General features: G+C 35.6%; 2 protein-coding genes, 4 long non-coding RNA genes and 1 pseudogene across 8 annotated transcripts in view; 2 read left to right on the top strand and 5 right to left on the bottom strand.

The window, feature by feature from the left end:
* Nucleotides 1-11,003: 11,003 nt before the first annotated feature.
* On the bottom strand, nt 11,004-11,841 carry LOC124461846. The gene is made up of 2 exons (XR_006955260.1): nt 11,513-11,841; nt 11,004-11,449 (listed from the first exon to the last, which is right to left on the bottom strand). It is a non-coding gene; the product is annotated as an uncharacterized LOC124461846 (long non-coding RNA).
* Nucleotides 11,842-26,993: 15,152 nt separating this feature from the next.
* On the bottom strand, nt 26,994-29,265 carry LOC124461844 (annotated as a pseudogene).
* Nucleotides 29,266-37,321: 8,056 nt separating this feature from the next.
* LOC124461842 (gamma-tubulin complex component 3-like) lies at nt 37,322-45,819 on the bottom strand. 2 transcript variants are annotated; one of them, XM_047013300.1, is made up of 2 exons: nt 45,366-45,819; nt 37,322-42,923 (listed from the first exon to the last, which is right to left on the bottom strand). In XM_047013300.1, the coding sequence occupies exon 2, from the start codon at nt 39,237-39,239 to the stop codon at nt 38,283-38,285; it is 957 nt and encodes a 318-aa protein (XP_046869256.1). In that variant the 5' UTR covers nt 39,240-42,923; nt 45,366-45,819; the 3' UTR covers nt 37,322-38,282. The 2 variants fall into 2 exon arrangements, with proteins under 2 accessions (XP_046869256.1, XP_046869255.1); XM_047013299.1 differs by having other exon boundaries at nt 43,485-45,819.
* A 1,096-nt stretch (nt 45,820-46,915) lies between these two features.
* On the top strand, nt 46,916-47,520 carry LOC124461843. The gene is made up of 3 exons (XR_006955259.1): nt 46,916-47,077; nt 47,133-47,201; nt 47,261-47,520. It is a non-coding gene; the product is annotated as an uncharacterized LOC124461843 (long non-coding RNA).
* Nucleotides 47,521-50,306: 2,786 nt separating this feature from the next.
* On the bottom strand, nt 50,307-51,095 carry LOC124461845. The gene has a single exon (XM_047013302.1). It carries the CDS (start codon nt 51,093-51,095, stop codon nt 50,307-50,309), a length of 789 nt encoding a protein of 262 aa, XP_046869258.1.
* A 3,766-nt stretch (nt 51,096-54,861) lies between these two features.
* Nucleotides 54,862-55,964, top strand: LOC111519702. The gene is made up of 2 exons (XR_006955258.1): nt 54,862-55,011; nt 55,073-55,964. It is a non-coding gene; the product is annotated as an uncharacterized LOC111519702 (long non-coding RNA).
* A 15,371-nt stretch (nt 55,965-71,335) lies between these two features.
* LOC124461847 overlaps nt 71,336-72,089 on the bottom strand; it is a 1,344-nt gene continuing 590 nt past the window's right edge. For both annotated transcript variants that reach the window (XR_006955262.1, XR_006955261.1), the window contains exon 3: nt 71,336-72,089. This exon is cut by the window's right edge and continues 242 nt beyond it. This is a non-coding gene — a long non-coding RNA (uncharacterized LOC124461847).

Consider the following 72,089-nt stretch of genomic DNA (forward strand, 5'->3'; position numbering starts at 1 on the left):
AACTTTGTTCAACAGAAAAAAAATTTATATCCATAAATTTTCAAAAAAATACGACATGTTGATAGGCAGAACTTTCCCAAAGCCTTCAAAGCACAAATAAATTATGAAGAATACGCAAAATCAGGAAACTATACATTTTATTTTAGAGATGTTGAAGAAATAGAAGAAGAACAAAACATAGAAGTTTTGGACCCACCCACAGAAAGATTGAAAATGAAATAATAGAAAGCAATGAGTATAGACTCGACCATTTAAACAACGAAGAAACTCGAAAACTAAAAAAAAGTCTTGTACGAATTCAGTGACATTCAGTACAGCGATGGTGAAAATTTGACTTTCACGAGTAGAATAAGGCACTCCATTCATATAAAACATGAGGACCAAATCTATAAACGACCATACAAATATCCCCAAACATTTGATATGGAAGTCAACAAACAAATAAATGAAATGATTGAACAGGGCATCATTCGAAAATCGAATTCCCCCTACTGTTCACCCATTTGGATCGTTCCAAAAAAAGAAGATGCTTCCAAGAAACAAAAATTCAGATTAGTCATTGACTATCGAAATCTAAATGAAGTCACAATAGATGACAAATTTCCAATTCCAGTCATGGACGAAATTCTCGACAAACTGGGAAAATGCCAATACTTTACCACCATTGATTTAGCTAAGGGATTTCATCAAATTCAAATGGATCCTGAATCTATTGCAAAAACAGCTTCCTTAACTAAACATGGCCATTACGAATACACACGTATGCCATTTGGTCTTAAAAATGCCCCGGCAACATTCCAAAGATGCATGAATAATCTTTTGGAAGACCTTATTTATAAGGATTGCCTTGTTTATCTGGATGACATCATTGTGTACTCCACTTCATTGGAGGAACACATACTATCACTCAGAAAGGTATTTAACAAACTAATAGAAGCTAATCTTAAACTCCAACTCGACAAATGCGAATTTATGAAAAAGGAAACAGCATTCCTTGGTCATATAATAACAACAGAAGGTATAAAACCTAACCCAGATAAAGTCAAAGCAATTCAAAAATTTCCGATACCTAAAACTCCAAAAGAAATTAAATCATTCTTAGGATTATGCGGATTCTTCCGGAAATTTATACCCAACTTTGCACATATTGCAAAACCTTTAACTCTAGGATAAGGAGTAAATAATATAAACGACTCAAATTATATTTCATCCTTTGAAAAATTAAAATATCTCCTTATGAATGATCCTATACTTGCATATCCCGATTTCAAAAAACCATTTTTCCTAACCACAGATGCTAGCAATATAGCTTTAGGTGCGTTCCTCTCACAGGACCATAGAACACGAACTTAATTATTCAGCCATAGAAAAGGAATTACTATCTATTGTATGGGCAACCAAATATTTTAGGCCATACCTTTTCGGTAGAAAGTTCGAGATTCTAAGCGACCATAAGCCTTTAGTATGGCTCAACAATATAAAAGAACAAAATATGAAACTTCAAAGATGGAAAATAAAACTAAATGAGTTTGATTACAAAATTAAATATTTACCTGGGAAAGAAAATCACGTAGCAGATGCCCTCTCCAGAATTAATATAGATGAAAACTTTTTAGGATCAACAGAAAGCACAGTAGCTACAATACATAGTGCTCATGAGGATAATGAAAACTACATTCCAATAGTAGAAAGACCCACTAATTATTAGAACAGGCAAATAGAATTCATTAGAGGTTCAGAAGACAAAGCAGAAACAACAACTTACTTTTATAAAACAAACATCCAGTAAGAACACTGTACTATATTTTCATAATGAACAAGATTTTCCCATATTCCAACAAGCTTTTATTGAAATAATACAATCAAACCCAAATACAAAAACCTCGAAATCTAGCATTAAGTTAGAGGACCTTCAAACGTTTGCACAATTTAAAGAAATACTCCTAAAACAACATAAAGAATTATTACATCCAGGAAACGCAAAAACGATTAATTTCTTTAAAGAAAAATATTATTTTCACGATTTTCAAATCCTAATTCAAAACATTATTAATGAATGCTCAGTATGCAATATCGCGAAGACAGAAAATAGAAATACAAAACTAACTTTTGAAATAACACCAGAAACTTTTAACATCAGAGAAAAATACGTCATGGACTTTTACATGATCGACAATTTACAATTCCTTTCATGCATTGACATTTACTTCAAATTTGCAACACTTGTAGAAGTAAGGTCTAGAGATTGGTTAGAAGCCAAGAGAGCAATTATGAAAGTATTCACTGAAATGGGCAAACCAATAGAAATAAAATCAGACAAAGATTCAGCATTCCTGTGTATAGCACTAAAAAATTGGCTACAAGAAGAAAATGTAAAGTTAAAAATCACATCAAGTAAAAACGGCATTTCAGACGTAAAAAGATTCCATTAAACAGTAAACGAAAAACTCAGAATTATAAATAGTGAAAATGACATTGAAGATTAATTAATCAAATTTGAAAAAATTCTCTACGTATACAACCATAAGACGAGAAATAAAACAACTAACCGAACACCAGCGGACATTTTTATTTACGCAGGATCCCCCGACTTTAATACGCAAACACAAAAAAATACATCAAATAAACAATTTAAATGAAGATAGACACGACTTCGAAATCGACGCTAGATTTAAACAAGCACCATTAGTAAAGTCAAAAACGACAAATCCATTCAAAAAGACAGGAGAAATAAATCAGTTAGACGAAAAACATTTTGAAGAAAGAAATAGAGGACAAAAAGTCAAACACTACAAATCAAAATTCAAGAAAAAAAAGAAAGTTAATAAAAGCAAATACGACAATTAATTAATTACAGGTCAACAACTCAAGATGACTTTTTTGTGCATCATGCTATTCTTAACATTAAAATCAACATGCAGTCAATCCATTGACATAAACCCAGTAAAAGCACCGAACGGTTACTTAATACTTAAAACAGGAACCATGGACTTACCGACAAACTTTGAATATCATTATTAAAAGGTGAATTTAACTCTAATAGACATTACATATAATAATTTAATGCAACAAGCACAAGAATTTAAAAACCTAATCCATATTCAACACCTAACAGAAAAACTAAGTAGGGAAATTAATGGAATACACATTGTAAAACGTTATAAACGAGGACAAATATCTTTTTGGTACTCTTGATCAGGAAGATAAAGATGAATTAGAAGAAAAACGAACTAAATTACGTAATAGACACTGTTAATAAAGGTTTAGAAGTAATAAACAACCTCAGGGAATAAAAAGAAAAATTAGTAAGATTAGAAGTTCTAATCTTTAATTTTGAGCATTTCACAGAATACATTGAAGACATAGAAATGGGCATGCAGCTCACTAGACTAGGAATTTTCAACCCAAAACTTCTAAAACATAATCACTTAAGTCATGTTAATTCGGAAAAACTATTGAATACAAAAACTTCCACCTGGCTTAAACCAAGTTCAAACGAGATATTTATCATTTCAAACATTCCTCAAGAAATATTAAAAACCCCTATCTTTGAGATACTTCCTTATCCAGACGAGAATAAAAATATTTTGACAGAAAATTCATACGATAAATACTATTTTAATAACAACACTTTGTTCAATAAAAACGCAAAACAAATAGAAACTAACGAATGTATAATAGGCATTTTAAATCAAATCCCAACCATTTGTAAATACACTAAGACATATAAGAATTTTCAAACTAATTACATTGAACCAAACATAATTGTAACATGGAATCTACCAAAAACTAAACTTAATCAAAATTGCGTAAACAACGAATTAATAATAGAAGGCAATAACATAATAAAAATTTACGATTGTGCCTTACAACTAAACGAAATATCAATAATAAATTCATTGCTTGACTATAGCCAAAGCATTTATGTAACAAACAATATCACCAGTCTAGAACCTATTTCCTTTATCCAAACAAAAGAGATAATTAACGAACATACGAAATATTATACTGCATTTCAAACTATTACATTAACCACTTTTATACTTACTATAATAAGTTTGATTACATACTTAATCTATAAGTTTAAGGCAATGCCACAAAAATTAATAATTAATTTTCAAATAACAATCGTGGTCCCACAGACATAATCGAAACACCAATTGTTAAAAAAATTATAAACAAAATTGACACTCCAATATTTACAGCTGAGAAACACCCCTCGCTATATCGCAATGTATCCGCCTGAGGACAGGCTATTTTCTTTAGGATGGTGGAGTCATATATCCAACTCCAATACCCAATAACATATAAATATTTCGAGGATTTTTAAAGCAAAAAAAAAAAAAAAAGTTATTTTTTTCCAGGGGTGGCGTAACCCCTTAATTGAATTTTCCCTACTAAATGTAGCCAACTTTTGGGCCAGATTTTGCCTGCTAGTTGCTCCTTTACACGATCTAAGATAATTTTCAAACGCCTTTGAACAGCTGAGACATCTATGAGTTTTGTTAACGAACTATTTGGATGCGCCATCATTTCATAGAATTGTTCTAGTTTTTCGGATAAGTTCGGAGCACCAGCCTCGATAGGTGAACATTGATAAGCAGGATTGGACTTAAATAGATGTACAATAATGGCTGGTGCGGCTATAATGTAACGCTGATGTTGCCATTTGTTTGAAGAACCAAATTCATAATTATCCTCATCGTCATTGATGTGTTCAAATTTATTCAATTCATTGCATGTTGGACTTGGACGATTGGTTTCAAAAATATCTTCAAATTCCATGTTTAATGGTTTGTTTTGTATCTCCATCGATTGAGTTAATGATTTCATTTTCGTCTCATCTTTTGCTAAGATTTGTTGTATGCTGTGATTTGAGCTCAAACGTACTTTTTCCAATTGATCCAATAAATGTTTATAGCTTTCCAATCCTTTATCTAGTTTTTTAGCAGATAAAGTCATAAAACTTTCTCCATCTGCTGTTCTAAGAGTTAAAAGGTCTTTGAATTCAATGTCAGCAGATTCTCGTGAGGAAATAGAATAATCTTGAATGTTCGAAATTTCGGAAAAGCACTCTAATTTTTCCTCATATTGAGAATTATTTTTTTTTAATTTGGTTCAATGCGTAGTGTACATTAGCGAAAATATCATTCACATTCTTCAGCTGATTAATATTAATTTCATAATTTTTATCCTCCACTTCGGCGCTTTCCAAGAAACCATAGTTCAATATCAAACCCTTTATTTGACAATGGGTGAATATCAAATGTTCTATAACGACAAAGCTCTTAAATTGCGTAAATTTTAAATCGCTAGTAATATGGACTTCGGAAAGATTATTCTTGTAAAAACTATCTTCAGAAGGTAGGCTAATTATATCTTGGCAATCATGCAACAATTCTTTGTCTTCTTTTTTTTTAATAAAATCATTATAAAGCGATGAGTCTGACGACCAAGCACTCAAATAGTTTCCTGTCCTTGGCACAACTTTGGAACTTTCTTCGGGCAAGGTGAATGACTCAACACTTTTGCAAATTTCTTCTAATATTTTATCTGCATCATAAACCGACTCACTCTCCAATTTTGATAATTTTGGTCGATCCTGTGAAACATCAGACATATAGTCAATCTGTCCGCCATTGATAACAGTACTGGATAAAGAAGTTTGGATCAGTTCATCTAATTGAACTTTATAGATTTCGAATTCCTTTTTGAAATCTGTTAAATTGGATATAGAAACTTTTTTACCTTTATATCCGTTCAAGATTCCCTTTTTGTTTTCAATCAGAAGGAAATCGGATTCGGTAGTTGTGATTTCTTTGGAAGTATAAAGCATATTGATTTCATTATCTTCATTGACTACCATAGAATCGTCCTTATGCCTCATACGGTTTTGACTTTTGTCTTCAATGTCAGTACAACCAGATGTCTGGAATTTACCTTGCAATTTACAGTTTTCAGGAAGATTTAGCTTGTTCTTAGCTTGGCTCTCATTCATTATACAATTTGATATGGGATTTTCCCCAAATTGAAGTCCTGCTTCAGCCACAGATCGCTCAGAGTTTTTTAAATTTAAATACAAATTCTTCATAACTTTTAACATGCTGTTTTGACCATTATAGCCTTTTAATATTTTGGTTTTATATTGATATTTTTCCTTTAGTTCAAGGATCACCAAACATCCATGCTGATACATCAAACCCCTTATCTTTGTATAACCCGTTCTTTCTTCAAATAGCACTCAATTTTAAAATCAATTCTTATAGGCTTAGGCTTAAAGTGATTAGATTGACAAAGATTTAATAGAGCACTGCGATCCTTGTATTTGGACATTTCTTGACTGAGTAATTCAGTATTTGAGTACGAATGTTCCAAACCATTTTTTAAATATATACTTATTTTATGTAAATTACTTTTGGTTGGATGGAATAAATTGATTTTCAAAAGTTGTACGAATCGTACTTGGATCGATTGATTTTAATATTTTTTTCTTACTTAGTCTGGAATAACCAAACAATTTAGATTCGCAATCATGCTTAATTTTTTTGGACGAAGGCTAGTGTAATGTTGTTGGAATAGATTGGCTTTCAATAGTTGTACGAATTGGACTTTGATCGATTGATTTCAATATTTTTTCCTTACTAAGTCTGGAACAACCAAACAATTTAGATTCGCAATTATGGTTAATTTTTTTGGACGAAGGCAAGTTTAATGTTGTTGGAATAGATTGACTTTCAATAGTTGTACGAATTGGACTTTGATCGATTGATTTCAATATTTTTTCCTTACTAAGTCTGGAACAACCAAACAATTTAGATTCGCAATTATGGTTAATTTTTTTGGACGAAGGCAAGTTTAATGTTGTTGGAATAGATTGACTTTCAATAGTTGTACGAATTGGACTTGGATCGATTGATTTCAATATTTTTTCCTTACTAAGTCTGGAACAACCAAACAATTTAGTTTCGCAATCATGGTTAATATTTTTGTAGTTATCTATGATTCTTGTTTTTCTCGTGGACGGAGGTAAGTTTGATGTAGTTGGAATAGATTGACTTTCAATAGTTGTACGAATTGGACTTGGATCGATTGATTTCAATATTTTTTCCTTACTAAGTCTGGAACAACCAAACAATTTAGTTTCGCAATCATGGCTTATTTTCTTGTTGTTATCTATGATTTTTCTATGATTGAGTATATTATTCTTAGCCAAAGATTCAGATCGGTGGTTCAAACACTGGAATTCACAATGCTTTTGAAGTTTGGGATCAATTCTAGCATAACCCTCTTTTATTTTCGATTTAACTGGCTTTGACCTTTTGGAAACACGTACATGTTTTCTATTTTTGTCCTTAACTTGGTCTACTTCATTTAGATGCTTTGGTAATTTATTCACCTGATAGTTAAGGCTGTCAATCTTTTTTAGACGATATTCAATGGTTTCCTCTTCGGTCATATTATCCGGTTCTCCAGCGTCAAGGAGTTCGTAGCATAGTGTTAGGTAAACGTAACGTTTATTTTCATCTGGTTCAATCCTAGCTAGTTCTCTATAGAGATGCATACACAGATCGGCACGAACCCCCATTATTCAAAGTAGGTCTGGAGAGTATATAATTTATAGGTTTGCTTACATCATTATTAGGATTGCCCAGACATCTTAATTTGCAGAGTTGCTCGTACAAAAAGGTATGCGACTGTCTTAATTTGCAGAGTTGCTCGTACAAAAAGGTATGCGACTGTCTTAATTTGCAGAGTTGCTCGTACAAAAAGGTATGCGACTGTCTTAATTTGCAGAGTTGCTCGTACAAAAAGGTATGCGACTGTTCGTCCGTTGCTTTCTAAATGTTCAGGGAATTTGCCATATATATTTTGATGTAAATTTGTGTTTTTTTTTTCAATGACATATAACTCAAGGCACACAGATTATCTATGTATTTCGTTTAGATTTCTATATTTCGTTTCGCAGCGATCTAACTCAACCACAATAATTAACACATAAATCTGTCACAAGATTGTCGACAAGTCCTCGCCGTGCCGCATTCAGCAAAAATTGCTCACACACCTTTTGTGTATTTTAAAAATACTAGTTAAACTGTAGAAAATGTTCAGGTTGTGACGTGGGACAGCTCCAAAAAAGTTCGCGAGTCGAACATATACCCCGAGCCCTCTATCCAAACAATCGAACGCCGGTTTTGTTTTGTATTGCGCTATATTCCGTTGCACAATTTGTGGGCACATCGATCGGTTAGATCGGTTGGCTGAAATCTTTATTTCAATGTTAATTTAAATTTCTCACATGTTTTTATATTATCTTACATTTGTGTTTTTCTCTCCTTTTCACGTCTTTCCTGCTGGCCTAATTTTCTGTGACTAGCGCGCCGTCATAGCGGGCCGCCGCTCTGTCACCAGTGCAAGCAAAGACAAAGTAAATTCTAACTGTTCTTCTTCGAATAAGAGAGAACAAAAACCAGGGGCGCGTTGGGTAAGCCTTTCTACTGGCGCGGGGCGGCAATTAAGCCTGCACCGCAACATAAACAGTTTTTCATTTCTAAAGCATTCGAGATATAATCTATATATATAAAATTGTAAGCCGTTTTTTTGTAATTTAATAAGTCAATAAGGAATCAACCAATTACGCCCATTTTTTTTAAATATTCGTTATGGCAAAATGAAGCTTTGTTTTTCCAAAAAAAAGTTAATTTTGAATTTAACCAATTAACTTAAGGCGTTTTAAATGAATGAATAAAAAAAATGCATTTCAATACAATGTAAACCTCTAACGTATAGTGTTGTATAACATATAGCTTTAATATACCAGTGGTGCTGCCATACATTTAATGACTGATGTATTGTTTATATGGCATTCGTTGCCAGATCATTGCATTCGTGACTGTTATAAGTCAATTTTTTGCGTTCGGAAAGAAAAGTGAGGTTAGAATTTAAAAAATTAAGTAAATTGTATATAAACCACAATCAAAATGCCACTTCCAAGACGTTCAAATACTGGTAGACGAACACGAAAAGCCACAGTTGTTAGAGAATTTAGCATATATTCCAATATTGGACAAATGAATGAAGAATGTGTGCATTGCAGAGCATTGAAATTTATGAACGAAACGCCTGCCATGTGCTGTGCTTCTGAAAAAGTTAAATTGCGTGCATTAGAACCTCCACCAGACCCTTTGCACTCATTAATTTATGGCAATTGACAAGCGTCAAAGGAGTTTTGAAAAATATTCAAAAGTACAATTCGTGCTTTCAAATGACATCTTTTGGGGCTACAAATATTATAAGAGATCGATTTATGCCGACCTTTTAGGTAATTACTTCTTAGTACTTACTATGCCATTTGATTTATGAGAAAAATAATTCCAGATTCAAGGTCAGATATACCATAGGGCTGGGTCACTGTTGCCGCTCCCAGATGCTGACCATCAGTTTTTAAAAATATATTTCATTGGTGATGTTGATAGAGAATTGAACCAGCGCTGTGCAATCGCTACAAATGTTAGAAGTCGAACATTTAATGGATGAACTAAACATTTAATTCGACAGCAAGTAAAAAAGGGGCAGAGCAATGCTTGTCGGGCCAGGTAGTTTAAAATATATTTGAGGTTTTTGTGGCATCTTTAAAAAAAATTACACACGCCTGGGCATTGTCATCTCTAGCAAAGACTCGTTTGCTTATATGGCCATATATTGAATACTATATGGTATATCTATGTCCTATGGCAACATCCGTTGTACTATCCACATTCACATATTGCTGCTGCTGTTGTTCTTGTTCTTGTTGTTGTTACTGTTGTCCAGCTGCATTAGGCATAGAAACGGAAATGAGAACTCAACGCAGCGGAAATTTAATGACGACGAACAATTTAGCAACGAAGTGCTTATCCATAGAATCCCACAAAAAGGCGACATATTTATACGGCCATTTTGACAGACCACACCCACAAATACCACCATGATTCTCCGCCCCGACTGCTGTCCTACCCCACTAGCCCATCCCTTGCAATTGTTGTTTATTGACAAATGACCATTTCATATGTGAAATGGTAATTCAATTGATTTCTGTGTGCGGCAAAACAGTTTGCAATTGAAATGAAAATAATTCAAATATGTTTCGATCGCACTAATGAAAAGCAAAGTCACAAACAGACCTTTTGTGACCATTTGTGTTTTTCTCTCCTTTTCACGTCTTTCCTGCTGGCCTAATTTTCTGTGACTAGCGCGCCGTCATAGCGGGCCGCCGCTCTGTCACCAGTGCAAGCAAAGACAAAGTAAATTCTAACTGTTCTTCTTCGAATAAGAGAGAACAAAAACCAGGGGCGCGTTGGGTAAGCCTTTCTACTGGCGCGGGGGGGGCAATTAAGCCTGCACCGCAACATAAACAGTTTTTCATTTCTAAAGCATTCGAGATATAATCTATATATATATACCTTTATCCCTTAGTCGTTGTTCTTCTAACTATGCTATGCATGAACCTTTTAGGGTCCTCTGCTCTGATTACAATCTTCTATCCCCTGTAATCGGCTCAGAGTTTTCTATTAATATGCTTAAAACATCTATCCTATCCCATTTAGTTAATAGATAGCTATAGTATTATGTGTTTGTCTGTCTTTTCTATTGTGTATTTTGTCCACGCGATTCGTGCCGTGCGTTATACGGCTGCACCCCTCGGTCGGTCGGGTGGGAGGTGGGCAGTTATCTGCTTGGGCTCGCGCGTAACAGGCTTTGTCCTGGTGTCGTAGGGGCCACTTGAACGTACTGCGCATAGTATCGTCAACGTCCGCTAAATAAAATTGTAAGCCGTTTTTTTGTAATTTAATAAGTCAATAAGGAATCAACCAATTACGCCCATTTTTTTTAAATATTCGTTATGGCAAAATGAAGCTTTGTTTTTCCAAAAAAAAGTTAATTTTGAATTTAACCAATTAACTTAAGGCGTTTCAAATGAATGAATAAAAAAAATTCATTTCAATACAATGTAAACCTCTAACGTATAGTGTTGTAAGTATAACATATAGCTTTAATATACCAGTGGTGCTGCCATACATTTAATGACTGATGTATTGTTTATATGGCATTCGTTGCCAGATCATTGCATTCGTGACTGTTATAAGTCTTTTTTTTGCGTTCGGAATCAAAATGCCACTTCCAAGACGTTCAAATACTGGTAGACGAACACGAAAAGCCACAGTTGTTAGAGAATTTAGCATATATTCCAATATTGGACAAATGAATGAAGAATGTGTGCATTGCAGAGCATTGAAATTTATGAACGAAACGCCTGCCATGTGCTGTGCTTCTGGAAAAGTTAAATTGCGTGGATTAGAACCTCCACCAGACCCTTTGCACTCATTAATTTATGGCAATGGACAAGCGTCAAAGGAGTTTTTGAAAAATATTCAAAAGTACAATTCGTGCTTTCAAATGACATCTTTTGGGGCTACAAATATTATAAGAGATCGATTTATGCCGACCTTTTAGGTAATTACTTCTTAGTACTTACTATGCCATTTGATTTATGAGAAAAATAATTCCAGATTCAAGGTCAGATATACCATAGGGCTGGGTCACTGTTGCCACTCCCAGATGCTGACCATCAGTTTTTACAAATATATTTCATTGGTGATGTTGATAGAGAATTGAACCAGCGCTGTGCAATCGCTACAAATGTTAGAAGTCGAACATTTAATGGATGAACTAAACATTTAATTCGCCAGCAAGTAAAAAAGGGGCAGAGCAACGCTTGTCGGGCCAGCTAGTTTAAAATATATTTGAGGTTTTTGTGGCATCTTTAAAAAAAATTACACACGCCTGGGCATTGTCATCTCTAGCACAGACTCCTTTGTTTATATGGCCATATATTGAATACTATATGGTATATCTATGTCCTATGGCAACATCCGTTGTACTATCCACATTCACATATTGCTGCTGCTGTTGTTCTTGTTCTTGTTGTTGTTACTGTTGTCCAGCTGCATTAGGCATAGAAACGGAAATGAGAACTCAACGCAGCGGAAATTTAATAACGACGAACAATTTAGCAACGAAGTGCTTATCCATAGAATCCCACAAAAAGGCGACATATTTATACGGCCATTTTGACAGACCACACCCACAAATACCACCATGATTCTCCGCACCGACTGCTGTCCCACCTACCCCACTAGCCCATCCCTTGCAATTGTTGTTTATTGACAAATGACCATTTCATATGTGAAATGGTAATTCAATTGATTTCTCTGTGCGGCAAAACAGTTTGCAATTGAAATGAAAATAATTCAAATATGTTTCGATCGCACTAATGAAAAGCATAGTCACAAAAAGACCTTTTGCCACCCCATCCAGATCATACAAAAAATACGAGCCACTTTCGCCCTGCTCACCCATTTGACCACCCACACGGGTGGCAACAAATTGTCAATAACAATGGCAGAATGTTGCAAAAGCCAACAGCAAGCAGCGACTTCTCGAATTTATTGAATATATTGGCTAGAACAGAGTTCAAGTATGTCAATGGGCATAATAATAAATTTTATAGTTTAATTTGACATGACACAATTGCTGAAGATGGATATGGGATAAACATAAATTTTGCCTTACTTTACTGTATATAATACACAAGTAGTACTTTGGCTGCGACAGTCAAAGAAATGTGAAAATGATGAGTCGCAATAAATGACAAAAAAGATAACTGAAACAAAAGAGCAGAACAACAGAGATAATGGATGAATATAATGAAGGGGCTTGAAGTGTTTAATACGAATTAGAATTCAACTAAATGTATAAGAAACACAATTCACGCCAGAATTGACCACTTGGAGAATATGGGAACACAAGCAGTCGAAGGCTTTCAAGTGGAATAGATTTAATCGTGTTAAGTGGCAAACATGTTTCGCCAATTCGGCCCAATAAAGTCTGTGCACAGTAAGTTAAATTTAAATGTTTAGTTCAAAGCTTTAAGTGTGGTTTGTAATTTAAATTGGTTCAAATATATTCAGAGATGATATCAAGAAATATTGTAAAACAAATCCCTTGGCCAGAAGAATTAAAAATTGCATCCTACACCGACTTTAACATATCGCCTACAGAAATTTTATATTTTGACGTTCTAAGAATAAATGATAATTTTTCTTATATTCTTTAACTTTTTTGCAGACTCAAATTTAGTATAAAGTAAAAAAGTTCTCGTTTTCGATTCGGAATGTTTTGGTCGGAATCGGATTTCAGACCTTTTCTCGAACTCGATTCCAAAAAAAAATTATTTGGTTGCAAATTGTTTGCCTTTAAGACAAATAAATTTAATGTAAAATATATCTTCAAAATTGTGTAAAAATTTAAATGTCACTCACTTGACTCTTTCATGAGCAGCTTTGTGATTTGACAAAATGGTACCCCAACCAGTTTCAGTGATGTCTCAGTGATATGTGTGACTCAAAAATGACTTTGCCAGCTGCTGTGCTTGTGGAGGAGATAATAAAAGCGCTTGTTAAGGACTACAAAATTTTCTTTTCTTCTTCATTTTTTTTTTTGTACTTTTGGCTAAGATTTTGCTATCAAGATTTCAAAGGAAGTTATGCAAATGAAAAACACAGAGAGCGCGTAAGAAACAAGGAATGACAAGTTTGTTGTCATAAGTTGTTAACAAAAAATTAAGTTAAAAAAACCAATACAGAGAAAGAGATGATTTCTTTTTGATTTAATTTGCTTCGAGTAATTAAAATTGACATGAACATAAAATTCCATTTGCCAAACGCAAAAGTAAATTTCCATTTATTTACTTTAATTTAAACGAACGAATAGCAGAGCAAAAATTGAGTCTCTGTATGTGTTTTGTCTATGCGAATGAGAGTGTGAGAATGGGTGGGTACGTGTCTGTGGGAATACGTTATTCACACTACCGGAGTAAAAGAAATTAGCATAACAAAAGGCATCATTTTCAGTTGCTGCACAATGCAAACATGGCTAAGTCGATTCTTATTTTTCAATTAAAATCCAATTTACAAATAGACGAAAACGACCAAACGAGAAATTCTCTTTTCTTTCTATTTCGTTTTTGTTCCCATTCACATGCTCATCTTATAAACGAATTAGAACTTTACCAAAGATTAGGATTTGAAGTGAAAAAGGAATTGATTTTTAATTTTAGTTTGTATTTAAAAATTACAGAAACCAAAGTCCGAAACACAGATACTGACGACAAATGAATAAGGACTAGAAAGAAGCTCCAATTGTTCTCAAAGAGTGTAAAAAGGATTAAAATAGCATAAAAAATAAATCCCATTTTCAATTAAAGATTCAATGGAATAATCGTAATGCTTTATAAATTGCAAGTTTAGAGTTAAGTTTTTGCAATATTTTCAAATAAAATTACAATTTTTAATTCTAGTTATATCAAAATATATCAACCAAATTTATTTACAATATAAAAACCCATGAGACAAATGGAAATAAAATATGGCATACATAGGTTTTTGGCAAATTCCTTTGACTAATTTAAACAATTATGCAGTGGCTTTTGAGCATTCCTATATAAGCCATTAGCATTCAGTTTTTTGGCCAACAACTTGAACTTTCTTTCACCTTTTCTATTCAGGTTTGCCCTAAGCTCCATCAAATTAATAGAAAATTTTCGTCCCAAGTCATTTAAAATATTCCATGTGCGCTTACAGACCAAATGCAATTCCAATTGGCATTTTAATAATCGTTCCTCGTCTGAAAAACTCCTTAAACAATCTATTAATTGTTGACATTGAGATAAAAATTTTTGCTGCTCAATGTCCAAATCGAATACGAAATGGTATATTTGATTGAAACAGATTTTACAATCTCTGCCATTTTTGGTCAAAAACAAATCCATTGCTATTGCATTTAGATACTGTTTATGAGCTTGAACAATATCATCCAAAGTCTTCGCTTCATTACATCTTAAATTTAATTGATTATAAGCTTCATCTAAAACCTGAATCAATAGGTAATGTCTTAGGCCTCTCATCACACTGATAAATAAATCGATTAAGGCTTGAAAACGTTGTTCTACCTGATTGACATCGGCAAGATACTCGAATTCAATACGCCGTCCAAAATAATATTTATGGCTTAGTATTCTTTCGAAAAGAATATAGTTGGCAGAATGGAATTTCCAAAGGTCTGTGAAAATATTTGAATACGTCTGAACACTTTGACCTATGAGAGCCTTCCAATTGTCAGCTAAATGCCAGCATAATTGAAACTTTGACCAACACAGACAACTCTCTGAGGGTATTTCCACCATATAAAGCTCAGAGTTATCCTTAGTTAATATTTGCTCTAATACAGAGGTAAACTGTTGCAAATCGAACAAATCGACCGATTGTTCAAGTAAAGGTTCAAGGTGATTTATCAAGTTAGTAACGAAATGCAGATCGCGAGGTAATATATATTTAAAAAGCCTATATAAGAGGTCAATGGCCGGGTCATGCTGACTAAATATATATGATGAAATGTCTTGGTTTACCCAAGCAACAAGATCATTTAAAGGTTCCATATCATGATTCAAGTAAGTCAGCTGAAAGGCCTTAGCAAGCTTCTGGTAGTTCAGTGGTACTTCAATATCAATTCCTAAAAATTCTTTGCTATATCGATGACATTTTCCAACATTTAAAATTAAATGGCAAAGTTCGTTACTCAAAAATAAGGGGACTATCTTGGTTAGTAGAGTGAAACGTCCCTGCCAGAAATTCTCCGTTGGTAATGTCAAATTTTCAATAAGAAAAAACTCTGTAGACTCCGATTCGAGTAGCTCACCATCGGCTTAAATGCTCTAACATGGTCTGGCTGACCAATAATAACCAGTTTTGCAATAAATTTTCATAATTTCCTTGATACAATTCCTTCGAAAGAGTGTTCAATAAACTTGCTTCCTCGAAAATAAGACAATTTAGATTTAAAATCCATTCAAATTTCGATGAAAAATTTCTACTCGATTTCCACAATTGAAAGAGAGTTGCAGGTTTTTCAAGGTTTTGATATTTTCGATGAAACTGTTTGTATAGCAAAAGTTCTTCACGCTGACGTTGAGCTAAGGCCAACCCACTACCTAAAGTTTGAAGTTGTTTCTGCTGATGTTGCAGCTCTCGATATAAACAACCCAAATGTCCCAAGGCCAATAACAAATACGATTCGCTTAGGTTACGCTGTTGTTCCGGTGAACGTAACAGAAGTTGCGATGTTCTGAACGAGTATCTTAATTGTCGGCATTCATAGCCCATCACGGCATTCAAGGCATCGCGTAGGCGTTCATCATCTGATAAATCCTGAACACTACGATCAGCCAGCCGCCAGCGCATTGCCTCATATGCACCTTTCTCCTTACTAGTAAGCAATTGTCTTAATTGAATTTTCCCTACTAAATGTAGCCAACTTTTGGGCCAGATTTTGCCTGCTTTACACGATCTAAGATCATTTTCAAACGCCTTTGAACAGCTGAGACATCTATGAGTTTTGTTAACGAACTATTTGGATGCGCCATCATTTCATAGAATTGTTCTAGTTCTTCGTATAAGTTCGGAGCACCAGCCTCGATAGGTGAACATTGATAAGCAGGATTGGACTTAAATAGATGTACAATAATGGCTCGTGCGGCTATAATGTAACGCTGATGTTGCCATTTGTTTGAAGAACCAAATTCATAATTATCCTCATCGTCATTGATGTGTTCAAATTTGTTCAATTCATTGCATGTTGGACTTGGACGATTGGTTTCAAAAATATCTTCAAATTCCATGTTTAATGGTTTGTTTTGTATGTCCATCGATTGAGTTATTGATTTCATTTTCGTCTCATCTTTTGCTAAGATTTGTTGTATGCTGTGATTTGAGCTCAAACGTACTTTTTCCAATTGATCCAATAAATGTTTATAGCTTTCCAATCCTTTATCTAGTTTTTTAGCAGATAAAGTCATAAAACTTTCTCCATCTGCTGTTCTAAGAGTTAAAAGGTCTTTGAATTCAATGTCAGCGGATTCTCGTGAGGAAATAGAATTATCTTGAATGTTCGAAATTTCGGAAAAGCACTATAATTTTTCCTCATATTGAGAATTATTTTTTTTTAATTTGGTTCAATGCGTAGTGTACATTAGCGAAAATATCATTCACATTCTTCAGCTGATTAATATTAATTTCATAATTTTTATCCTCCACTTCGACTGTTTCCAAGAAACCATAGTTCAATATCAAACCCTTTATTTGACAATGGGTGAATATCAAATGTTCTATAACGACAAAGCTCTTAAATTGCGTAGATTTTAAATCGCTAGTAATATGGACTTCGGAAAGATTATTCTTGTAAAAACTATCTTCAGAAGGTAGGCTAATTATATCTTGGCAATCATGCAACAATTCTTTGTCTTCCTTTTATACCATACACCCATAGGGTGAAATGGTATATTAAAGTCGCCAAAATGTATGTAACAGGCAGAAGGAAGCATCTCCGACCCCACAAAGTATATATATTCTTGATCAGGATCAAAAACTGAGTCGATCTAGCCAAATCGACTCAGAATTTTTCAAATTTCGTTTCAATCGTTTCAAATTTTTGCCATGCCCCCTTCCGCGCCCAGAATTTACATAAAACTGTTTTTCTTAAAAAGTATAGCAGATAGAAACATCAAATTTGGTTTATATACTCGATTAGTTAGCGCGCAGAAAATAGTTGTTCCAACTTTTTGCCACGCCCCCTTCCGCCCACGGAATTTACATAACTCTGATTTTCTTAAAAACTATGAAAGCTACCGACATTAAATTTGGTATGTAAGTTAGCTTAATAGACGCGCAGATATTGACTATTTAAAAATTATGCCACGCCCATTTCCGCCCCCGAAAATTAAACAAAACTGATTTTATCGAAAACTAACAAAGCTAAAGTCACCAAATTTAGTATGTATATTGGCTTAGTATGCACGCAGAATACATATATTTTAATATGTTGCCACGCCCACTTCCGCCTCCATAATTTAGATAAAACCGATTAGCTCTTGCAATTTTTTGACCATCGCGATCAAATTTGGCAGACTAATAAATCTTATCTATTTCTATCAAACTATCAAATTTGATTGAAATCGGACTAGAAACATACAAAATATACGTATGTATGAACGTATTTTGCTACGTTCATAAGGGCAGAATTGGCCGTTGGCTAGTGGCGGCGCTAGAGTGCTTGTGTGTTTGTAGAGTGAGCGAGATAGCAAATGGTATGAGCCATGTTAAAACAATTTAGTAGACATACATTTGGTTTTCGAAATTTTAAATATTTGTTTCACCTGGTGTATGGTATACCCAAGTCGGCGAGACGACTTACTTACTTCATTATACCCTTGCAAAAAGGGTATATTCATTTTGGTCAGAAGTGTGCAACGCATAGAAGGAAGCATTTCCGACCATATAAAGTATATATATTCTTGATCCATGATAGCCATGTCCGTCCGTCCGTCCGTCCGTCCGTCCGTCCGTCTGTCCGTCCGTCTGGATCAACGCAAACTCCTCCTAGACCGTAAGAGCTACAGAGCTGAAATTTTGCATGTAGGCTTGTATATACTGCAGGCGTTGTATATCTCGGATTCAGCCGGATCGGATCACTATATCATATAGCTCCCATACAAATGGCAAAGTCACGAACAGTGACTTTTCTTAATAACTTCGTTATTTTCTGAGGTATTGTCGTGAAATTAAATATTGGTGAGTTAATTACACATATAAACGACTATGCCAAATTTGATCAAGATCGGGTGACTATATCATATAGCTCCCATAGGAACGATCTTTCGAAAACAGTGACTTTGGTGAATAACTTCGTTACTTTTGACGCGATTGCTTTCAAATTAAACATTTGTTAGTTTAATATATCTGTTAATGAGTGTGCCAAATTTGATAAGGATCGGGTAACTATATCATATAGCTCCCATAGGAACGATCGGTGGAAAACAGTGACTTTGTCCAATAACTTCGTTATTTCCTATGCTACGATTGCTGGCCGTTCTGTCGCAAACATTAGCCTTTTTAGATAAAACGTTTTTCCACTTTGATGGCTATAGGTAAGGAAAGAGTTACCAAAAAAGTTGCAAGGGTATACAAACTTTGACGCGGTCGAAGTTAGCCCCGGCCCTCTGGTTTTTTAATAAAATCATTGTAAAGCGATGAGTCTGACGACTAAGCACTCAAATAGTTTCCTGTCCTTGGCACAACTTTGGAACTTTCTTCGGGCAAGGTGAATGACTCAACACTTTTGCAAATTTCTTCTAATATTTTATCTGCATCATAAACCGACTCACTCTCCAATTTTGATAATTTTGGTCGATCCTGTGAAACATCAGACATATAGTCAATCTGTCCACCATTGATAACAGTACTGGATAGAGAAGTTTGGATGCATTGCAGTTCATCTAATTGAATTTTATAGATTTCGAATTCCTTTTTGAAATCTGTTAAATTGGATATAGAAACTTTTTTACCTTCATATCCGTCACAATTTATGACGCAAGTTTTTATGCTGCCGCTTTCAGCCCTTTCACAAAAACTTCACCTGTTTCTTTTGTATTCCCCCGCACTTAGCCAATCCACACATTTCAATTAGTTTCAATTTGGTTGAAAGGCGAAAACAAATCGTAATAAAAATGCACAAACCTAGTGAATTCAAACAAAATGGCGAAATTCAATTGCAAAAGAGATTTGCGATTGCCAAATTGGTGGAGAAGTAATTGTTTAGAAGCTTTCAATAAAATAATACCAATAATAATAATAACCGAATATTACGCATACGCCACATGTGGCAGTAAAATAACAAAAGAAATGAAGTAAGTCAGTCGTCTCGCCGACTTAGGTATACCATACACCAGTAAAGCAAATATTTCAACTTTGTTAAACAAATGCATTTTCACATGCTTCTTACAAGCATATCTTAGTATCTCGCTCACTCAATCATACGAGCACCCTAGCGCCCCCGCCAGCCAACGGCCAACTCCGGCCTTATGGAAAACCGTTTATATGCATAACTCGACTGTTTTTTGTCCGATTTTGATCAAATTTGGTATTTTGCTAGATATTAAATTTAAGCGTGCCAAATTTGATTGCATAAGGTAAAAAATACGGGAGATAATCAAGTTTTTCAAATTACGGGGGCGGAAAAGGGCGTGGCAAAATTTTTATACATACAAAATGTGTGCATTTACTAAGCGAATATACATACCAAATATGGTGGCTCTAGCTGGAATAGTTTTTGAGATAAACGCTTTTATTAAATTGCGGGGGCGGAAAGGGGCGTGGCAAAAATTTGAAATAAACTTGATCACTCTACATACTACACGAGTCTACATAAAAAATTTGGTGGCTCTAGCTCTTATAGTCTCCGAGATCTAGGTGTTCATACGGACAGACGGACAGACGGACGGACGGACAGACGGACAGACGGACGGACAGATGGACATGGCTAGATCGACTCGGTTGTTGATCCTGATTAAGAATATATATACTTTGTGGGTCGGAGATGCTTCCTTCTGCCTGTTACATACATTTTGGCGACTTTAATATACCATTTCACCCTATGGGTGTATGGTATAAAAATTATAGTGATGGGCGAATCGCAGATAGAGATCAAATGAATGAATCAAATCATCGTAATATATATGAAAAATTTTTTTCGACTGTTTTCATCCAAGGTTATTAATAATTTAAAAAGCAAAACTTATCAAAAACATATACGTCCACGAACTTATAAGGTTTCTCTTTTGACTTTAGTTTTAATATTCTCGGCTCCTAAGTAACTCCTAAGTAAACGTAACCTAAACAGCGGCCCTTGGAATGTTCATACGCAAAGAAAGAGATGGATGGGCAGATTTGCATAAAATGTCCCTCATTGATAGACGATCAGAACTATCTTATTTTAATTCGATTTTTATGAAAATAATGTCATTTGAAGGAAATTTCAATTCACTTTCTTTCGTAGTTCAAAGAAAAAAGTACTTTAGTACAAACTAGTGTCGCAAAATGGCCTCGCCCAAAGGTCAACAAATTTTCATACAAAATTCAGATATTCAATTGGCTTCAACTCGAAAGGGGCTATAAATTTACATATGTCTATTTGGATACTATTTTTACTTAGACAAGGGTATACACATATGTATGCAAGTCAACACTAAACAATTTATGATTGTCTACATTGAATATAGCTTTTTAAAATTTGGGGCTAAGTTTGTACCTTTACAGGCCCTTAATTATGAAAAAGCAATTATGGTATAGAGAAACCTTCTATTTTGTTTGTATATTTTCAAAATACTAGCTAAACTGTAGAAAATGTTCAGGTTGTGACGTGGGACAGCTCCAAAAAAGTTCGCGAGTCGAACATATACCCCGAGCCCTCTAACCAAACAATTGAACGCCGGTTTTGTGTGTGGGCACATCGATCGGTTAGATCGGTTGGCTGAAATCTTTATTTCAATGTTAATTCAAATTTCTCACATGTTTTTATATTATCTTACATTTGTGTTTTTCTCTCCTTTTCACGTCTTTCCTGCTGGCCTAATTTTCTGTGACTAGCGCGCCGTCATAGCGGGCCGCCGCTCTGTCACCAGTGCAAGCAAAGACAAAGTAAATTCTAACTGTTCTTCTTCGAATAAGAGAGAACAAAAACCAGGGGCGGGTTGGGTAAGCCTTTCTACTGGCGCGGGGCGGCAATTAAGCCTGCACCGCAACATAAACAGTTTTTCATTTCTAAAGCATTCGAGATATAATCTATATATATAAAATTGTAAGCCGTTTTTTTGTAATTTAATAAGTCAATAAGGAATCAACCAATTACGCCCATTTTTTTTAAATATTCGTTATGGCAAAATGAAGCTTTGTTTTTCCAAAAGAAAGCTAATTTTGAATTTAACCAATTAACTTAAGGCGTTTTAAATGAAATGAAAAAAAAAATTCATTTCAATACAATGTAAACCTCTAACGTATAGTGTTGTATAACATATAGCTTTAATATACCAGTGGTGCTGCCATACATTTAATGACTGATGTATTGTTTATATGGCATTCGTTGCCAGATCATTGCATTCGTGACTGTTATAAGTCAATTTTTTGCGTTCGGAAAGAAAAGTGAGGTTAGAATTTAAAAAATTAAGTAAATTGTATATAAACCACAATCAAAATGCCACTTCCAAGACGTTCAAATACTGGTAGACGAACACGAAAAGCCACAGTTGTTAGAGAATTTCGTAGACGTAATGCGAACACGGTTAACAACAACATGGAATTGGCGGCTCATAATTATGATAGCACAATTGATTATAGCATATATTTCAATATTGGACAAATGAATGAAGAATGTGTGCATTGCAGAGCATTGAAATTTATGAACGAAACGCCTGCCATGTGCTGAGCTTCTGGAAATGTTAAATTGCGTGCATTAGAACATCCACCAGACCCTTTGCACTCATTAATTTATGGCAATTGACAAGCGTCAAAGGAGTTTTTGAAAAATATTCAAAAGTACAATTCGTGCTTTCAAATGACATCTTTTGGGGCTACAAATATTATAAGAGATCGATTTATGCCGACCTTTTAGGTAATTACTTCTTAGTACTTACTATGCCATTTGATTTATGACAAAAATAATTCCAGATTCAAGGTCAGATATACCATAGGGCTGGGTCACTGTTGCCACTCCCAGATGCTGACCATCAGTTTTTACAAATATATTTCATTGGTGATGTTGATAGAGAATTGAACCAGCGCTGTGCAATCGCTACTATTGTTAGAAGTCGAACATTTAATGGATGAACTAAACATTTAATTCGCCAGCAAGTAAAAAAGGGGCAGAGCAACGCTTGTCGGGCCAGCTAGTTTAAAATATATTTGAGGTTTTTGTGGCATCTTTAAAAAAAATTACACACGCCTGCGCATTGTCATCTCTAGCACAGACTCCTTTGTTTATATGGCCATATATTGAATACTATATGGTATATCTATGTCCTATGGCAACATCCGTTGTACTATCCACATTCACATATTGCTGCTGCTGTTGTTCTTGTTCTTGTTGTTGTTACTGTTGTCCAGCTGCATTAGGCATAGAAACGGAAATGAGAACTCAACGCAGCGGAAATTTAATGACGACGAACAATTTAGCAACGAAGTGCTTATCCATAGAATCCCACAAAAAGGCGACATATTTATACGGCCATTTTGACAGACCACACCCACAAATACCACCATGATTCTCCGCCCCGACAGCTGTCCTACCCCACTAGCCCATCCCTTGCAATTGTTGTTTATTGACAAATGACCATTTCATATGTGAAATGGTAATTCAATTGATTTCTGTGTGCGGCAAAACAGTTTGCAATTGAAATGAAAATAATTCAAATATGTTTCGATCGCACTAATGAAAAGCATAGTCACAAAAAGACCTTTTGCCACCCCATCCAGATCATACAAAAAATACGAGCCACTTTCGCCCTGCTCACCCATTTGACCACCCACACGGGTGGCAACAAATTGTCAATAACAATGGCAGAATGTTGCAAAAGCCAACAGCAAGCAGCGACTTCTCGAATTTATTGCCTAGAACAGAGTTCAAGTATGTCAATGGGCATAATAATAAATTTTATAGTTTAATTTGACATGACACAATTGCTGAAGATGGATATGGGATAAACATAAATTTTGCCTTACTTTACTGTATATAATACACAAGTAGTACTTTGGCTGCGACAGTCAAAGAAATGTGAAAATGATGAGTCGCAATAAATGACAAAAAAGATAACTGAAACAAAAGAGCAGAACAACAGAGATAATGGATGAATATAATGAAGGGGCTTGAAGTGTTTAATACGAATTAGAATTCAACTAAATGTATAAGAAACACAATTCACGCCAGAATTGACCACTTGGAGAATATGGGAACACAAGCAGTCGAAGGCTTTCAAGTGGAATAGATTTAATCGTGTTAAGTGGCAAACATGTTTCGCCAATTAGGCCCAATAAAGTCTGTGCACAGTAAGTTAAAGCTTTAAATGTTTAGTTCAAAGCTTTAAGTGTGGTTTGTAATTTAAATTGGTTCAAATATATTCAGAGATGATATCAAGAAATATTGTAAAACAAATCCCTTGGCCAGAAGAATTAAAAATTGCATCCTACCCCGACTTTAACATATCGCCTACAGAAATTTATATTTTGACGTTCTAAGAATAAATGATAATTTTTCTTACATTCTTTTACTTTTTTGCAGACTCAAATTTAGTAGAAAGTAAAAAAGTTCTCGTTTTCGATTCGGAATGTTTTGGTCGGAATCGGATTTCAGACCTTTTCTTGAATTCGATTTCAAAAAAAAATGAAATAAGTAAGTCGTCTCGACGACTTAGGTATACCATACACCAGTAAAGCAAATATTTCAACTTTATTAAACAAATCCATTTTCACATGCTTCTTACAAGCATATCTTAGTATCTCGCTCACTCAATCATACGAGCACCCTAGCGCCCCCACCAGCCAACGGCCAACTCCGGCCTTATGGAAAAACGTTTATATGCATAACTCGACTGTTTTATGTCCGATTTTGATCAAATTTGGTATTTTGCTAAATATTAGTATCAAATTTAAGTGTGCCAAATTGGATTGCATAAGGTAAAAAAATACGGGAGATAATCAAGTTTTTCAAATTAAGGGGGCGGAAAAGGGCGTGGCAAAATTTTTATACATACAAAATGTGTGCATTTACTAAGCGAATATACATACCAAATATGGTGTCTTTAGCTGGAATAGTTTTTGAGATAAACGCTTTTTTAAATTGCGGGGGCGGAAAGGGGCGTGGCAAAAATATTTGAAATAAACTTGATCACTCTACATACTACACGAGTCTACATACCAAATTTGGTGACTCTAGCTCTTACAGTCTCCGAGATCTAGGTGTTCATACGGACAGACGGACGGACGGACAGACGGACATGGCTAGATCGACTCGGTTGTTGATCCTGATCAAGAATATATATACTTTGTGGGGTCGGAGATGCTTCCTTCTGCCTGTTACATACATTTTAGCGACTTTAATATACCATTTCACCCTATGGGTGTATGGTATAATTATTTGGTTGCAAATTGTTTGCCTTTAAGACAAATAAATTTAATGTAAAATATATCTTCAAAATTGTGTAAAAATTTAAATGTTTGCCAGGAATAAAATTGAATTAGTTTAAAAACCTTTTACAAAAGAAACCTGAGTTATTTCGTCAGGACTTGCATTCAAAAACAAAATATATACCTAAATGATTGTAAAGCTCGGCAAATCTGTAAACCAATATAGTAGGCGAACAAACGTGTTTCAAAGTTAGTGCAAAAACGAAAATGATTGACGTTTTACTCGGAATTGAGAGCAAAAAGTTAAAAAACGGGCCGGAATCGCTCTTGATTAGCGTCTGAGAACCACTCGGAAGCAACAAAAGACTTCATAAAATCGATTTAACTTTTGTTACTTAATTCATTAATTTTTTCAAAGCTTATTAAAATTCAACGCTTCCCTAAAAACTTCATTGACATTTTCTTCCTGTAGTGTTTCGTGTATAGCTTAAATAACCGAGATAAATTAGCTAATACATAGTATATTTAACATTAAAATAACTTTGTAAATTAGTTTTTTTTTTTCATTAACTTTTGCTATCATAATATATTTTCTTGCCTACTTTTTGGGGTAAATGCCTCACGTAAATGATAAATTCAAAAAAGCCTTTTTTCCAGAGGAGGAGACAAAAAAAATAAAAAACGAAATATTTGAAAAAAATAAAAAAATTCTATAAAATTCATTTTCCTAATCAGCAACTGAGCAAGTCACTCACTTGACTTTTCATGAGCAGCTTGTGATTTGACAAAATGTTACCCCAACCAGTTTCAGTGATGTCTCAGTGATATGTGTGACTCAAAAATGACTTTGCCAGCTGCTGTGCTTGTGGAGGAGATAATAAAAGCGCTTGTTAAGGACTACAAAATTTTCTTTTCTTCTTCATTTTTTTTTTTTTTGTACTTTTGGCTAAGATTTTGCTATCAAGATTTCAAAGGAAGTTATGCAAATGAAAAACACAGAGAGCGCGTAAGAAACAAGGAATGACAACTTTGTTGTCATAAGTTGTTAACAAAAAATTAAGTTAAAAAAACCAATACAGAGAAAGAGATGATTTCTTTTTGATTTAATTTGCTTCGAGTAATTAAAATTGACATGAACATAAAATTCCATTTGCCAAACGCAAAAGTAAATTTCCATTATTTACTTTAATTTAAACGAACGAATAGCAGAGAAAAAATTGAGTCTCTGTATGTGTTTTGTCTATGCGAATGAGAGTGTGACAATGGGTGTGTACGTGTCTGTGGGAATACGTTATTCACACTACCGGAGTAAAAGAAATTAGCATAACAAAAGGCATCATTTTCAGTTGCTGCACAATGCAAACATGGCTAAGTCGATTCTTATTTTTCAATTAAAATCCAATTTACAAATAGACGAAAACGACCAAACGAGAAATTCTCTTTTCTTTCTATTTCGTTTTTTTCCCATTCACATGCTCATCTTATAAACGAATTAGAACTTTACCAAAGATTAGGATTTGAAGTGAAAAAGGAATTGATTTTTAATTTTAGTTTGTATTTAAAAATTACAGAAACCAAAGTCCGAAACACAGATACTGACGACAAATGAATAAGGACTAGAAAGAAGCTCCAATTGTTCTCAAAAGAGTGTAAAAAGGATTAAAATAGCATAAAAAATAAATCCCATTTTCAATTAAAGATTCAATGGAATATTCGTAATGCTTTATAAATTGCAAGTTTAGAGTTAAGTTTTTGCAATATTTTCAAATAAAATTACAATTTTTAATTTTAGTTATATCAAAATATATCAACCAAATTTATTTACAATATAAAAACCCATGAGACAAATAGAAATAAAATATGGCATACATAGGTTTTGGCAAATTCCTTTGACTAATTTAAACAATTATGCAGTGGCTTTTGAGCATTCCTATATAAGCCATTAGCATTCAGTTTTTTGGCCAACAACTTGAACTTTCTTTCACCTTTTCTATTCAGGTTTGCCCTAAGCTCCATCAAATTAATAGAAAATTTTCCTCCCAAGTCATTTAAAATATTCCATGTGCGCTTACAGACCAAATGCAATTCCGATTGGCATTTTAATAATCGTTCCTCGTCTGAAAAACTCCTTAAACAATCTATTAATTGTTGACATTGAGATAAAAATTTTTGCTGCTCAATGTCCAAATCGAATACGAAATGGTATATTTGATTGAAACAGATTTTACAATCTCTGCCATTTTTGGTCAAAAACAAATCCATTGCTATTGCATTTAGATACTGTTTATGAGCTTGAACAATATCATCCAAAGTCTTGGCTTCATTACATCTTAAATTTAATTGATTATAAGCTTCATCTAAAACCTGAATCAATAGGTAATGTCTTAGGCCTCTCATCACACTGATAAATAAATCGATTAAGGATTGAAAACGTTGTTCTACCTGATTGACATCGGCAAGATACTCGAATTCAATACGCCGTCCAAAATAATATTTATGGCTTAGTATTCTTTCGAAAAGAATATAGTTGGCAGAATGGAATTTCCAAAGGTCTGTGAAAATATTTGAATACGTCTGAACACTTTGACCTATGAGAGCCTTCCAATTGTCAGCTAAATGCCAGCATAATTGAAACTTTGACCAACACAGACAACTCTCTGAGGGTATTTCCACCATATAAAGCTCAGAGTTATCCTTAGTTAATATTTGCTCTAATACAGAGGTAAACTGTTGCAAATCGAACAAATCGACCGATTGTTCAAGTAAAGGTTCAAGGAGATTTATCAAGTTAGTAACGAAATGCAGATCGCGAGGTAATATATATTTGAAAAGCCTATATAAGAGGTCAATGGCCGGGTCATGCTGACTAAATATATATGATGAAATGTCTTGGTTTACCCAAGCAACAAGATCATTTAAAGGTTCCATATCATGATTCAAGTAAGTCAGCTGAAAGGCCTTAGCAAGCTTCTGGTAGTTCAGTGGTACTTCAATATCAATTCCTAAAAATTCTTTGCTATATCGATGACATTTTCCAACATTTAAAATTAAATGGCAAAGTTCGTTACTCAAAAATAAGGGGACTATCTTGGTTAGTAGAGTGAAACGTCCCTGCCAGAAATTCTCCGTTGGTAATGTCAAATTTTCAATAAGAAAAAACTCTGTAGACTCCGATTCGAGTAGCTCACCATCGGCTTAAATGCTCTAACATGGTCTGGCTGACCAATAATAACCAGTTTTGCAATAAATTTTCATAATTTCCTTGATACAATTCCTTCGAAAGAGTGTTCAATAAACTTGCTTCCTCGAAAATAAGACAATTTAGATTTAAAATCCATTCAAATTTCGATGAAAAATTTCTACTCGATTTCCACAATTGAAAGAGAGTTGCAGGTTTTCAAGGTTTTGATATTTCGATGAAACTGTTTGTATAGCAAAAGTTCTTCACGCTGACGTTGAGCTAAGGCCAACCCACTACCTAAAGTTTGAAGTTGTTTCTGCTGATGTTGCAGCTCTCGATATAAACAACCCAAATGTCCCAAGGCCAATAACAAATACGATTCGCTTAGGTTACGCTGTTGTTCCGGTGAACGTAACAGAAGTTGCGATGTTCTGAACGAGTATCTTAATTGTCGGCATTCATAGCCCATCACGGCATTCAAGGCATCGCGTAGGCGTTCATCATCTGATAAATCCTGAACACTACGATCAGCCAGCCGCCAGCGCATTGCCTCATATGCACCTTTCTCCTTACTAGTAAGCAATTGTCTTAATTGAATTTTCCCTACTAAATGTAGCCAACTTTTGGGCCAGATTTTGCCTGCTTTACACGATCTAAGATCATTTTCAAACGCCTTTGAACAGCTGAGACATCTATGAGTTTTGTTAACGAACTATTTGGATGCGCCATCATTTCATAGAATTGTTCTAGTTCTTCGTATAAGTTCGGAGCACCAGCCTCGATAGGTGAACATTGATAAGCAGGATTGGACTTAAATAGATGTACAATAATGGCTCGTGCGGCTATAATGTAACGCTGATGTTGCCATTTGTTTGAAGAACCAAATTCATAATTATCCTCATCGTCATTGATGTGTTCAAATTTGTTCAATTCATTGCATGTTGGACTTGGACGATTGGTTTCAAAAATATCTTCAAATTCCATGTTTAATGGTTTGTTTTGTATGTCCATCGATTGAGTTAATGATTTCATTTTCGTCTCATCTTTTGCTAAGATTTGTTGTATGCTGTGAATCCAATAAATGTTTATAGCTTTCCAATCCTTTATCTAGTTTTTTAGCAGATGAAGTCATAAAACTTTCTCCATCTGCTGTTCTAGGAATTAAAAGGTCTTTGAATTCAATGTCAGCGGATTCTCGTGAGGAAATAGAATAATCTTGAATGTTCGAAATTTCGGAAAAGCACTCTAATTTTTCCTCATATTGAGAATTATTTTTTTTAATTTGGTTCAATGCGTACTGTACATTAGCGAAAATATCATTCACATTCTTCAGCTGATTAATATTATTAATTTCATAATTTTTATCCTCCACTTCGACTGTTTCCAAGAAACCATAGTTCAATATCAAACCCTTTATTTGACAATGGGTGAATATCAAATGTTCTATAACGACAAAGCTCTTAAATTGCGTAGATTTTAAATCGCTAGTAATATAGACTTCGGAAAGATTATTCTTGTAAAAACTATCTTCAGAAGGTAGGCTAATTATATCTTGGCAATCATGCAACAATTCTTTGTCTTCTTTTTTTTTAATAAAATCATTATAAAGCGATGAGTCTGACGACCAAGCACTCAAATAGTTTCCTGTCCTTGGCACAACTTTGGAACTTTCTTCGGGCAAGGTGAATGACTCAACACTTTTGCAAATTTCTTCTAATATTTTATCTGCATCATAAACCGACTCACTCTCCAATTTTGATAATTTTGGTCGATCCTGTGAAACATCAGACATATAGTCAATCTGTCCGCCATTGATAACAGTACTGGATAGAGAAGTTTGGATGCATTGCAGTTCATCTAATTGAATTTTATAGATTTCGAATTCCTTTTTGAAATCTGTTAAATTGGATATAGAAACTTTTTTACCTTCATATCCGTCACAATTTATGACGCAAGTTTTTATGCTGCCGCTTCCAGCCCTTTCACAAAAACTTCACCTGTTTCTTTTGTATTCCCCCGCAGTTAGCCAATCCACACATTTCAATTAGTTTCAATTTGGTTGAAAGGCAAAAACAAATCGTAATAAAAATGCCCAAACCTAGTGAATTCAAACAAAATGGCGAATTCAATTGCAAAAGAGATTTGCGATTGCCAAATTGGTGGAGAAGTAATTGTTTAGAAGCTTTAAATAAAATAATACAATAATAATAATAACCGAATATTACGCATACGCCACATGTGGCAGTAAAAAACCAAAAGAAAAAATTATAGTGATGGGCGAATCGCAGATAGAGATCAAATGAATGAATCAAATCATCGTAATATATATGAAAAATTTTTTTCGACTGTTTTCATTTACGGTTATTAATAATTTAAAAAGCAAAACTTATCAAAAACATATACGTCCACGAACTTATAAGTTTTCTCTTTTGACTTTAGTTTTGATATTCTCGGCTCCTAAGTAACTCCTAAGTAAACGTAACCTAAACAGCGGCCCTTGGAATGTTCATACGCAAAGAAAGAGATGGATGGGCAGATTTGCATAAAATGTCCCTTATTGATAGACGATCAGAACTATCTTATTTTAATTAGATTTTTATGAAAATAATGTCATTCGAAGGAAATTTCAATTCACTTTCTTTCGTAGTTCAAAGAAAAAAGTACTTTAGTACAAACTAGTGTCGCAAAATGGCCTCGCCCAAAGGTCAACAAATTTTCATACAAAATTCAGATATTCAATTGGCTCCAAATCGAAAGGGGCTATAAATTTACATATGTCTATTTGGATACTATTTTTACTTAGACAAGGGTATACACATATGTATGCAAGTCAACACTAAACAATTTTTGATTGTCTACATTGAATAAAGCTTTTAAAATTTGGGGCTAAGTTTGTACCTTTACAGGCCCTTAATTATGAAAAAGCAATTATGGTATAGAGAATTTTGTTTGTATATTTTAAAAATACTAGCTAAGCTGTAGAAAATGTTCAGGTTGTGACGTGGGACAGCTCCAAAAAAGTTCGCGAGTCGAACATATACCCCGAGCCCTCTAACCAAACAATTGAACGCCGGTTTTGTGTTGTATTGCGCTATATTCAGTTGCACAATTTGTGGCACATCGATCGGTTAGATCGGTTGGCTGAAATCTTTATTTCAATGTTAATTCAAATTTCTCACATGTTTTTATATTATCTTACATTTGTGTTTTTCTCTCCTTTTCACGTCTTTCCTACTGGCCTAATTTTCTGTGACTAGCGCGCCGTCATAGCGGGCCGCCGCTCTGTCACCAGTGCAAGCAAAGACAAAGTAAATTCTAACTGTTCTTCTTCGAATAAGAGAGAACAAAAACCAGGGGCGCGTTGGGTAAGCCTTTCTACTGGCGCGGGGCGGCAATTAAGCCTGCACCGCAACATAAACAGTTTTTCATTTCTAAAGCATTCGAGATATAATCTATATATATAAAATTGTAAGCCGTTTTTTTGTAATTTCATAAGTCAATAAGGAATCAACCAATTACGCCCATTTTTTTATACCCTTGCAAAAAGGGTATATTAATTTTGGTCAGAAGTGTGCAACGCATAGAAGGAAGCATCTCCGACCATATAAGGTATATATATTCTTGATCAAGATCGGGTGACTATATCATATAGCTCCCATAGGAACGATCTTTCGAAAACAGTGACTTTCTCAATAACTTCGTTACTTTTGACGCGATTGCTTTCAAATTAAATATTTGTTAGTTTAGTATATCTGTTAATGACTGTGCCTAATTTGATAAATATCGGGTTACTATATCACATAGCTCCCATAGGAACGATCGGTGGAAAACAGTGACTTTGATCAATATCTTCGTTATTTCCTATGCTAAGATTGTTGGCCATTCTTTCGCAAACATTAGCCTTTTTAGATAAAACGTTTTTTTTACTCTGAAAAGGAAAGAGTTACCAAAAAACTTGCAAGGGTATACAAACTTTGACGCGGTCAAAGTTAGCCCCCGTACCTATGGTTTAAATATTCGTTATGGCAAAATGAAGCTTTGTTTTTCCAAAAGAAAGCTAATTTTGAATTTAACCAATTAAATTAAGGCGTTTTAAATGAAATGAAAAAAAAAAATTCATTTCAATACAATGTAAACCTCTAACGTATAGTGTTATATAACATATAGCTTTAATATACCAGTGGTGCTGCCATACATTTAATGACTGATGTATTGTTTATATGGCATTCGTTGCCAGATCATTGCATTCGTGACTGTTATAAGTCAATTTTTTGCGTTCGGAAAGAAAAGTGAGGTTAGAATTTAAAAAATTAAGTAAATTGTATATAAACCACAATCAAAATGCTACTTCCAAGACGTTCAAATACTGGTAGACGAACACGAAAATCCACAGTTGTTAGAGAATTTCGTAGACGTAATGCGAACACGGTTAACAACAACATGGAATTGGCGGCTCATAATTATGATAGCACAATTGATTATAGCATATATTCCAATATTGGACAAATGAATGAAGAATGTGTGCATTGCAGAGCATTGAAATTTATGAACGAAACGCCTGCCATGTGCTGTGCTTCTGGAAAAGTTAAATTGCGTGCATTAGAACCTCCACCAGACCCTTTGCACTCATTAATTTATGGCAATTGACAAGCGTCAAAGGAGTTTTTGAAAATATTCAAAAGTACAATTCGTGCTTTCAAATGACATCTTTTGGGGCTACAAATATTATAAGAGATCGATTTATGCCGACCTTTTAGGTAATTACTTCTTAGTACTTACTATGCATTTGATTTATGAGAAAAATAATTCCAGATTCAAGGTCAGATATACCATAGGGCTGGGTCACTGTTGCCGCTCCCAGATGCTGACCATCAGTTTTACAAATATATTTCATTGGTGAGTTGATAGAGAATTGAACCAGCGCTGTGCAATCGCTACAAATGTTAGAAGTCAAACATTTAATGGATGAACTAAACATTTAATTCGCCAGCAAGTAAAAAAGGGGCAGAGCAACGCTTGTCGGGCCAGCTAGTTTAAAATATATTTGAGGTTTTTGTGGCATCTTTAAAAAAAATTACACACGCCTGGGCATTGTCATCTCTAGCAAAGACTCGTTTGCTTATATGGCCATATATTGAATACTATATGGTATATCTATGTCCTATGGCAACATCCGTTGTACTATCCCACATTCACATATTGCTGCTGCTGTTGTTCTGTTCTTGTTGTTGTTACTGTTGTCCAGCTGCATTAGGCATAAAACGGAAATGAGAACTCAACGCAGCGAAAATTTAATAACGACGAACAATTTAGCAACGAAGTGCTTATCCATAGAATCCCACAAAAAGGCGACATATTTATACGGCCATTTTGACAGACCACACCCACAAATACCACCATGATTCTCCGCCCCGACTGCTGTCCTACCCCACTAGCCCATCCCTTGCAATTGTTGTTTACTGACAAATGACCATTTCATATGTGAAATGGTAATTCAATTGATTTCTCTGTGCGGCAAAACAGTTTGCAATTGAAATGAAAATAATTCAAATATGTTTCGATCGCACTAATGAAAAGCATAGTCACAAAAAGACCTTTAGCCACCCCATCCAGATCATACAAAAAATACGAGCCACTTTCGCCCTGCTCACCCATTTGACCACCCACACGGATGGCAACAAATTGTCAATAACAATGGCAGAATGTTGCAAAAGCCCACAACAAGCAGCGACTTCTCGAATTTATTGAATATATTGCCTAGAACAGAGTTCAAGTATGTCAATGGGCAATATAATAAATTTTGTAGCTTAATTTGACATGACACAATTGCTGAAGATGGATATGGGATAAACATAAATTTTGCCTTACTTTACTGTATATAATACACAAGTAGTACTTTGGCTGCAATAAATGACAAAAAAGATAACTGAAACAAAAGAGCAGAACAACAGAGATAATGGATGAATATAATGAAGGGGCTTGAAGTGTTTAATACGAATTAGAATTCAACTAAATGTATAAGAAACACAATTCACGCCAGAATTGACCACTTGGAGAATATGGGAACACAAGCAGTCGAAGGCTTTCAAGTGGAATAGATTTAATCGTGTTAAGTGGCAAACATGTTTCGCCAATTCGGCCCAATAAAGTCTGTGCACAGTAAGTTAAATTTAAATGTTTAGTTCAAAGCTTTAAGTGTGGTTTGTAATTTAAATTGGTTCAAATATATTCAGAGATGATATCAAGAAATATTGTAAAACAAATCCCTTGGCCAGAAGAATTAAAAATTGCATCCTACCCCGACTTTAACATATCGCCTACAGAAATTTTATATTTTGACGTTCTAAGAATAAATGATAATTTTTCTTACATTCTTTTACTTTTTTGCAGACTCAAATTTAGTAGAAAGTAAAAAAGTTCTCGTTTTCGATTCGGAATGTTTTGGTCGGAATCGGATTTCAGACCTTTTCTTGAATTCGATTCCAAAAAAAATGAAATAAATAAGTCGTCTCGCCGACTTAGGTATACCATACACCAGTAAAGCAAATATTTCAACTTTATTAAACAAATGCATTTTCACATGCTTCTTACAAGCATATCTTAGTATCTCGCTCACTCAATCATACGAGCACCCTAGCGCCCCCACCAGCCAACGGCCAACTCCGGCCTTATGGAAAAACGTTTATATGCATAACTCGACTGTTTTATGTCCGATTTTGATCAAATTTGGTATTTTGCTAAATATTAGTATCAAATTTAAGTGTGCCAAATTGGATTGCATAAGGTAAAAAAATACGGGAGATAATCAAGTTTTTCAAATTACGGGGGCGGAAAAGGGCGTGGCAAAATTTTTATACATACAAAATGTGTGCATTTACTAAGCCAAATATGGTGTCTCTAGCTGGAATAGTTTTTGAGATAAACGCTTTTTTTAAATTGCGGGGGCGGAAAGGGGCGTGGCAAAAATTTGAAATAAACTTGATCACTCTACATACTACACGAGTCTACATACCAAATTTGGTATGGACTCTAGCTCTTACAGTCTCCGAGATCTAGGTGTTCATACGGACAGACGGACGGACGGACAGACGGACATGGCTAGATCGACTCGGTTGTTGATCCTGATCAAGAATATATATACTTTGTGGGGTCGGAGATGCTTCCTTCTGCCTGTTACATACATTTTAGCGACTTTAATATACCATTTCACCCTATGGGTGTATGGTATAATTATTTGGTTGCAAATTGTTTGCCTTTAAGACAAATAAATTTAATGTAAAATATATCTTCAAAATTGTGTAAAAATTTAAATGTTTGCCAGGAATAAAATTGAATTAGTTTAAAAACCTTTTACAAAAGAAACCTGAGTTATTTTCGTCAGGACTTGCATTCAAAAACAAAATATATACCTAAATGATTGTAAAGCTCGGCAAATCTGTAAACCAATATAGTACGCGAACAAACGTGTTTCAAAGTTAGTGCAAAAACGAAAATGATTGACGTTTTACTCGGAATTGAGAGCAAAAAGTTAAAAAACGGGCCGGAATCGCTCTTGATTAGCGTCTGAGAACCACTCGGAAGCAACAAAAGACTTCATAAAATCCATTTAACTTTTGTTACTTAATTCATTAATTTTTTCAAAGCTTATTAAAATTCAACACTTCCCTAAAAACTTCATTGACATTTTCTTTCTGTAGTGTTTCGTGTATAGCTTAAATAACCGAGATAAATTAGCTAATACATAGTATATTTAACATTAAAATAACTTTGTAAATTAGTTTTTTTTTCATTAACTTTTGCTATCATAATATATTTTCTTGCCTACTTTTTGGGGTAAATGCCTCACGTAAATGATAAATTCTAAAAAGCCTTTTTTCTAGCGGAGGAGACAAAAAAAATAAAAAACGAAATATTTGAAAAAAATAAAAAAATTCTATAAAATTCATTTTCCTAATCAGCAACTGAGCAAGTCACTCACTTGACTTTTCATGAGCAGCTTTGTGATTTGACAAAATGTTACCCCAACCAGTTTCAGTGATGTCTCAGTGATATGTGTGACTCAAAACTGACTTTGCCAGCTGCTGTGCTTGTGGAGGAGATAATAAAAGCGCTTGTTAAGGACTACAAAATTTTCTTTTCTTCTTCATTTTTTTTTTTGTACTTTTGGCTAAGATTTTGCTATCAAGATTTCAAAGGAAGTTATGCAAATGAAAAACACAGAGAGCGCGTAAGAAACAAGGAATGACAAGTTTGTTGTCATAAGTTGTTAACAAAAAATTAAGTTAAAAAAACCAATACAGAGAAAGAGATGATTTCTTTTTGATTTAATTTGCTTCGAGTAATTAAAATTGACATGAACATAAAATTCCATTTGCCAAACGCAAAAGTAAATTTCCATTTATTTACTTTAATTTAAACGAACGAATAGCAGAGCAAAAATTGAGTCTCTGTATGTGTTTTGTCTATGCGAATGAGAGTGTGAGAATGGGTGTGTACGTGTCTGTGGGAATACGTTATTCACACTACCGGAGTAAAAGAAATTAGCATAACAAAAGGCATCATTTTCAGTTGCTGCACAATGCAAACATGGCTAAGTCGATTCTTAATTTTTCAATTAAAATCCAATTTACAAATAGACGAAAACGACCAAACGAGAAATTCTCTTTTCTTTCTATTTCGTTTTTGTTCCCATTCACATGCTCATCTTATAAACGAATTAGAACTTTACCAAAGATTTGAAGTGAAAAAGGAATTGATTTTTAATTTTAGTTTGTATTTAAAAATTACAGAAACCAAAGTCCGAAACACAGATACTGACGACAAATGAATAAGGACTAGAAAGAAGCTCCAATTGTTCTCAAAAGAGTGTAAAAAGGATTAAAATAGCATAAAAAATAAATCCCATTTTCAATTAAAGATTCAATGGAATATTCGTAATGCTTTATAAATTGCAAGTTTAGAGTTAAGTTTTTGCAATATTTTCAAATAAAATTACAATTTTTAATTTTAGTTATATCAAAATATATCAACCAAATTTATTTACAATATAAAAACCCATGAGACAAATAGAAATAAAATATGGCATACATAGGTTTTGGCAAATTCCTTTGACTAATTTAAACAATTATGCAGTGGCTTTTGAGCATTCCTATATAAGCCATTAGCATTCAGTTTTTTGGCCAACAACTTGAACTTTCTTTCACCTTTTCTATTCAGGTTTGCCCTAAGCTCCATCAAATTAATAGAAAATTTTCGTCCCAAGTCATTTAAAATATTCCATGTGCGCTTACAGACCAAATGCAATTCCGATTGGCATTTTAATAATCGTTCCTCGTCTGAAAAACTCCTTAAACAATCTATTAATTGTTGACATTGAGATAAAAATTTTTGCTGCTCAATGTCCAAATCGAATACGAAATGGTATATTTGATTGAAACAGATTTTACAATCTCTGCCATTTTTGGTCAAAAACAAATCCATTGCTATTGCATTTAGATACTGTTTATGAGCTTGAACAATATCATCCAAAGTCTTGGCTTCATTACATCTTAAATTTAATTGATTATAAGCTTCATCTAAAACCTGAATCAATAGGTAATGTCTTAGGCCTCTCATCACACTGATAAATAAATCGATTAAGGATTGAAAACGTTGTTCTACCTGATTGACATCGGCAAGATACTCGAATTCAATACGCCGTCCAAAATAATATTTATGGCTTAGTATTCTTTCGAAAAGAATATAGTTGGCAGAATGGAATTTCCAAAGGTCTGTGAAAATATTTGAATACGTCTGAACACTTTGACCTATGACAGCCTTCCAATTGTCAGCTAAATGCCAGCATAATTGAAACTTTGACCAACACAGACAACTCTCTGAGGGTATTTCCACCATATTAAGCTCAGAGTTATCCTTAGTTAATATTTGCTCTAATACAGAGGTAAACTGTTGCAAATCGAACAAATCGACCGATTGTTCAAGTAAAGGTTCAAGGTGATTTATCAAGTTAGTAACGAAATGCAGATCGCGAGGTAATATATATTGAAAAGCCTATATAAGAGGTCAATGGCCGGGTCATGCTGACTAAATATATATGATGAAATGTCTTGGTTTACCCAAGCAACAAGATCATTTAAAGGTTCCATATTATGATTCAAGTAAGTCAGCTGAAAGGCCTTAGCAAGCTTCTGGTAGTTCAGTGGTACTTCAATATCAATTTCTAAAAATTCTTTGCTATATCGATGACATTTTCCAACATTTAAAATTAAATGGCAAAGTTCGTTACTCAAAAATAAGGGAACTATCTTGGTTAGTAGAGTGAAACGTCCCTGCCAGAAATTCTCCGTTGGTAATGTCAAATTTTCAATAAGAAAGAACTCTGTAGACTCCGATTCGAGTAGCTCACCAAAACGTAACCATCGGCTTAAATGCTCTAACATGGTCTGGCTGACTAATAATAACCAGTTTTGCAATAAATTTTCATAATTTCCTTGATACAATTCCTTCGAAAGAGTGTTCAATAAACTTGCTTCCTCGAAAATAAGACAATTTAGATCTAAAATCAATTCAAATTTCGATGAAAAATTTCTATTCGATTTCCACAATTGAAAGAGAGTTGCAGGTTTTTCAAGTTTTTGATATTTTCGATGAAACTGTTTGTATAGCAAAAGTTCTTCACGCTGACGTTGATCTAAGGCCAACCCACTACCTAAAGTTTGAAGTTGTTTCTGCTGATGTTGCAGCTCTCGATATAAACAACCCAAATGTCCCAAGGCCAATAACAAATACGATTCGCTTAGGTTACGCTGTTGTTCCGGTGAACGTAACAGAAGTTGCGATGTTCTGAACGAGTATCTTAATTGTCGGCATTCATAGCCCATCACGGCATTCAAGGCATCGCGTAGGCGTTCATCATCTGATAAATCCTGAACACTACGATCAGCCAGCCGCCAGCGCATTGCCTCATATGCACCTTTCTCTTTACTAGTAAGCAATTGTCTTAATTAAATTTTCCCTACTAAATGTAGCCAACTTTTGGGCCAGATTTTGCCTGCTAGTTGCTCCTTTACACGATCTAAGATCATTTTCAAACGCCTTTGAACAGCTGAGACATCTATGAGTTTTGTTAACGAACTAATTGGATGCGCCATCATTTCATAGAATTGTTCTAGTTCTTCGTATAAGTTCGGAGCACCAGCCTCGATAGGTGAACATTGATAAGCAGGATTGGACTTAAATAGATGTACAATAATGGCTGGTGCGGCTGTAATGTAATGCTGATGTTGCCATTTGTTTGAAGAACCAAATTCATAATTATCCTCATCGTCATTGATGTAAATTTGTTCAATTCATTGCATGTTGGACTTGGACGATTGGTTTCAAAAATATCTTCAAATTCCATGTTTAATGGTTTGTTTCGTATCTCCATCGATTGAGTTAATGATTTCATTTTCGCCTCATCTTTTGCTAAGATTTGTTTTATGCTGTGAATCCAATAAATGTTTATAGCTTTCCAATCCTTTATCTAGTTTTTTAGCAGATGAAGTCATCTGCTGTTCTAGGAGTTAAAAGGTCTTTGAATTCAATGTCAGCGGATTCTCGTGAGGAAATAGAATTATCTTGAATGTTCGAAATTTCGGAAAAGCACTCTAATTTTTCCTCAAATTGATAATTCTTTTTTTAATTTGGTTCAATGCGAACTGTACATTAGCGAAAATATCATTCACATTCTTCAGCTGATTAATATTATTAATTTCATAATTTTTATCCTCCACTTCGACTGTTTCCAAGAAACCATAGTTCAATATCAAACCCTTTATTTGACAATGGGTGAATATCAAATGTTCTATAACGACAAAGCTCTTAAATTGCGTAGATTTTAAATCGCTAGTAATATGGACTTCGGAAAGATTATTCTTGTAAAAACTATCTTCAGAAGGTAGGCTAATTATATCTTGGCAATCATGCAACAATTCTTTGTCTTCTTTTTTTTTTAATAAAATCATTATAAAGCGATGAGTCTGACGACCAAGCACTCAAATAGTTTCCTGTCCTTGGCACAACTTTGGAACTTTCTTCGGGCAAGGTGAATGACAACACTTTTGCAAATTTCTTCTAATATTTTATCTGCATCATAAACCGACTCACTCTCCAATTTTGATAATTTTGGTCGATCCTGTGAAACATCAGACATATAGTCAATCTGTCCGCCATTGATAACAGTACTGGATAAAGAAGTTTGGATCAGTTCATCTAATTGAACTTTATAGATTTCGAATTCCTTTTTGAAATCTGTTAAATTGGATATATAAACTTTTTTACCTTCATATCCATTCAAGATTCCCTTTTTGTTTTCAATCAGAAGGAAATCGGATTCGGTAGTTGTGATTTCTTTGGAAGTATAAAGCATATTGCTTTCATTATCTTCATTGACTACCATAGAATCGTCCTTATGCCTCATACGGTTTTAACTTTTGTCTTCAATGTCAGTACAACCAGATGTCTGGAATTTAGCTTGCAATTTACAGTTTTCAGGAAGATTTAGCTTGTTCTTAGCTTGGCTCTCATTCATTATACAATTTGGTATGGGATTTTCCCCAAAGTGAAGTCCTGCTTCAGCCACATATCGCTCAGAGTTTTTTAAATTTAAATACAAATTCTTCATAACTTTTAACATGCCGTTTTGACCATTATAGTCTTTTAATATTTTGGTTTTATATTGATATTGATATTTAGTTCAAGGATCACCAAACATCCATGCTGATACATCAAACCCCTTATCTTTGTATAACCGGTTCTTTCTTCAAATAGCACTCAATTTTAAAATCAATTCTTATTGGCTTAGGCTTAAAGTGATTAGATTGACAAAGATTTAATAGAGCACTGCGATCCTTGTATTTGGACATTTCTTGACTGAGTAATTCAGTATTTGAGTACGAATGATCCAAACCATTTTTTAAATATATACTTATTTTATGTAAATTACTTTCTAAAATGTCTTCTCCATCAGATCTCCTTGTGGGCAGAGGTAAGTTTGATTTAGTAAAGTTCATAGATGTTTGGTTGGATGGAATAAATTGATTTTCAAAAGTTGTACGAATCGTACTTGGATCGATTGATTTTAATATTTTTTTCTTACTTAGTCTGGAACAACCAAACAATTTAGATTCGCAATCATGCTTAATTTTTTTGGACGAAAGCAAGTTTAATGTTGTTGGAATAGATTGGCTTTCAATAGTTGTACGAATTGGACTTTGATCGATTGATTTCAATATTTTTTCCTTACTAAGTCTGGAACAACCAAACAATTTAGATTCGCAATTATGGTTAATTTTTTAGGACGAAGGCAAGTTTAATGTTGTTGGAATAGATTGACTTTCAATAGTTGTACGAATTGGACTTTGATCGATTGATTTCAATATTTTTTCCTTACTAAGTCTGGAACAACCAAACAATTTAGTTTCGCAATCATGGTTAATATTTTTGTAAATATCTATGATTCTTGTTGATGTAGTTGGAATAGATTGACTTTCAATAATTATACAAATTGGACTTGGATCGATTGATTTCAATATTTTTCCCTTACTAAGTCTGGAACAACCAAACAATTTAGTTTCGCAATCATGGCTTATTTTCTTGTTGTTATCTATGATTTTTCTATGATTGAGTATATTATTCTTACAATTAGCCAAAGGATTCAGATCGGTGGTTCAAACACTGGAATTCACAATGCTTTTGAGGTTTGGGATCAATTCTAGCATAACCCTCTTTTATTTTCGATTTAACTGGCTTTGACCTTTTGGAAACACGTACATGTTTTCTATTTTTGTCCTTAACTTGGTCTACTTCATTTAGATGCTTTAGTAATTTATTCACCTGATAGTTAAGGCTGTCAATCTTTTTTAGACGATATTCAATGGTTTCCTCTTCCGTCATATTATCCGGTTCTCCAGCGTCAAGGAGTTCGTAGCATAGTGTTAGGTAAACGTAACGTTTATTTTCATCTGGTTCAATCCTAGCTAGTTCTCTAGAGAGATGCATACACAGATCGGCACGAAACCCCATAAGGTCTTTATTGCGCGAATCTCCCGTGAGTTGCAACTCCTCGAAACGTAGTCGAAGATTATCGAGAACAACCAATTCATGGCGACTATCATTATTCAAAGTAGGTCTGGAGAGTATATAATTTATGGATTTGCTTACATCATAATTAGGATTGCCCAGACAGCATTCTTAATTTGCAAAGTTGCTCGTACAAAAAGGTATGCGACTGTTCGTCCATTGCTTTCTAAATGTTCAGGGAATTTGCCATATATATTTTGATGTAAATTTTGTGTTTTTTTTGTTTTGTTTCCTTTTGATAAAAAATATGCCGAAAACTTGTGCAACTAAACAAATTCAATGACATATAACTCAAGGCACACAGATTATCTACCACAATAATTAACCCATAAATCTGTCACAAGATTGTCGACAAGTCCTCGCCGTGCCGCATTCAGCAAAAATTGCTTACACACCTTTTGTGCTGTATTTGCAGCATTTTGCCACAACCTTTTGCAACTCTTGTGGCAACATTTCATTCATTACAAAGTGGGCGTGGGAATCTCAGAATGTATGACGCTACTTTTAACCTCAGACGCACACTAAAAAAGAAACAGAAGGTGTTTTTTTTTATTGTTTACCCAGGAAACATTGCAAAAGATAAGTGAAAAAGATTATATATGCATTGTAGTTTAATTTACCGCCAACATGAGAAGATGGAGAAATGCAACAAAAAAGAAACCGAAACTCAGTGACAGAAATGGCACAGAAATTTACGTGCAGACACGTCAAACGTAACGGAACCGGAAACGGAAACACCCATTTAAAAAGTATGCAAAAGAAAAAGGAAAAATAAATCACGAAGGCGTTCATTTTTGGCAACCGACCTCAGGCCAGAGTCAAAGAGAACTAAGGCGATGAGCACAATGTTTCGGGTCAAACAAAAAACATTTATCCTTTCCATCTTCCCCTCTTTTAGAGTCACTAGAAAATTGGTTTTGATAATTTTGGTCGATCCTGTGAAACATCAGACATATAGTCAATCTGTCCGCCATTGATAACAGTACTGGATAAAGAAGTTTGGATCAGTTCATCTAATTGAACTTTACAGATTTCGAATTCCTTTTTGAAATCTGTTAAATTGGATATATAAACTTTTTTACCTTCATATCCATTCAAGATTCCCTTTTTGTTTTCAATCAGAAGGAAATCGGATTCGGTAGTTGTGATTTCTTTGGAAGTATAAAGCATATTGCTTTTATTATCTTCATTGACTACCATAGAATCGTCCTTATGCCTCATACGGTTTTAACTTTTGTCTTCAATGTCAGTACAACCAGATGTCTGGAATTTAGCTTGCAATTTACAGTTTTCAGGAAGATTTAGCTTGTTCTTAGCTTGGCTCTCATTCATTATACAATTTGGTATGGGATTTTCCCCAAAGTGAAGTCCTGCTTCAGCCACATATCGCTCAGAGTTTTTTAAATTTAAATACAAATTCTTCATAACTTTTAACATGCCGTTTTGACCATTATAGTCTTTTAATATTTTGGTTTTATATTGATATTGATATTTAGTTCAAGGATCACCAAACATCCATGCTGATACATCAAACCCCTTATCTTTGTATAACCGGTTCTTTCTTCAAATAGCACTCAATTTTAAAATCAATTCTTATTGGCTTAGGCTTAAAGTGATTAGATTGACAAAGATTTAATAGAGCACTGCGATCCTTGTATTTGGACATTTCTTGACTGAGTAATTCAGTATTTGAGTACGAATGATCCAAACCATTTTTTAAATATATACTTATTTTATGTAAATTACTTTCTAAAATGTCTTCTCCATCAGATCTCCTTGTGGGCAGAGGTAAGTTTGATTTAGTAAAGTTCATAGATGTTTGGTTGGATGGAATAAATTGATTTTCAAAAGTTGTACGAATCGTACTTGGATCGATTGATTTTAATATTTTTTTCTTACTTAGTCTGGAACAACCAAACAATTTAGATTCGCAATCATGCTTAATTTTTTTGGACGAAAGCAAGTTTAATGTTGTTGGAATAGATTGGCTTTCAATAGTTGTACGAATTGGACTTTGATCGATTGATTTCAATATTTTTTCCTTACTAAGTCTGGAACAACCAAACAATTTAGATTCGCAATTATGGTTAATTTTTTAGGACGAAGGCAAGTTTAATGTTGTTGGAATAGATTGACTTTCAATAGTTGTACGAATTGGACTTTGATCGATTGATTTCAATATTTTTTCCTTACTAAGTCTGGAACAACCAAACAATTTAGTTTCGCAATCATGGTTAATATTTTTGTAAATATCTATGATTCTTGTTGATGTAGTTGGAATAGATTGACTTTCAATAATTATACAAATTGGACTTGGATCGATTGATTTCAATATTTTTCCCTTACTAAGTCTGGAACAACCAAACAATTTAGTTTCGCAATCATGGCTTATTTTCTTGTTGTTATCTATGATTTTTCTATGATTGAGTATATTATTCTTACAATTAGCCAAAGGATTCAGATCGGTGGTTCAAACACTGGAATTCACAATGCTTTTGAGGTTTGGGATCAATTCTAGCATAACCCTCTTTTATTTTCGATTTAACTGGCTTTGACCTTTTGGAAACACGTACATGTTTTCTATTTTTGTCCTTAACTTGGTCTACTTCATTTAGATGCTTTAGTAATTTATTCACCTGATAGTTAAGGCTGTCAATCTTTTTTAGACGATATTCAATGGTTTCCTCTTCCGTCATATTATCCGGTTCTCCAGCGTCAAGGAGTTCGTAGCATAGTGTTAGGTAAACGTAACGTTTATTTTCATCTGGTTCAATCCTAGCTAGTTCTCTAGAGAGATGCATACACAGATCGGCACGAAACCCCATAAGGTCTTTATTGCGCGAATCTCCCGTGAGTTGCAACTCCTCGAAACGTAGTCGAAGATTATCGAGAACAACCAATTCATGGCGACTATCATTATTCAAAGTAGGTCTGGAGAGTATATAATTTATGGATTTGCTTACATCATAATTAGGATTGCCCAGACAGCATTCTTAATTTGCAAAGTTGCTCGTACAAAAAGGTATGCGACTATTCGTCCATTGCTTTCTAAATGTTCAGGGAATTTGCCATATATATTTTGATGTAAATTTTGTGTTTTTTTTGTTTTGTTTCCTTTTGATAAAAAATATGCCGAAAACTTGTGCAACTAAACAAATTCAATGACATATAACTCAAGGCACACAGATTATCTACCACAATAATTAACCCATAAATCTGTCACAAGATTGTCGACAAGTCCTCGCCGTGCCGCATTCAGCAAAAATTGCTTACACACCTTTTGTGCTGTATTTGCAGCATTTTGCCACAACCTTTTGCAACTCTTGTGGCAACATTTCATTCATTACAAAGTGGGCGTGGGAATCTCAGAATGTATGACGCTACTTTTAACCTCAGACGCACACTAAAAAAGAAACAGAAGGTGTTTTTTTTTTATTGTTTACCCAGGAAACATTGCAAAAGATAAGTGAAAAAGATTATATATGCATTGTAGTTTAATTTACCGCCAACATGAGAAGATGGAGAAATGCAACAAAAAAGAAACCGAAACTCAGTGACAGAAATGGCACAGAAATTTACGTGCAGACACGTCAAACGTAACGGAACCGGAAACGGAAACACCCATTTAAAAAGTATGCAAAAGAAAAAGGAAAAATAAATCACGAAGGCGTTCATTTTTGGCAACCGACCTCAGGCCAGAGTCAAAGAGAACTAAGGCGATGAGCACAATGTTTCGGGTCAAACAAAAAACATTTATCCTTTCCATCTTCCCCCTCTTTTAGAGTCACTAGAAAATTGGTTTTTTATAGTTCAAGATTTTTAAAGTGTAAATTGAGCTAGTACTTGAAGAAATTGAGCTACACAAAGAATGAAATACTAAATTGGTTTTTGATAAATAAAATAAGCATCGAAGGATGTGGCATTCTGGTAAAATTTGGTTGTTCATGCGTTCCTTTGGATATTTAAAAACAAACTGAGGGATCCATGTGACTATTTTCATCTTCAAATCTCAGTTTAGAACATAAAAATTTTTGAATTAAGTTCCAAATTTTTAAAGCGAATCACTTAGAGCTCTTTTATGGCCAAAAACTTTTCGATATTTTTGGTTTGTATTTCCCTTTTCACAAAAGAATAAGTGTAGGAATTTGTTTTATTTAATATATTGATTTGTAGTATATTATTATAGTTTATTTTAACTAAAAACTATTTATTTGATTATTTTAATTAGATTTAGTTAGAAATTAGTTGTCTTTACTGCTTTGCGTCGTTTCGTCTTTTGTCTTTTTGCAACTGCTTTCGCTCGTCTCCTCGGTTCGACTGCTTCGTCTTTAACTCAATTCGCACCGCTCAGCAGAGTTGCCAGACCAAATCCCACATTAAATAGCCAAACTTTTGCGCCCATTTCATGACCGAAGTTTAAATTTTTCAAAAGATCTGTTCAATTACTGCCATCGTAGCAACCGGGTTGTTTCTTATGTCATTCGAAAAATTGATATACCTTAGTGAAAACTCTACACATTCAGTCTGATTCAAGTGTTCTGTAGGAGAACACATAAGAAAAACAGTAAATTCAAAATTAAAAAAAAAAATCCTTTGGCATTCAAACATTTCAGTTTTAGATTAAGTGCAAAAAGTGGTTTTTATACTTTTATAAAAAAAAAAACAAGTCAAAAATGTAAGCAAAAAAAAATTTATTTATTTGTGAATTATCCTTAAATTAACTTTTTTAGTGAGCTCAGATTTGTTTATCCCATATAAATCAAGTAATCAACGCACGGTCCGGAGCGGTCCACAAAGAAGTGAGTATATTTCTGGACTTTAAACAATGTCCAATAATTGCAACATGCAATTATTATAGGATCCACAGAGCAGATTAGATTGAGTTGAGCAAATGAAAACCAGAGAACTACCTACACATGGAACCACAAACTGAAAGCCACAATAAAGGACACGGAGGATTACTAATGGAATATACGGTGGAGAGGGGATTTGTCTATCCTTTTTTGCAATCAACGGATCTCGGAATAGTCCAGCAAAAGAGATTTTTCTTGACAAGAATGGTCTGGCACAAACTAGATTTCTAGATTTCTTTTCGACCAATAAAAATTTTCAGTGTAATTAAATTTTACTTTTACTTGCTAAAATGCTTGGTACCCTGGGAAGTATACCTGTAAGTACTTGTGTAGGAAAATAATGCATTTGCCGTGCTGTCAAAAACATTCCAGCTCATGGGTATACAAAAGGAGTGTCGGCTCTAACCCAGTCTTGAGTAGACACTTAAGTTGTAGTAACCGATTCATGTGAATGTTGAACAAATGACTTTTAGTGAACAATGCAAATAATTGTCAAACCTAACAACGGCAAAATACAGAACAAAAAGAAAAAACCTAAACCAAAGAGGGGAGAACTCTGGTGGAGCGCTCGATGCACTGAAAGTAAGCGTATGCATTGTAAAAAGCTCTGAAAAGGAGCAGAAAGCAGGTGCAGGGTTTTCCTCTGCTGATTGTCTCAAGACTGAAGCGTTGCTTTAATCGAGCACAAATACGAGTGCAGGACAGAAAAAAAGAAGCTTTTGCTTGCCTGCCATGTCAAAAGAGGAGGATTTCGCTTATCCCCACCATTTGCCCTAACCTCTGTCATTGGCTTTTCACCTTTGAATGAGCGCCAAGTTGCAATCGCCCTTCGCACTCTTATCCCTACATCCCACAACCCACTCCCTTCCAATTAACAATGAAAGTCAACAAATTTGATTTGACATTTCCTACAGGGCCCGCCTACAGTACTCGCAAAGGACCCGTACTATTTCCTTTCTTTTTCATTTTTCTTTAGCTTTCCCCTTCTCTGCTCATATCGTTCTACTTGTATTTTTTGTTTTTTTATTTGCGCTGATTTTGCACATTTTTGCCATTTTATTATTTTATTATTATGCCTGACAAAATGTCACACATCTTGCTTTTTTAATGAGCAGGGCGTTCTCATGTCTCCTTTGTCATTTGAAAGGAGAGTTTGAATAGTGTGAAAAACAGGTCTCTTGCCTGGTACCAACGGCAACTAGAAGCTTTAATTCATTAATTCAATGGCATATTCTGAGATACTTTTATGCTTGTTTTGTCCAGAATTATCTTCAAGTGTCATTTGCGCAAATTCTACTTTTCCATTAAGTCCCACGAATAAACGCTATCGTGGCCTTCAGTAGTATTAAAACTGAATCAAAGATATATGTTCTTTATAATCAAAAATTTGTTTGAGCGGGGCTTCAGGTCAATCTTACTGATTTATTTGTAAGACTTTAAATCATAGGCAGCACAAAAGGTGAGCAGGTTGTCTGTATAGCTATTTCAAGAACCACCAAGTTCTATCATCAGCAGACTTCGCTAAAGAATCCACAATTGTAATGGCCATACCATATCTTCAACACTTCGCCATTACAATTGTGGATTCTGAACTCTGATTTTACAATTTCAAGAGATCAAGGAATTTAAAGGTTATTTGTTTTAGCCATTCTGGATATAGAACATAATTTTTTAACCATTGTAAAAACACATTTTCAAATAATTGCACGAGAAGACCTGTATAGTTATAGAAATCCTTCTTTGACGCTATAACTTCAGCTACTCATTGTACACTACTCAGTTAATTGCATTATGCACACGTTTTTTCAAACGTTTTATTTAAACCGGTATTGTGTTCATTGTGACGCTTACTTAAAACCGGTATTGTGTTCACTGTGAAATTGAGGTTAAAGTTATTCATTTCCTAACAATTTAATTGGAAACCATTAAATCAATCACGAGTATTGTGCAAATTTTTATTCAACTTTAACAGGAGGCATTTGTTCTTAAAAAGGTATGTTGAACTGTGTAAATTATGTGCATCGTGCATTTGAGGTTAAATTCATCAGTCTGTCCGTAGTCCAAAATGCGGAGAGCACGACGTGCAAACATCGACCGCCGCAGTAGGCATGCAAGCCAGCAACAAATGTATTCACAGAAGAGAGAAAATGGGAAAAGTAAAAATGACCGATTGAGACAAAGCGTGAGCACCCGAAGAGCTCCGCTGCAGCCGGATCAGAACTAGAAGCTAGAATTCAACAAATTCGGTTATGAGGCAAATTCAAGATTAGATTAAAGGGAAGAGTTCAAACCGAATTCTGAATTCCATCGGGGAGCTGTATGGGAAGAGCAGACAGAGTTTAAGCAGGAACCAGCATGGCAAAATACGCCAGAGTTTGAGGAGAGGCTAGATCTTAGCACCGGGTTGAAGGAAGAATTCTATTGGGAACAAAGAGAAGAATCTGAATTGCATCGAGAACATGAGTGGGAGAAGGAGACAGAGTTTAAGCAGGAACCACCGTTGGAGGAAGAGCCAGAATGGAGCAGGCATCAAAGTTTTTTCACGAACCAGAGTGGGAGGATTCGACAGAGCTTGAGGAGAAGACAGATGTGGAGTACAAAATAATTTTCCAGGATGAGATAGAAGTAAAACAAGAGTTTTAGCGGATGCAGGTACTTTTTAATAAGTGTTTTAATCATTTAACTTAAATATTGTAACGTGTTTTGCCTTTGTGGAACAAAATAACGCCACCCGTGGCCGAGCGGTTGGTTTACGGTTGGGCGTTCGATCGTCAGGCCTAAGATAACTAAGCAGAATCGCAAAGAAAACAGAGATAGTTTCTTTTGTTTATTCAATCTCTTTATTTTCCTTGTCTTGGCGGCAGCGAAAACTTTCAAGAACTTCTTCTCTTTTTCCCTATCTTCCTCTCTTCGTTAAGTTGGCCGCGCTAGCTCAAAAAAACTAGTCCGCCCTGTGGCGCCGTTATTAGTGTGCCCAGCCGTAGAGAATGGGACCGCTTCTTAAGGGGACAGTTTGCGTTTGCCTACTACCCTACTTACATTACGCCCTCCTTAGACTCGAGGCTCCTGCCCGAGTACCAAGTCGTTGCGAGGATCGGGACGGTAAACAGCCAAACGGTTCACATGCACGGTTCTGGTAACTCTTTTTTCAGGGGGTCGATTTTCGTAGACAAGATCCGAAATCCGACGTACTATTGTAGCGGGCCCAATCCAATCGCATTGTAGCTTTGGGCAACGGCCTACTCTTCGGCTAGGTGAATAGAGCCATACTTCGTCGCCGGGGCAGAATTCCTGAGGGTGCGATCGTAGATCGTAGCGGATTTTGTTAGTCTGGGCAGCTGTTAGCAGTTGGCGGCGAGCGTTCGCATTTACCAGCTTAGCCAAGAATTCCGGCACCTCCGTTGGGACAGGAGCTGGTGTTCCAAATAATAAATCGTTGGGCAGCCTAAGTTCTCTTCCAAACGTTAGCCTTGCGGGCGAATAACCGGAGCTTTCAAGAACCGCTGACCTGTAGGCCAATAACGCCATGGGCAGCAGCTCATTCCAATCATGCTGGCTAGTAGATACAAACTTTGCCAAGTAATCTAGCAACGTGCGATTGAAGCGTTCCACCATGCCGTCTGACTGTGGATGCAGCGGCGTGGTACGTGTCTTTTCAACAGTCATCAGCCGCATACAGGCCTGGAAGACGCCAGCTTCGAAGTTGCGTCCTTGATCAGAGTGTAAGACGAATGGAACGCCGAATCGACGGAAGACTTCTTGTACCAATGCTCGAGCTACGGTTTCGGCTGTCTGGTCCGGTATGGCTGCACATTCCGGCCACTTGGTAAAATAATCCATAACGACTGCGACGTAACGGTTCCCACGAGGCGTAGTTGGTAGAGGGCCTAGAATGTCAATCGCTAGACGATCGAACGGAAAACAATACAATGTAAGCTGTCCTTAGCATTTGGTACAGGTGAATACGTAGCTTGGATAGGATTCCCCGTCCCACGTCGGCCATTTAGGATAGCAGCATCTTTCCTGTTTATTTCAGGGGGGCATTTAGCGCATATATTTGTTGGGACGGCGGCCAAGGGTTCACGAAACAATCGCGCCAATACGGTTTCTTCGTTCAAGCCAGTGTTCTCGCTTCCAACCGCGGGCTCTGTCCATAGTGACTCGTGCAACGGCGTGGTTGGATGCACATTCCGGCCACGTGGTAAAATAATCCATAACGACCGCGACGTAACGGTTCCCACGAGGCGTAGTTGGTAGAGAGCCTAGAATGTCAATCGCTAGACGATCGCACGGGGCTCCCATTAGGCTTGGTTGCAGGCGACCGACGGTTCTTCGAGGTGGTCCTTTGTGTGCGTGCCGGGGTGCGCACCAGAGGGTTATATCGGCACTTTGGCCGATCCAGTAAAATCGTTTCTTCGCTTTGGCTAAAGTCTTCTTAGCACTGAAGTGACCTCCGGATGGAGAGTCGTGCACGCCTCGAATGGCAGCATCTACCAGTAAGCGGGGCATAAGGGCTACCGGTATATTCTCCGAGTTTTTTTATGATAATCACTCCTATTTCATCAAAGGCTAATCGGTCGTAGAGATGCCACAAAGCTCTAATTTCTGGCTCTCGCCCCACAATGTTGTTTTAGGCGGTCGTTCGGACTTGTTCATCCAATCGCGCACCTTACCGAGGGCCTGGTCCGCATCTTGCTCCTTGCACAGGTCGGGTAACAGGACTTGGGTAAACAACACGGCCACTCCATTTTTCCGTTCGACTCTTTCGCATGTGGGACAGTCGCTACAAGGTCGGCGAGAGAGGCTGTCAGCGTTACCATGTTGTGTACCACTTCGGTGCTGAATCTGCATGTCGTACTGTTGCAGACGTTCTATCCAACGTGCCATCTGCCCTTCTGGTTCTTTAAAGTTGTACAGCCACTGTAAAGATGCATGGTCAGTCCGTACGAAAAACGGACGGCCATACAAATAATGATGAAAGTGTTTAGTGGCACGGACTACGGCGAGGAGCTCTCGACGTGTTACACAATAGTTACGTTCTACTGGTTGGAAACATTTACTATAATACTCGATTTTGTCCATCTTGTAGTTGATGGAGCGCCGCTCCCGCCCCAGAATTCGAGGCTTCCGTGTCTAGAATAAATTGACCGGTGTCATTAGGAAACGCCAAGACGGGGGCTGTCGTTAGACACTGCTTCAAGGTGTCAAAGGAGTGACTGCAGTGAGTGTCCCATTCAAAGCGTCGAAGTTTCCCAGTCAGCTGGTGGAGCGGTCGAGCGATAGTAGCGAAGTTGGGTATAAACTTGCGGTAGTATGAGCAAAGACCCAAAAACGATCGCACTTCCTTGGTATTTCGAGGTGTAGGCCAGCTCAGCACTTTATCAATCTTGTTGGGACACGCACCACCGGCGACGACCACGGACTGACGGACGGGCGAATTATGCCTCTGTTCTCCATGTCAGCAACCAGTTGCTGCACCTCAGCTTTGCGCGCAAGAGGTATTCTTCGGGCCATCTGTTTAATAGGGCGTGCCGGTATCGATGTGGTGAGAAGCTAAGTTGGTTTGACCAGTCTCGTCATCGCTTCGGGCAAAAATAGGCAGATAGCGATTCAAAAGTTCCTTTAGCATTAGTTGTTTTGTAGGCGACAGGTCCACTTCCCCGAATCGGTCCCAATCGACAGAATCTGAGCTCGCATCTTCGCATCTGTCTGGTAATACCACTTCTACCGTTTCTAAGTCGCCCAAAACTAGTGTGGGTGGCAGCGTTCTCTCGTGTGCGCTTAGATTCGATATCCTGGCCGAAAATTGGCCGGCCACTGGTTGGACGACGCCGGTGCTCAGGACGATATCGTCCGGCAGCTCTGTGTAACAGTCTTCCATCAGTAAGCTCGGTAACGCCGGCTTAGTCGTCGCACATTGCAATCTGACATGCGTGTCGGAGCGTGGCGCCAAACAGACGGGAGTTATCAAGTATATCGGATTTCGTGGCGCCTCGGAGGCGCGGAGCAAGGGCATGGTACCCCAGTGGAACTTTATGTGCATCTTATCAAAGTCGATCACGAACTTGTGTTCTAGCCAAAAATCAGTACCCAGGACACATCAGCACCAGGACAAATCGATGAATCAGGGGCTTGCGCAGCACTTGCAACCATCGTTTCTTCAGTGGAGGTGAGCGTTGACGACGTCATACCATACATGGTTACCTGGCATGGCATGGTAACATGGAGCATACTCCAATTTTTATGAAAATGTTTCTTCTAGTTCTTCTAGAGCTATATGATATTGTGGTCCGATCCTGATGGTTTTATTACTTTGTTTTTCCCGGGTAATAAAAAACCCCAAAAAAAAAATTCCGCCCGATAGCTCTTAAGACGGCTGAGTAAAACGCATACACACAGACAGACGGACATGGCTATATCAGCTCAGCTTCTCATGCTGATCAAGAATATATATACTTTATGGGTCGGAACCGTCTCCCTCCTGTGGGTTGCAAACATCTGATAAATTTTATAATACCCTCTGTTTTATTTAAATCACTCATTGTCTTTTACTGTATTTTTGTACTTTGCACTACTTTCACTTTTTTTTTACTTGTATTCTGAACTGTACGGCTAGTTCCCGGGGAGGTTGTACATACACTGAGCTCTCTAGCCCGAGGCTCCCCTTTATATAGGACCTGACCTGAAGACAGCTCTCAACATTAGTTGCTAAGGTTGCTTAGATGCTCAACCAGGGTTACAACTGACACACTTGTCAATTAATTGGAACTAACTAGGCTTTGACTTAACCAACACTATCCGACATATGTATAGAAAGTATGCTATACATGTGGTACGCAAACATAATCCTACTTTCGATCTCCAAATTCGTAGGCCTTTTTTACTCAATATTCCATACCGTTTTATTGAACATAATTTATTATACATTACATTAGTATACATATTCTTTTTTCGAGCAGCTACGAGGAACACGTTCGTCACGCCAAAAAACTCTCTCATTTATATCTCGATTGTTTGTTATCGATATCATTGATAACTTTCGATTTCATTCCCATTCCCACATACATATTGAACTCTGAACATTTAAATACGAGTATGCGTTTATATTTATGTCAACGTAAATTATGTAAATTTTTTAGATCCAAGCAGCCGGGTTTTAGCCACCTGTCATTCGAAAAGTTAATATACCTGAGACGAAGCCAGAGAAAGTCAGTTAAGTTTTAGTTCTCACTAGAGCACACAGCTCTACAATCTAAATTCAAAAACACAGTTTTTTTCGGCAAATAAACAAGTGTTTATGATAAATAAAGTTATTTATCTTAGATTTAAGCGTAAAGATATATTTTTTTACTTTTATAAAAAATAAAAAAACTCAAAAAAATCTGAAAAAAGGTGAAAAATTTTTAAAAAATCAATATTTGCTAATAAACTGACAAAAGTATTCAGGTATTTAATTTAATCTGCTTTGGGGTGCATATTTTGGAAAACCATAGAGCCGAATTGTAGGAGCCGGTTTTAAACACTAATACTGACCACTGTACCAGGTACGCCTGTACTGATCTGTCTGTCTCTTGTTTTACCTACACACGTGAACACTTACCAGTGTGAGTCAAGGTTTTTGTATTTTAACTAAACATATTTGAATATAATTACCAACTTGCAGCTTGCAGGACGAATAATAATGGACGTTGATTATAATATTTCTAAATACTGAACCATCGACGATCATCACATCCTGAACACGAATCTACACAGGGTAAGCTACGAAGATTAGAATTTTATAAATGAATTTTATAATTTTTTTTCTCACCTAATAGACTCATCCACAAACACGTTAAAGATACACAGAAAGCGAGTAGTAGGTTCGATACACAAATATATACGATACATTTGATGTATTCATCATGCTGATACAAGTTGGTGCATAATACTTATACACGTTGGAAATACACAGAAGGCGAGTGTGATGTATTCATCATGCTAATACAAATTGGTGCATAACACTTATACACGTTGGAAATACAGAGAAGGCGAGTGTGATGTAATCATCATGCTGATACAAATTGGTGCATAACACTTATACACGTTGAAAATACACATGCCAAGTGTGTAATGCTATACCGAAACTAATGAAATATACTGATGCAAGGTGGTGCAAAACACATCCGAAACCGAAATACATAAGAAAAAATTTGATGTATTTATCATACTGATACAAATTGGTGCAAAACACTTATGATCATTGGAAATACACAGAAGGCGAGTGTGATGTATTCATCATGCTGATACAAGTTGGTGCATAACACTTATACACGTTGGAAATACACAGAAGGCGAGTGTGATGTATTTATCATACTGATACAAATTGGTGCATAACACTTATTATACGTTGGAAATACACAGAAGGCGAGTAACACTTATGTAACACGTGTAACACATAAACACGTTGGAAGTACACGGAAGGCGGTTTCAAAGTTCTACACCGAAATACATAAGAAACTTTTAATATATTCATCATGGTGATGCAAATTGGTGCATAACACTTATGATCATTGGAAATACACAGAAGGCGAGTGTGATGTATTCATCATGCTGATACAAATTGGTGCGTAACACTTAAATACTTCACATTTGAAGTATACATCATTCTGATTCGAATTGGCGCATTTGTTACGAAACTATAATAAATATATTTTGATACTAACTTTATAAATTGTGCATTTTCTTTTGATACAGATCTGATGACTTCAGATCAGTTCACCGAGCAAGTATTATCCGTTTGCTAATGATTAGCAAGAGCTTTTGACAGATTTTCTTGGGCATCGCAATCAATAAAATATTTCCCTATGCACACATTTTCGAATGTATAGACTCTTGCATCGAACTGAATGGAGTAACTACCACAGAAAATTAATCATTGATTCTCTTGGTCAGCTGTTGTTGTGGCTACAATTTGCTCTGGCCAAATTTATGCAATGCAGCAAGTTTGCCCATAATTGAGACCAAGGGAAACTGCAGGATATTAATTTAGAGTTTGCACTAACATTTTGATTACTTCACATGTCTGGAGGATGCACTTCAACGATAAGTGGAAGGAAGCAGTGTGTTATTTACACATACGCACATACACAAATGTAGGTATATATTTTGAGATGGCTTAAAAAGCCAAAATCTTAATACTAATTAAAATTATACAAAGGCAAATTACTTGGGGCCAATTAGGATGAACAAGACATGGACATGTGTCACATTTTAAGCGATATTTTATAGCCAAAAAGAGGGGGAAGTTGAAAGTCTGAAAATTTAATTCGTAACATAACCCAACAACTCATATGTATGTATATACATACACATGTTTGTATATCTGTCATAAGCTGCTACTTAAGTGCTTGTCTTAATCCTTTTTACTGGTTCTGAGACCTGCATAGAAAACGTCTCTGGCCCTGTAATTACAATGTAATTGCAACTGCATCTAAGAAAATTTAATGCTTAGTACATTCGAGAATTTAATATGTAAAATGAAAAGATCATTATCCACGTAAAGGATAAAGAAACAAAAGATGCCCTACTTGGCTTATGATTTGATACAACTAAACACAACATTTGACGCTTTCATTAGAAAATTTAATCACTTTAGATAATTGGATGTATTAGTCACATATTCTCTGATGAAATAATGAAGGATGTACAAAGGAACTAACCATAATTTTACAATTTTTTCAACTTACATGAGTTTACTTATATTTATTTGAACCAAATATCTAAGAACTATATTTTAGATGGCATTTCCCAACTTATTCTAATTAAGTAAATTAAGCGCCGACTTTTATAACTTTGTTTTAACTAGGTGTAAAACAATATTAAAGGCGCTTGAGATGTGGATTGAATCGCCTTAAACATATTGAATACCTCTGAACAATTGACTTTGTAGGGATTATAAAGTAAGCCAATCTATTAAAATAAATTTATTCATTAATTGTTTAATTAGTTGTACTTTTTCCAAATAATTCTAACCCTACTAAAGATAATGAAAATAACATAACCAGGAACAGAATATTTACCAATGTAATTGTACTTTATAGCAGTTCTTTATACAAAATAAACAAAATAATATAAACTCTAGTTCCAGTAACTTTACTTAAATAAAAATGTTGTGTTTAAGGATCAATCCAAACATAATTCAAGTGTTATTACCTTACATCATATGGTTTTTTGGTATTTAAGATTTTATAATGAAATTTAGGAAACATTTAAATACAATTTTTTGAAAATTATCACTTAATTTAAGCAATTTATATAAAAGATTAAAAATATTTATATATACACACGACCAACAACCAAAAATTAGACACACATTAAACTTATTCGAGCAAATAATACTTCGTTTTTTGACATTCATAAAATCTACACTTTTAAATTAGATATGCAAAATATAAATATTTCAGAATTGAGTTTTTTGAATACAATTATCCTAAGACGGAAAAATCAGTTCACTAAATAACATAGATACATAAAATAAAGTTACCAAAGAGCATTTGATTTGGCTCTTTAAGAATTTCACAACTCTATCTCTTCATTTCCTTTTAACCATTCATATATAACTGTCTTTATGGCAATTGCATTGGTGATTAGGCTTATTACAATGCCTAAGGATATTTAGTCCTTTAGACTATTTAAGTATTTTTACCCAACGGGCTAAAAGCATAAATATAAATTGCAATTTACTTGAGGCTTTTCAGCAATGAACAATTTGAAATTTCCCAGATTATTTTGCTTGTGTGCTTTTGTTTAATGGAATTGTGTGTTTTGTCTGATTGTGAGTTAAATATGTGAAAATTGTGTGCTTATTTGTGGATAATTGAATGCATAAATTTCAATAGAAAATATTTTGGAAATTGCTTGAGTATAATATGAATTTAATTGGCCAAAGAAATTGACAATAGTTGAACCAAAAAATATGATTTAGTATGGTTTGTTCATGTGAATTGTTCAACAGTTTTCTACCCACCCATTTTAGATTAAAATTCTCTAAACCATTTTTCAGTTTCGCAAAGCAACAAATTAAAAAATTGTGCAACAATTGTAGAAAAAGACGATAAGGGAGAGGCGGAGAATGAGTAAGAGAGGGAATTGGAAATTGTCAAAAACACGCAACGATGTTCATGCCACTTAAAAAAATTCACTACACAAGTGAGCGATAAAAATTGGACAATGTGATATCCTGTAAAAATTATATTTCTTATGCGGGAATGTGTATTCGTGTAAGCACACTTAAACATGTTTTAAGATTTAAAGTAACAATTTTTTAATAGGTTCTTATATAGAGATATAGGTGTTTGAACTTCCTTTTGTAAGCCACATTCACATTGTTCTTAAATTCAACTTGAATATTTCCATATTCAATTGAGATTTATTGCGGCAACACCGCAAGAAAATTTAATACGACACATGCTTCGTATAACAACAACAACCTATTCTTATCCCACCTCTTGCATTCTCGAAATGAAGTTGTAAATGGGATTTTATCTTGAAGATGGAAAGGAAGGAGTTTGTTTGGCTTGAAAATGAGGGAAAGGAGAAGATGTAGTAAAAGTTTTCCCTGATGCTGAGATAGAGAAACCACATATAATGAAAACTTTCCAAGGGTCGTTTGAAAGGTTGGCTTGTTGATAAGTTGTAGAAATTTGTCTCAAAATTGCCCAAATTAATGTCAGTGTATGCGAATATACATATACAACTATTATATTTCTTACTTATCTTTTTCACTATCTCCCTGTAGGTGAGTATGTGTGTCATCTGATTCGTTTTGCAAACCCATGCAGTCTGTCCAATAAATGTCAAAAAGTTTCAGTTTGAAGTTGTTTCCGAATTTGCCGAAATGTCAAATTACATTACGTTAATTTAGATTCTGTTTTTTTCTTGTACTTTTTTTCTGCGAGTATTTTCTGCTTAACTGGTAAAACGATTCAAATGCTTCAGAAATGCATGACATATAAAAGAAGAAGAAAGAAAAGATATTATAATATTCTGCGTGTGTGTTTGTGTAATGGAACAAGGATGAGTTTCTTGTACATTTGAAAGGCCATGGCAAATTTTAAATGTAGTATACCTTATCCAAGATTTGGGAAACTTTGCTGGTTCAATATATTTTAAATGTTTTAAGTGAGTTTTTCTTTTAACCACTTTCAAATTATCAAAACAAGTGAACCAGTTAAGGGTATAGATTAGCCCATACTTTGTAGATGATTTCATTTATATTTAAAATGTTTTTTAATAAATTTTACTTTTTGCATTCGATATAAACATATATTTACAAACCAAAAAAAATTTCTTTGGAAAACCTATACAAAAATGGAACAGCGGATGTTATATTAAAGAATGTGTAACTCATATATTGTGGGCCGCAGTTTTATACCATACACCCATAGGGTGAAATGGTATGTTAAAGTCGCCAAAATGTATGTAACAGGCAGAAGGAAGCATCTCCGACCCCACAAGATATATATATTCTTGATCAGGATCAACAACCGAGTCGATCTAGCCATGTCCGTCTGTCCGTCCGTCTGTCCGTCTGTCCGTATGAACACCTAGATCTCGGAGACTGTAAGAGCTAGAGCCACCAAATTTGGTATGTAGACTCGTGTAGTATGTAGAGTGATCAAGTTTATTTCAAATTTATGACACGCCCCTTTCCGCCCCCGCAATTTAAAAAAATCGTTTAAAAACTATTCCAGCTAGAGACACCATATTTGGTATGTATATTCGATTGGTAAATGCACACATTTTGTATGTATAAAAATTTTGCCACGCCCTTTTCCGCAACCGTAATTTGAAAAACTTGATTATCTCCCGTATTTTTTTACCTTATGTTTTACTTATAAGTCACCAAAGCTATAACTTTAAAGTCGATTTATTATTAAAATATAGAATAGTGCGCTGAAATATTTCACACAGCTTCAAATAACGGGGTATTCTACAAAATATCCAAAATTCATCCAAATCGGTGATTCGCATACCTGAAGTTCCCCTTGTTAGCTTAAAAGCTTTCGACGCACTCCGCGGGGTTGGCAGGTGCCGAAATCGGGGCATTTAGGCCCGGTTTGCCTGACCAGTGCACAGCTTGATGTCCGCACCACGAGTCAGATTATCCAGCTGTATACAAAGAGGGAGACAAAAAAGCAGCAAAAACGCAAATTACAAAAATGCGAGATGACTCAAACCAGGATAATAATTTTCCTTCAGTTATCTAAGCTGCTTCAGTTATCGACGTTGATGTTGGTGGTGTGCGACCACCCCACTACCACACAGGAATGCGCGAGAGAGGCGGGGAGGAGCAACTGGCGCCCCTCACCCCCTGATCGGACGACCGCAACCGGCCCTATCAAACCTTAAGCGGAATCACGACCGTGTTGGAGGCGATTCGAGAAAACAGTGAGTAGGCCTGCTTAGCCAACACCGTCTCACCCCGTCCGTTTTACTTTGCAGACGATGAAAAAAACCGGATTTTTGATGGAGCGACGTACAAGCGTCGTTCCTCTGTAAGTTGCCTTTATGTTGATATGTGTGTGTCGGTAGAAAACTGTTGAAACAATTCACATGAAGAAAACATACTAAATCATATTTTTTAGTTCACCTATTGTCAATTTATTTGGCCAATTAAATTCATATTATACTCAAGCAATTTCCAAAATATTTTCTATTGAAATTTATGCATTCAATTATTCACAAATAAGCACACAATTTTCACATATTTAACTCACAATCAAACAAAACACACAATTCCATTAAAACAAAAGCCACACAAGCAAAATAATCTGGGAAATTTCAAATTGTTCATTGCTGAAAAGCCTCAAGTAAATTGCAATTTAAATTTATGCTTTGAGCCCGTTGGTTAAAAATACTTAAATAGTCTAAAGGACTAAATATCCTTAGGCATTGTAATAAGCCTAATCCCCAATGCAATTGCCGTCCGACGACTAATAAAGACTGTTATATATGAATGGTTAAAAGGGAATGAAGATAGAGTTGTGAAATTCTTAAAGTGCCAATTCAAATGCTCTTTAGTAACTTTATTTTATGTATATATGTTATTTAGTGAACTGATTTTTTCCGTTTAGGATAATTGTTTCTATATATTTATATTTTGTATACCTAAAGCAAAAGTTCAGATGTTATGCCTGACATAAAATAAAGTATTATTTGCTATAATAAGTTAAATGTGTCTTAAATTTTGGTTGTTGGTTGTGTGTATATATAAATATTTATAATGTTTTATATAAATTGATTAAATTAAATGATAAGATACAAGAGATTTTATTTAAATGTTTCTTAACTTTCATTATAAAATCTTAAATACCAAAAAGAACCTATGATGCAAGGTAATAACACTTGAATTATGTTTGGATTGATCCTTAAACATAACATTTTTATTTAAATAAAGTTACTGGAACTAGAGTTTATATTGGAAAATATTCTGTTCCTGTTTTTCTTATTTATCTGTTGAAAATACCATATGTTTCTGTTTGCAGCCCTGTATTTATCCCTGGTTATATCGATTGTACTAAGCTTGTAGGTTATCGATATAAGATGCTTTGTAACTCTGTATATTTTGTTCTTCCTTTTCCGCCCTTGAAAGTGTATGGACACTTAATAAAGATAAACTTATAATTTAACGCAATCCACTCGATCCTTAACAGGTTATGGGCCCAGATACACGGCAGGGCAGGAGGATTTGTGTTAAAAGTTTAAGTAGATATTTCGCGGCTGGCGAAAAGTAATTGTGCGGAAAGACACACGGAATGTGCGGAATTATGGAACTCCATAGCAGGACGAGGCCTACGGAAGCGAATGCGGTTGCTGCGTGGGATGCACAGAATCAGAAAGCGTTGGCGACGATAACGCTGAGTGTAAGACCGTCTCAGTTGGTTTACCTCAAGAATTGTGCTACAGCAAAGGAAGCATGGGATAAGCTCAAGGAAACATACGAGCCAAGCGGACCAGTCCGGAGGGTGTCGCTATATAAAAAGTTGCTTGGGTTGCAGCTGAAAGAGGACAAGATGAGCGACTATCTCAATATGTTCTTCTCTACTAAGGACAAACTTGCTGAAGTGAATATTAAGCTAGAAGACGAACTAGCGGTAATCATATTACTTTCAAGTTTGCCAAAGGAATCTCAAAACTTCGTTATTGCGATGGAGGCTCGTGATAGTCTTCCTTCTTTGGACAGTCTAAGGCTTAAGTTGCTGGAAGAAGGAGATCGCAGGAGTAACGAGAGAATGTCAACCCCAGAAGAGCAACGGGCATACCAGGCAAATGTGCGAAAAGATCCAACTCGTAAGAAGAGGTCTCTGGTGGATAAAGAGTGCTACAGTTGTGGGCAACGAGGTCACTATAAGAGGGACTGCCCAAAGTTTCAAGAAAATCCAAAGGAAAATTGGCAATCACAACATCGATCGTACACTGTTCTAGCTGCGGCACAGGCAGGAAATCTAGTTGCTTCGAGCTGGTGTGTGGATTCAGGAGCAACGGCTCATTTATGTGGCAGGCGTAGTATGTTTGCCAATTATGTTGCACATGAGGAAGATGTTGTATTGGCCAACAACCACGTCATAAAAGAGAGGTGACGTGCTTGTACAAACAGGATTTTGCGAGCTGAAATTGGAGAATGTTTTGCACTTACCAGGGTTGGAGACGAATTTTATGTCGGTTGATCAAACAGTCGATAGGCGATGCACTGTGACTTTCGACAAAAATTCAGCGACGGTTTGCCAAGACGACGAGATGGTGCTAATAGCAGAGAGACACGGAAAGCTCTTTGTGTTTAAGGAGACAGGCAATCGATGCTTTGGAGCGAAACAAATAAGTGCAGAAGATTGGCAATACAGGTATAGTCATTTGAATTATTCAAGTCTGATGAATATTGTTAAACGCAGGATGGTGACTGGCATGGAAAATGTGGATTTTTCCGAGAATATGCCATGTGTAACTTGTATGAGAAGCAAGATTCATACTCAACCTTTCCCGTCAGCGTCTGAACATAGAGCTCAGCATCTTTTGGAATTGGTAACTACCGATGTATGTGGACCTTTTAAGAACGTTCTCTAGGCGGTTCTTCATGTTTTTTGACATTCATAGACGACATGTCGAGACGAATATTGGCTTATTGTCTAAAATCGAAGGATGAAGTATTCGAGAAATTCGTGGAATTTAAAGAGAAAGGCAATGGCCAAAAATTGAAGGCAATAAGAAGTGACAACGGCCGAGAATTCATCAACAGGCGTTTTGATGGGTACTTAAGGGATCATGGAATTGTGCGTCAGTTGACGGTTCCATATAGCCCTCAACAGAATGGAGTGGCTGAACGAGCAAACCGGCGCTAGTCGAGATGGCTAGATGTTTGCTTGTACACGCGGATATGCAGGAGTTTCTCTGGGCAGAGGCAATAATGACAGCGTGTTACATTCGAAACAGATCACCAACAGCAGCTTTAGTTGGTATGACACCTTATGAGGCATGGACTGGAACGAAACCCAATGTGCAGGGTATGCGCATTTTTGGATCGATAGCAGTTGCATTAAATAAGACACGACGAAGCAAGTTTCAGGCCAAGGGCAGAGAATATCGACTCGTAGGATATTCACTGGTATCAAAAGCATACAGGTTGTATGACAAAGAAAAACGAGAGGTCGTTGAGAAACGGGATGTAATGTTCAAGGATCCGAATGATGTGGTTTCGATTGTTGAATCCCCAGGTCCAGCTCAAACAGTCACAGGTTTGGAAATGCGATATGAAGCTCTGTTGGCAAATAGGACATGGACACTGTCAGATTTACCCAAGGGACAAAAAGCGATTGATTCAAAGTGGGTATATACTATCAAACGGAGTGGCGATGGAAGCGTGGAGCGGTATAAGTCTCGGTTGGTGGCTAAAGGGTGCTCACAGATAAACGGCGTCGATTATACCGAAACCTTCTCACCAGTGTGTCGTTACGAAACGATACGGCTAGTTTTGGCTATAGCAGCGGAGCTGAAACTATATCTGCACCAAATGGATGTGTGCACAGCCTATCTTAACAGTGACCTAAACGAAGTCGTCTATATGAAGCAGCCTCAGGGATATGTGGATAAGGCAAATTCACAACAGGTGTTGAGGCTGAATAAAGCTATATATGGATTGAAACAAGCAGTAAGGGAGTGGAATGCCAAGTTGAATACAGCACTATGTGATCTTGGATTCACTTCTTCCAAGAACCAGCCGTGCCTTTATCAACAGGATATAAAAGGTAGACTTTGTTTGGTACTAATATATGTAGGAATTTGTCCTATGTAATATATTTATTTGTAGTATTTTAGTTTATTTTAATGTAAAACTATTTATTTGATTATTTTAATTAGATTTAGTTGGAAATTAGTCATCTTTGCTGCTTCGCGTCGTTTCGTCTTTCGTCTTTTTGCAACCTCTTTCGCTCGTCTCTTCGGTTCGACTGCCTCGTCTTTGACTCGTCTTTAGTTCAATTCGCCCCGCTCAGCAGAGTTGCCAGACCCAATCCCACAACTCGGCCATCCTAGTATGCATTCGCCTCGAATGCATCCTGGTCGTCTATGTCACAGGGAACCCACGGCTTCGCCTAGGACCATCGTTAAACAATGTATCTTTGACCACGTCGTATGTATCTCTGGCCTTTACCATGGTAATGCGGTACGGATCTAAATATTTGGGCTTCAGCTTCAAACCTCCTCCAAGTTGGGTTCTTTTAATAGCTAATAGGTCTGCGACGTAAGTTGTAGGTCTTCTTATTTTCTTCTTGCATACGAAGGATCTGCTGCTTCGCTATATTCCGTAGATCATCTCTGTTGTCGTTTAAAATCTGAATCATCTCATCGTGTATTATTTCTTTCAGCTTAAGGTCGTTTTTTGTGTGCATCTTTGTACCAATCAGTACAAACGACAAACTTATACCATTTGCTAGGTCTTCTATCGAAATCTTAGACAACACGGATATAATAACAGCGTTAAGGCGTTCGACTTGTCCGTTCGCTTGTGGAAGACCAGTCGTAACTGCGTGAAGTTCGATATTTTCTGCCTTGCAATACTCTGTAGAACCTCTGTCAGAAATAATTTGAACTGGATTTCCAAAAATTAAACTTTGTTGTTGTAGTCTTGTGATTACTTCCTTCGTAGATGTCGTTTTCGTCGGGTACAACCAGCAAAATTTTGTAAAGCCATCGATAACTGCAAGAATGTGCTTATACTGCTTGTGAGTTGACTTTAAGGGTCCAAGAAAATCGATGTGGAACGTCTGAAAAGGCAGTTCTTCTTTCGGCAGTGGATGCAGTTCTCCTTCTTTTTTAACAAGCTTTCGATTAAGTGTTAGGCGTGGAATGCAGCATCTTATTTGGTGTTGTATTTTCTCATCTAATTTTGGGATATAGTACTCCTTTGCAATTATTTCCTTCGTCTTTTTCACAGAAAAGTGACCTCTTTCGTGAGCATGCTTAATAATTTCCCGTTGCAGAGTAGAGGGAACTACAATTAGTTCTTCATCATCAACCAACTTATAAAGTATGCCAGCTTTCATAAACTAGATGTTATGAGAAGTTCTCTGAGCGAGGATATCGATTATGGCCTTCAATTGGTGGTCTTGTGCTTGGGCATTCTTTAATTTACTGTGTATGTAATCTTCTGTTATAATCATAACGGGGTAGCGACTAAGCGCATCCGCATGACGTTAAAATTGCTCCGAAGCCATCAATCGATGCGTCTGTATGTACTTCTGTTTCAAACTTGGGGTTAAATATTTGCAGAACAGGTTTCTGTGTTATCAATTTTTTTAGCAAATTAAAAGATTTTATCTGAATCTCGTTGAATTTAAAATTTGCATCGTTTTTTAATAAATCAGTAAGAGGCTTAGCTATAATCGAAAAATCTTGTTTATTCTTCTGTAGTCAATGCACAGACGTGGAGTGCCATCGCGTTTTTTTACTAATACGACCGGACTGCTGAATTCAGACTCGGATTGTTCTATTATTTCGTCTTTCAGCCACTGATCGACTTGGTCATCGATTATGCACCGTTCAGCAAAAGCGAATCTGCGTGGTCTCGAATAAATTGGACTATCGTCTTTTAAAACAATACGCATTTCAACATTTGTCGATTTTAACTTTTCCGGCTTATAGTTTTTAATAAGTTTGTTCACTTCGCACTTTGTACTTTTCGATGCATTTGAGTCAATGTCAATTTCGTCGTTTTCGACCTTTATTCTCATTACCGAACTTAATTCCGTTTCATCATTATATTTCCCGATTTGTACGCCATCGCGATTGATTTTTATTTCGGCTTGCTTACAAAAGTCTTCTCGCAAAATCACTTCATCATCTAGGAATTCAGATGATACCACTAAAAAAACCAAATCAAACTGTTCTTGGCTTACGAAAAGCCTTCCCGTAAACGAACCGATAGGTACCACTCTCTTTTTATCTCCGAAACCGTATAGAACTTTATCAACTTTAGCGAGCTTAGGTTTTTTCAAACGATTATAAATTGTTTCCGTTACGATATTATATTTGCTACCAGTATCAAGCAAGGCTATACACTTTTCATTGTTGATTGATACTTGTTTACACATAAACATATGATCAGCTGATATTTTATTAGTATTACGAACATCTGTGCTATTTTCAGGCTTTTTATTTGGACAGTCTTTTGCTATGTGACCAAAATTATTGCAACCAAAACACTTTTTTCCTTTACTCTTATTGTCACAATTCTCAGATATATGTCCTTTTTGCCCACAGTTATAGCATTTTATACCACTTTCTTTATTTTCGTATTTCATTACACTTTCTTTTTTGATTTGAACGTTCTTAGACTCACTTTTTTGATTACTTGACTTTTCCCGCATTTTTTCATAACATTTTATTTTCTCTTTAAACTCTTTTAGGTTATTAGCATTGTACAATATTGCTTTGTTCATACTCAAGTCATTAATTCCGTCAATTACATACTGCATAAGAGCACTGTTCTCTATATTACCCCGTGATGCCATCTCTTTCATTTTCAACAAATATTCTTGAACACTTTCACCTTTCTTTATTTTCCGTTCTGACAATTGTTTATGTAACTCCGCGCTTTTTTCGTTTTGTTTCGCATATTTTCGTTTGTTGCAGCTGTTCTAAAATTCGTTTCGTCGCTCACTACTGACAACATTTCGTCTTCGTCTTGCATATTGCCTACATCTTCATCTCTTTCGCACTCATCGTCGTCATCTTCGTTTTGATCATTCTCTGTGTCAAGGTCAGCTAGCAAATTTACAGCTTGCAAATTGCGAAATAAATGGGAAGTTAGATTCGATTTATCATGCGATAAACCCAAAACGTTACAAATAATCACTAAATCGTTATTTGTTAAATTCTTTCCACATAAGACACTTTACTTTTATATAAATCGCTGTTGCAATCAAAATCAAACCCTTCAAACTTTCTTAGTCGTTGGCGATTTGCACGATCGCCTTCTTCTTCGTATATAAACTTGTGAAACAATGTAATATTAGATTTCTTTTCGGTTTTCAGTGCCTCTTGCACGTTCACAAAGTCTTCAAGTTTGCTCATAGTTCTTTCTCTTACGCACACACACTAATATTGTACATACATAATGTATATGTATATATACGTCGTTTGCCACGTCACCCGATAACTGTGGTATTCAAACACTTTTTCGTCGTTCGTTGAAAACTTTTTCACCGTTTCTTTGCCGCTTTTTCGTCGTCAGCCGCCAATTTTTCGTCGTTTGATGCTAATTCTTATTCGTTTTCGCGCTGTTTTTTTTCCGTTGTTTGATTCCACTGTTGCGTCGTTTTGTGTATGTTTGTCTCTTTCTCACTCACTGATATTACTTTTTACTTCTTTATAAGTTGAGCTATGCCTTCTTTGTAGGTTCAGTCACGCCTATTTTATAGGTTGAGCCCCCATATTTGTAGGAATTTGTCCTATGTAATAAATTTATTAGTAAGTAATAAATTTTGTAGTATTTTAGTTTATTTTAATGTAAAACTATTTATTTGATTATTTTAATTAGATTTAGTTGGAAATTAGTCATCTTTGCTGCTTCGCGTCGTTTCGTCTTTCGTCTTTTTGCAACCGCTTTCGCTCGTCTCTTCGGTTCGACTGCCTCGTCTTTGATTCGTCTTTAGTTCAATTCGCCCCGCTCAGCAGAGTTGCCAGACCCAATCCACAAACATAATCACTTAAGTCATGTTAACTCGGAAAAACTCACAGATAAACGGCGTCGATTATACCGAAACCTTCTCACCAGTGTGTCGTTACGAAACGATACGGCTAGTTTTGGCTATAGCAGCGGAGCTGAAGCTATATCTGCACCAAATGGATGTGTGCACAGCCTATCTTAACAGTGACCTAAACGAAGTCGTCTATATGAGGCAGCCTCAGGGATATGTGGATAAGGCAAATTCACAACAGGTGTTGAGGCTGAATAAAGCTATATATGGATTGAAACAAGCAGTAAGGGAGTGGAATGCCAAGTTGAATACAGCACTATGTGATATTGGATTCACTTCTTCCAAGAACGAGCCGTGCCTTTATCAACAGGATATAAAAGGTAGACTTTGTTTGGTACTAATATATGTAGATGATTTACTTATAGCTTGCCAAAAGATGGATGACATGATCGCAATCAAGGCAAAGATTGCGATGAAATTCGAATGCGTCGATAAGGGTCCGTTACGAGAGTTTTTGGGCATGCAAGTAGACCGAATTATGATACAGGCAGTATCGTGATGAATCAGGCTCAGTACATAAAAGGCATGCTTCAAAGACATAGTATGGAAGTGTGTCGAGCAGTTGCTACTCCATTGGATGCTGTTACCAAGTGGCGTGCAGTGACGAGAAATGTGTCATACAGGATGTGACAATGTATCAGTCAGCAATCGGAGAGTTGATGTGGCTTGCATTAACATCAAGACCTGATATCTACCTTCAGTTATCAAATTAGCGCAAAGGAATAAGGAACCTCACAGTGAACATGTTGCAGCAGTTAAGCATGTTATGAGGTATTTGGCGGCAACGAAGGATCTTAAGTTGCACTACCGATCGTGTGGAGATGCTCTTACGGGATACGCTGACGCAGATTGGGGCGGTGATGTGAGCAACCGCAAATCGTACACAGGGTACGTGTTTTTCTTGGCAGGTGGCCCTATTTCCTGAGAAGTCAGAAAAACAATGCAGTGTGGCGTTGAGCAGCACAGAGGCCGAATACATGGCTATGTCTTCAGCGGCGAAAGAGGCTTTGCATTTGAGGCGATTGTTGATCGAGATTGGATGAGGAGACGCTGGGACATCTACGAAATTGTTTGGAGAAAATTTGAGTGCTCAATCTCTGGCCAAGAACCTGTGTTTCATGCTCGATCGAAACACATTGACATCAGACATCATTTCGTTCGAGAAGTTGTTACAAGAGGCGAGATTGATCTGGACTATATATCAACTAAGGACATGGTAGCTGATATATTAACGAAAAATTTGTCTAAGCAAAAGCATAATCATTGTGTCAAGTTATTGAATTTAAACTAAGAAAGTAATTGTAAGTGGCACACAGAATCATATTGAGGAAGGGTGTTGAAAATATCATATGTTTCTGTTTGCAGCCCTGTATTTATCCCTGGTTATATCGATTGTACTAAGCTTGTAGGTTATCGATATAAGATGCTTTGTAACTCTGTATATTTTGTTTCTTCCTTTTCCGCATTTGAAAGTGTATGGACACTTAATAAAGATAAACTTATAATTTAACGCAATCCTTTCGATCCTCAACATTATCCGATATTGTAGTTAACAAAACTTTTTTCCATTATCTTTAGTAGGGTTAGAAATATTTGGAAAAAGTACAACTAATTAACAATTAATGAATAAATTTATTTTAATAGATTGGCTTACTTTATAATCCCTACAAAGTCAATTGTTCAGAGGTATTCAATATGTTTAAGGCGATTCAATCCACATCTCAAGCGCCTTTAATATTGTTTTACACCTAGTTAAAACAAAGTTATAAAAGTCGGCGCTTAATTTACTTAATTAGAATAAGTTGGGAAATGCCATCTAAAATATAGTTCTTAGATATTTGGTTCAAATAAATATAAGTAAACTCATGTAAGTTGAAAAAATTGTAAAATTATGGTTAGTTCCTTTGTACATCCTTCATTATTTCATCAGAGAATATGTGACTAATACATCCAATTATCTAAAGTGATTAAATTTTCTAATGAAAGCGTCAAATGTTGTGTTTAGTTGTATCAAATCATAAGCCAAGTAGGGCATCTTTTGTTTCTTTATCCTTTACGTGGATAATGATCTTTTCATTTTACATATTAAATTCTCGAATGTACTAAGCATTAAATTTTCTTAGATGCAGTTGCAATTACATTGTAATTACAGGGCCAGAGACGTTTTCTATGCAGGTCTCAGAACCAGTAAAAAGGATTAAGACAAGCACTTAAGTAGCAGCTTATGACAGATATACAAACATGTGTATGTATATACATACATATGAGTTGTTGGGTTATGTTACGAATTAAATTTTCAGACTTTCAACTTCCCCCTCTTTTTGGCTATAAAATATCGCTTAAAATGTGACACATGTCCATGTCTTGTTCATCCTAATTGGCCCCAAGTAATTTGCCTTTGTATAATTTTAATTAGTATTAAGATTTTGGCTTTTTAAGCCATCTCAAAATATATACCTACATTTGTGTATGTGCGTATGTGTAAATAACACACTGCTTCCGTCCACTTATCGTTGAAGTGCATCTCCAGACATGTGAAGTAATCAAAATGTTAGTGCAAACTCTAAATTAATATCCTGCAGTTTCCCTTGGTCTCAATTATGGTCAAACTTGCTGCATTGCATAAATTTGGCCAGAGCAAATTGTAGCCACAACAACAGCTGACCAAGAGAATCAATGATTAATTTTCTGTGGTAGTTACTTCATTCAGTTCGATGCAAGAGTCTACACATTCGAAATACCAATACTTGCTCTGTGAACTGATCTGTATCAAAAGAAAATGCACAATTTATAATGTAAGTATCAAAATATATTTATTACATAGTTCAGTTACAAATGCACCAATCCGAATCAGAATGATGTATACTTCAAATGTCTCCGCGTCTCATTTGAATGAATCGTCAATCTTCGTGTGTATTTCGGCATAGAACAACTTAACACTCGACCAGTGTATCTCAAAAGTCTTTATAGATTCATCGATTTAAGTGTTACGCACCAATTTGTATCAGCATGATGAATACATCACACTCGCCTTCTGTGTATTTCCAATGATCATAAGTGTTTTGCACCAATTTGCATCACCACGGTGAATATATTAAAAGTTTCTTATGTATTTCGGTGTAGAACTTTGAAACCGACTTCTGTGTACTTCCAACGTGTTTATGTGTTACACGTGTTACATAAGTGTTACTCGCCTTCTGTGTATTTCCAACGTATAATAAGTGTTATGCACCAATTTGTATCAGTATGATAAATACATCACACTCGCCTTCTGTGTATTTCCAACGTGTATAAGTGTTATGCACCAACTTGTATCAGCATGATGAATACATCACACTCGCCTTCTGTGTATTTCCAATGATCATAAGTGTTTTGCACCAATTTGTATCAGTATGATAAATACATCAAATTTTTTCTTATGTATTTCGGTTTCGGATGTGTTTTGCACCACCTTGCATCAGTATATTTCATTAGTTTCGGTATAGCATTACACACTTGGCATGTGTATTTTCAACGTGTATAAGTGTTATGCACCAATTTG

Source organism: Drosophila willistoni, unplaced genomic scaffold (assembly GCF_018902025.1).
Source record: "Drosophila willistoni isolate 14030-0811.24 unplaced genomic scaffold, UCI_dwil_1.1 Seg691, whole genome shotgun sequence".
Lineage (NCBI taxonomy): Eukaryota > Metazoa > Arthropoda > Insecta > Diptera > Drosophilidae > Drosophila > Drosophila willistoni.

Coding starts and splice junctions, on each gene's coding strand:
- LOC124461842 (XM_047013300.1), bottom strand. CDS start 39,239: ATGCGCTGGCGGCTGGCTGATCGTAGTGTTCAGGATTTATCAGATGAT.
- LOC124461845 (XM_047013302.1), bottom strand. CDS start 51,095: ATGGATTATTTTACCAAGTGGCCGGAATGTGCAGCCATACCGGACCAG.